This window comes from Vanessa tameamea, chromosome 16 (genome assembly GCF_037043105.1).
Source record: "Vanessa tameamea isolate UH-Manoa-2023 chromosome 16, ilVanTame1 primary haplotype, whole genome shotgun sequence".
Classification (NCBI taxonomy): domain Eukaryota; kingdom Metazoa; phylum Arthropoda; class Insecta; order Lepidoptera; family Nymphalidae; genus Vanessa; species Vanessa tameamea.
The window spans coordinates 12,280,499-12,352,587 of NC_087324.1; the positions used below are offsets into that span (position 1 = coordinate 12,280,499).

Below are 72,089 nucleotides of genomic sequence, written 5' to 3' on the forward strand. Positions count from 1 at the left end.
ATGTTTTATTAAAAAAAAAAAAATTTAAGTTAACTTGTATGTAACTAACAAAGTCAGTTTGTACACACACCTAGGAAATCGCTTTTCACCTCATTTAAATGTTCCATTAATTCGAAGGCAATCTGATGAAATAGTCAGGAAGTAAATCGTAGAACTCGTTAATGACTACTCGCGAGCCTCTCGAGTTTGGGCTAATTCAGTTTGCTTTCACAAGCCCCACACGGTGCACTAACAAAAGCGTGTTTTTTACTTTTAAAATATTGCCTTATTTATTCATTAAAGTCACGAATATAAATTCCATAAGTATACGTCACAATACATCAATTAAAATCAATATATATAGCCATATGTATGTATGTATATAGTTATATATAATTTGGCGTTTTGTTTGTTTTTAAATGTTTTTTTAAAAATGAAAGTTTTCTTGTCTCTAGCGTTGGCGTTACCTTTTTCAGGAGCTCCCATCCCAAAGGATAATGGATGGAGGCGCTTTATTCAATTTAATATGCAAGTACTTGTGATACATACACGTGTGGGGAGACCGCGAGTCGAGTTCAAAGGTTTAAATTAATTAAAGTTGATAATAGGATTACTCTGACTGCTCTTAAGCACGATGATATCAGAGGACAGCCTTTGGCTTACATTTACTGATTTAAGATTTAAATCTAATTTACAATAAAATGTTTTCATGGTAATTTTGTATGCGGTGTACTTTCTTATTTGACAATCTCGAGGTCTAGTGGTTGGAAGTCAAAGCTTAACCGAAGATAACGGGTTCAAACTCGGCCATTAAATTTTGATTTGCTTAATTTGTGTTTATAATTGATCGTGTGCTAACGTATGTGTCGAATGAAAATCTACTACATGAAGAGAAGATGAAGAAGGCGTTAGCCCAACAGTGGGACATTTGACATTAGTGGACAAGCAGCTTAAGGCTGCATCCTTGATACCAAATTAATCTATTCTCTAATCTCTCATTACAAAGACAAAACGTATATTTTTTGTGTAGTCTGTACTTATTGTATGCGCTTTTAGTGCACAAAGTTCTTTATTATTATTTTTATTATTTTATTTACAGGTTAATGCTGTATGTATTACTTAAAAATGTTCTGGTTTAAATTATCAAACCGCTTTGAGAGTACATTTACAACTATTTCGCTGCGAACAAGCCATTACGAGTTTGCTACGTAGAAATATTTACATTTAAATAGTAGAGATAGACTAATCGAGAGAGCGTGGAGTCGTTTTAGTTTCGGAAACTGCAGATCTCGAAGTGCTGCCTTTAAATCCTATATAAAAAAAAATGGTTTTTTGCCCAAAAATATCAGCAGATATCAGAGAGAGGGACGGGAGTGCATCTGTGTTCGCGTATGCACTTAGTGTAATATTTTGTGATGATTATGTTTTCAGGAATATATTTACGAGTAAAAGTTTCTGGGATCCCTTTTTAAATTAAACCAAAGTAACATAGTAATGTTCAAGTAGTTGAATGTTTATGATCCTTAAATCACTAAAAAGTTTTTTTTTATGATATAGGTAGGTGGACGGGCTAATGTTCCACCTGATGGTATGTGATCAGTACCGCCCATTGAAATTAGCGATGTAAGAAATATTAACTATTTCTTACATCGCAAAGGCGCCACCAAAGCTGAAAGCTAAGAGTTAAGACGTTATGTCTCTTGTGCCTGTTACACTGGCTCGGTTACCCTTCAAACCGGACCACAACAATACTGAGTATTTTTTCTTAACGGTAGAATATATGAGGAGTGGGAGGTACCTACCCAGATGGGCTTGCACAACCCAAGCATAAAAGTTTACTATTTCTAGCATTAACAATTCGATCTGTGATTACCAAAAAAGCCTTAAATCAGTGACACCTTAACGCAGTACAGAAGTAAGAATGAAAGATTTTGGTATGTAATACGGTATGTTTAGTTTTTGAAAAGCAGATTGTATTAATGGTGTACTTAAAGTTCAGCGAAAGAGAGTCCCTAGGTATTCCAGATACGATAATTTTCCTGACTGACGAAAACCACGCTCTGGTTATACTTTTTCCTTTCTGAAACAATTTGGTTCCTATTCACTCATATAGTAGCCGTTTATGTTTTGCAATTTCATACATCATTGAAATATTCAATCGAACTAATTTTGATATGGTCCTAATATTTTTAGAGCTCGAATAGAAATTTAAATATTGAGAATATTTTAGATTAAAAACAATGTGCAATTTAAAGATGTGGTGGACTTTATTCATTTGTGAGACACACATCCAGAACACTTTTAGGTATATCCTGTAGTTAGGCGGTAACTTCTAATAGTAACCGGCTACAGGCTTGATTCACACTAACAGCAAACCGGCTGTGACGCAGGTGCTCCCATAAGTTTCTATTCGGAACATTTGTTTTGCCGCACTGTAATATACGAACGCCGTTCGCGTTAAGGTTGTTTGTTTTAGTCTCATTGTCTTATAAAGTTTTTTAATGTTACTTAATTTGTTCCGAACATAACTTAACTAAAATATAAATTAATGGTAAAAAAGCATTAATAAAAACAGCAAAAAGTCATTCAAACCCATTATATTGTCACACAATATAAAAAGCTAGTCGCGAGAATATGCGTGCCTCATTGTTTGTCTGAAGCATATTGTTCTAAAAATAATGACTTCTATAGAAGTTATAATTGTGATTTTCATGAATAATAGTAAATAAACAATTTATTTATTGTTCAAACAAAAGAAGTACACGGTTACGAATATGTTCAATTAATTGTTAATGAAATAGTCATAGGCAGTAAGTTGTAGAAATTAATATGTTCGTGTAAGTTGACTCCAAAGTTCTCATTCGCTGTGGAAGCCGCGATCAACGAATTGTGTACTACTTATCTAACATCAACATCATTGACATTCGCTTGCTAATATATATTGTATGTAATTCGGTTCCCCAATGGGAACTTAATAGTTATAAGTTTCAGCGTTCAATCCATTGTCATCAACGCGAGCACTTACGTCGTATACACTCGTGAAGGTCGCTACGCGCCAATGTTACGAGTTCCTCGAGTTAACGCCGCTACTTGTTAGCGTTGGACTCGTTTCTGTTCACCCCCCCTCACCCCTGCCTACTATCCCCAACCCCCAGTATTCCACAACACACTCGCTGCCGCAAACTGTTGCCAAATCAAATTATAAAAAAGGAATTACTTTACAGAGATTTAGATGCTTGTTTTCATTATTTATGCCTTAATAATGGCTATATTTATGTTTTTCTGGAAACATAAGCAAAGCATATTATCAGCGCGGGTTTTGGCAATGGAGATGTATTTTTTAATAATTATGTTTCTCGTAAGTTTCTTTAGCGGATTTTCTAAGGTTTGAGGAGCTCTTATATGCTTTTTAAAATATATTTGCTTAAGGCTTTCATTTCGCTAGCATTACACATTTACCGAGACTTACCATTTCGATAGCAACCCGTGAGGACGCGTGCACATGAAAGTATGACAAGAAGTTCAAAAATTAGTTCATATATTTCGTTTTAATTTCCTTGGTTGGCTCGAAATCAGAACTTAGGGTTGGTTAAAAAATAGACCAATACGAATAGCGTAAATTATTAATAAGGTTATGTTAATAGCCGTTTTCATATTCCAGAATTTTAATGAGATCACTTGACACGAATCAGCATCACAACGCGTTTCGGCGCGACCGTTACTCGTGGTGACGCTAAATTAATCCGATTATGTTATTTGTGATCAGAATCCAACAACTGGCATCGTGTCATTGGAACAAACGATTTATTAATTTCCAAAAATTGCTCATAATCACGTCAAATACATAATATGTAATCACCAATTTTCGACGCAATAAATATCATTGCTAGGGTCAGAAGTACGTATCCATATTATTTTTTTTATGAAATACAAGAATACATGGATGTTAAAAAAACGTGCAATAAAGAACATACAGCCTCAGATATTAGTCAACTATGTGTCATTTTTCAGGTTCTTCTCGGTAAAATCTAAACTCTCGAAAATTTTGCATTATATTTTACATTTACATTATCTTATTCGTCATGTTTATTCTTACATGACGAACAAAAATACTTTTAAGAGTCTAATGTATTTTCTGGAATTATTATTAACTTAAGCAACTGAGAGTCAATTAACCGGAAAAGCCCAATATTTTCGTATTGCCCGACCAAAGGTACCAACCTCGGAATACTCAGGATTTGCAGGCAATCAAAACAAATCAACTAACACGTACCCAAATTAAATTAAAATGTCTATGAATGTTATGAAATGTTAATTTCGACTCTGGATTAATATGTGAATATTAATGAGTATTTTTAAGGCGCATACATTATTTTTTCGACCGAAAACGTCAAGTTAAAACGAAGTTAAATATCATCGTAGCGTAAAACGCCGTGATTGTCGCTCGCTGTCAGACGCAGACAGCCGCGAAGCGCGATCATTGATTCCGACACGAATTTATTTACATTCCACGGCTCTGAATATCGCCTGCAGGCAGATTGCCTGACGCCTACCTTTCGATATACAAATCAAATCAAATCAAATCAATTTTATTCAAGTAAACTTCACAACGAAGCGTTTTGGAATCGTAGATATTAAAAAACTACCACCGTTTCGGAAAGCAGCCCCCAGCGAGAAGAAACGGCAAGAAACTCGCATAGTTGCTCTTTTCAAATAAACAGATTTACAATGCTGTTTTAGTACCATAATTAGTGTCCTGTGATGGAACCTGTGCCTAAATCCAGGCGTTTTTTCCTAAAAAGTACTCTTTCAATGAATAATAAGACTTATTTATTAATTTAGTCTTAATAAACTTTTTAAATTTCGTAAATGGTAAATTGGTTACATGTCCCGGTATCTTATTATATATGCGTATACCATTGCCCAAAAACGTTCTCTGTACCGTATGCAAACGGAATAGTATGTATATCAGCTTTTATGGAATACTTTTGTATATGCTTCTGTATAAACATTATATTATCATAAATATGTTGTGAAGCAGCCGTTAATACACCTATTTCTTAAAATTTTTCGCGTAATGATGTCCTAGAGCTAATATTGTAAATAGTTCGGATAGCTCTTTTCTGCAGAATAAATACTATTTAAATATCTGCTGCATTACCCCATAACAACATTCCATATGACATAAGACTGTGAAAGTTACTAAAATAACCTAGTCTAGCAGTACTTATGTCCGTGAGTTTTTTTATTGTATTTAATGCATAAATGGCACTACTTAGTTTCCCTGCTAGGGCATACAAATGGGTGCCCCACTGAAGTTTGGATTCAAGGGTTATCCCTAGAAAGGCCGTCGACTCAACAGACTGAAGCCTTTAATTATTCAAAATGACGACAGAAAAATTTGATTTGACATTTGGCATAGAAAACAAAATACATTTAGTATTTTTGGCATTTAGTATCAAATTATTTATGTCAAACCAACCAAGAACCCGCGACAGAGCACTGCTTACAACGTCATAGTTGTTTATTTTTCTGTCGAGTTTAAAAATAAGGGATGTATCATCTGCAAACAGTACAATGTCGCAAGTCTTATTTAGAAAATAAGGTAAATCATTTATATATATTAAGAACAGGAGAGGTCCTAAAATTGAACCCCCGTTTGCGCCAGAGTGCCATTTGATTTTGCACCGTTAACAACAACCTTCAAACCTCTTTCATTAAGGTAGGAGGAAATTAATTTCAATGCAGGGCCCTTGATTCCATAATATTTAAGTTTTTCTAGAATAATATTATGCCTAACGCAATCGAAAGCTTTTGATAAGTCACAAAAAACTCCAATAGCATTTTGTGACTTCTCCCACGCATCATAAATGTGCTCAACAAATGCTATACCCGCATCAGTAGTCGAGCGACCTTTTGTAAAACCGAACTGTTGAGAATGCAATATCTTATTCGAGTTAAAGTATAACAACAATTGATTAAGCATGATTTTTTCAAAAATTTTACTTAATACTGGCAAAATAGAGATCGGTCTATAATTGTTCGGGTTATTTTTATCACCGGACTTAAATAATGGGATTACTTTACTTAATTTTAACAGATCTGGAAAAATACCAGATTGTATACATTTATTAAAAATGATAGTTAAACAAGGAGCCAAGTCGACAATTACGTTGTTAATAATTGTAACTGATAGATCCCAAAGATCGCTGGTTTTTTTTTAGATTTAATCTTTTAAAATTTTTTAATACATCGTGCGGAGCTATACTCCCAAAATAAAATTCTAACTCATTTTGGGGAACGTAACACTTAAGCAAGTCTACGGTGACGCATTAAGTCCTTTAGTAGTATTCAAAGGAATATTAGAGAAATATTCTTCGAATTGGTTGGCCACATCTAAATCTTCACATAAAATATTCCCTTTTATATTAAGGGTTAATTGCCCTGCTTCAAACTTCATTCTGCCTGTCTCCGAACTTATAATATCCCAAGTAGTTTTCATTTTATTTTTAGATTTTAAGATTCTACTTTTAATATATAATGAACAAGCTGTTACATATTCAATTATAGGGATATTTCGAAAGTCTAATTTATTAATTTTGCAATGTGCTGACAAATATGCTTTCGTAGGATATACAAGATCTGAAATGGCAACACGGAGGTATCCTTAATTTTAATTTTATGCTTCATCTTGTGTTCAGCGTTGAAGGAAAATATCGCTAGTAAGGCTGCTAGGTTTTGGAAGGAAATCTGCCTTATAATATCTGCCCAAACCACGTATTGGAGCAGCGTGACTTTTGTCCAACATATTTAAAAAACTGATGCCGTGAATTAACATTCATATATCTTGGTAAATAGCTCGATGGTTGTCAAAGGCGAGTGTGATATAAAAAATGACACTTTTAGAAGGTCGCGGGTTTTAAATTATAGATTTCGGCATAGTATCTAAATTTCCGTTTATAAATTAAACGCTTTGTTGGTATAATGTAGTAAAATAAAGCGGCACACATCAGCCATCGAAGATTTCTTAGAATTTCAAATTTATTTATGAAGTTAATAATTCCTAAAACAAATGCAGGTTGTCTTCGTGATTACCGTTGCTATTGATAATATTAAATAGTACAGGGACGTAGACAGTCAATCAAGTCGTACCGCCCTACCCGTCGGCCTAATATACTCGTCATTGTAATCTTGTGGACAGAATCAGGGTCACTTGGATCATTGCGTCAGAGCTCACCGAACCCCAACATATAGGTCAATTATAATTGGATGTTAATAACGAAATGGTATGTATAGCTTATTCAAATCGAATCGATTTGCTCAAAGGTCTGCTATATTACACACCAATACTTTTCGATTCATATTTATTTCTCTATAATACAACACTATTTTACTTAACACCTTATATCTGCATATATTTTACTTCCATAGTTCCGATAACAACTTCCGTTTCGGGATTCCATAGTGAATATCATAGATTATCCCAAATCACGATCAATTCAATACCAAAGCTGTTATTTGTCCTGCTGTGATGTTTATTTTGAATTATTTGTAACTTATTTTCGTGATCGTTTCGTTGAAATATTTTGAACGCAAGAGTTTTATTTTTATTTTCCTTTGGTTTTTGAACCTGTGGTCCAATGTCACAGAGAACATTTTATGACGTCAGTAGTGGTTGTAATCATCTTTTAATTTTTTTTTTAAATCGAGTGATTTTTTAAGGTTAATAGTCGAAGTGCAAGTAGTTTCTATACATTTTCTTATATTTTTTAAGTTTTCTGTTGCTATCGTTGGCTTTATCTGGTTATATCAGTGCATCGCATGCCTCAATAAAGGCTGTGCCATTTTTAAATAAATAATACTTTGTAAGTAATTGTCATCAAAGGCAATAAATTTGAGAATAATTCTCGGTCTGTCTGTTAATTTATTACGATTAAATAGCTGAAAATATTTAAATTTATTTTTTGTACATTTTTAGGGCTATACCTTTGAAGTCCGTACCTTTGAAGGAAAAAGGAACCCTTTTAAACAACATCACTTCGTTGTTCATATGACTGTCTATCTGTCTATAATATCTTGAAGCACAAGTATAGGACATGATCCGAATACTGAATAAATCTTTCAGCGGTGGTACAGAATCCTCAGTACGCGAGTCCGACTCACACTTGCCCGTTTTTTTTAATAAACGTTATTTTATTTAAAAAATGTAAGGAAAAATTCGAATTTAATCACTATTTCCAAAGTTCGTGAAAAAGAAATCGCAGGCCCAGCTCGTAAATATAATCTAAAGCATTCGAAGGCTTCATTACCACAAAAATTTGATTCGTTCATCGTTCTCGAGTTTCGAATTCCCCGCAGCAACGGAGTAATTGAATGAACAAATTTTGATAAACGAAGAATTGACGAAACCCGTATCCCGAATATGATTTCTGGAAATATTTTATCTTTTTCTTTTTTACAGAGATTTCATTTACATATTATTTTTCACGGATGAATGGAATATGAGAAGAATAACTCGTCTGTTAGTTTTTTATGGCCAGCAGTTAGAAGATCTGAATCTTAACCGATGATTCTGAGTTCTAATTCGGGCAAGCACCAATGAATTTGACCACCAAGAGAGATACGGATGAAAATCTATCACGAGTATCTATCAACCTCCATTGGAGCAGCTCGGTGGAGTAAGCTCCAACCATTTGCTTCAAAAAAGGAAAGGCACCTTTAGCCCAGTAATGGTACATTTATAGAGTGTAACTTGACTTACTGTTATAAATAAGACGAGTGTAAAGATTATATTCATATACTAGAAGCCCGTACTGGCTTCACATCCGTAGAACAAGAGTATTTAAGGGCAATCATGACAAGTTTTTTTTATGGGTCAGAACCGTTTCTGGCATACGCTGAATACCTCACCAAAATGCCATTACAATCGGATGAATTGTGTACGATAAACACTCAGCACTGATTATTTATTACCAGCTCCCCCCCACGCTTTTACTTGTCTCAGGTGTTACAGCTCCCACCCCATGGGTCGTAACATGCTATTATATATTCTATAACCTTTGTCAATAAACGGGCTATATCTCTAAAACTAGGGTAATTTATGACTCCTAATATTATTCTGTAAGCTATATTTATAAGAGCCTATTTATATACAGAATATTTAGATTTTCATTTCGTATTCTAGCCATTTCGACTTTCGAGTCGAAACATACGACGAATGAAATCGATGGTTCAAAAATAAAATACCGCACGTTCGTTTCTCCCAAATCTAAATGGTAATGGACCCGTCACGTGTATAAAAGGCGAGATAATATATTCTGTGGTCATTTTTCATGGCGAAACTGTTCAATGGAGCCGCTATCCGTAGCCGATCTTCTTGCCGGCTCCGTTTTTCATCAATTTCACTCGAGATCTATCAATGCTTAACCTGCAATCATATGGAAGTACTCTTTTGAGAACTGCATTAAGTTTTCGATTAGTACTATTTTCACCTACCGGGTGCAATATAACCCGTCCAGGGCTCAATAGGAAGAGTTCAGGTACATTACACGTTTACACGTATAAAAGTTATATGTAAATATATTAAAACTTGCAGCAAAAACTTTCTATCCCATTTTAGGAAAATTACTCAGACGGAGGTACAGAGAGGAGGACGGAGGACAGAGATATTTGTCTTAATTGGTTTATATGGAGTAAGAGGGCAGAAAGTAATATACATAAGAATGACACTAAAATATTTAAAAAAATGACATGCCATGTTCTTGACACACACACATATATATATATGTATGTATGTACATATTTATTAAGAAACATTACATATTACACAACAACTAAAGTGTATTTTGAGATTTATTTGGAATTTTTCCTTGTAATAATGACAAGTTGTCGTCCAACTTAGCCTCATTTTTCTATCTAATTATTTGAATCTATGTATCGTATGTTTTTGTTAACAATGAACGACGGTGTAATTCGAGTAATGATCGACCGCTAGTAGGTATATTACATACAATAGTATGTGCGTGCATAAACACTACACGCACGTACTTTGTCGTTTGAAGTGGAGTAACGTCAGAAAATAGTATTTTGACAAAAGATTTTTATTTTTAACTAAATTTTTATTTTTAAAATAAGAAAACAGTTTGCCGTCATTATTATTAGATGGTCGTGGGTACAACATATTTATATTAGTAAATATATAATACAGGTCAACAATGAAACAAATACAATAAAATATACGTAAATACAATCTAATAAATTATAAACATATCATAAAACATATGCCAAAAGGTTAAAATTATTAAGAATCGAAAAATAATTCAGTAATTAAATTATTTGGTTCAATTTTGACATTATTTAAATTAAATACAAAAATTATGATTCCGGCCAGGATCGAACTGGCGGCCTTCTGCGTGTAAAGCAGATGTGATAACCACTACACCACGGAACCAGTTGAACACACTTCCCAATAACAAGTACAACAATTAATGTGAAAGTATCGGAGTGCTCTCCATTGCAAAAAATACGAACGCGATTAAAATAAACATTCCTCTATAAAACCGGTCACGTGCCACTGCACGCACAATCATTCTTAATTATAACAAAAAGTTTAATGAAACACATGACGTCACTTTTTATTATTACGATTAACTAGTTTTAGCCCGCGGATTCGCCCGCGTGCCTTACAACGGGGGGCGGTCGAAGGTTTTAGATACAAAAAGTACCCTAAGGCACTCCACCAGGTTTAAGCTTGCTTTATAACAAATTTTATCAAATTCTGTTCAGTGGTTTAGTTAGTAAGATTTCTCCGTAGAGACATTGGATTAGTGATGTTTGCATTTTATGTAATAATATTTTATATTTAAATGTTTATTTTCATTTCCTCATAAGAAATATTTCCTCGTGGGAAGAAACAATGTCCGGTTTCTTAATTGATTGTTGAGTAATTTCCACCGGAACGAGCGCTGTTACTGTTGCGAATGTTTATAATATATTATTAGCAAATACAGGTACTTGCAAAACAAATATACATAAATATGAGATTAATTTGAAACAGAGATCTGGAAGTTGTCGGCGTGAACACACCGAGCCAAATTCATTTCATACGAACATAATCTATTTGGTGGAATGGCTTTGAGAATGACAATATTTTTTCCAGTGTCAATGTCTATTTTGATTTCTGTAAATACAGATATAACTACATAACAAATTAAATCCATTTCAAATAGGTCACTTTTTGGGTACAAACTTCATACATTTAATTATACTAGTGACCGGTGTCCTGGCTTCGCACGGTTGCAATACTGATACTAAATATAATATAGAATGTCTTTATAACGTTCACAGCTTTTTCAGTCAGTTCAAGCATAATGTATTCAAGGTACTTAATTGGATAAGCATTAATGCTATAATGCTTTAAATCGCTTCGTAAATAAGTTATTATTTCTCGTAAAAAGTAATGGATAAAAAATGGTTATTGTAAGTTATCCCTAGGAGATCGACATCAACTATCCGGGACTTTTTTGTAGACCTTTCTAAGGTTTACAATACTGTAGTACATTATTTTGATATATCTCGTAAGGGTCAGCCACATCAAAGTAGGAACCATTAAAATTATCAGTGTTTCTCTATATTATGTATGTACTATACATATAAACCTTCCTCCTGAATTGCTCTATCGATTAAAACCGCATCAAAATCAGTTGCTTTGTTTTATTCTTAGATAGTAGATGTTGAGTATTGTGATGTTGACGTAAATTCTACGATATTGTTGAGGTAGTAAATCACTTTAAAAAATCGACTTTAAAAAATATAAGCGTTTCTGAATATGATCAACAATCATTAATATAAATACTTTATATGATATTTACAACACACGGAGGAATTTAAAATTTCGTTATTATCTAGCAGGTACAGTTGAACTAAGAGTTGATTGCTAAGAGGTCAAGTGAAGATAGAGGTAAGAAAAAAATTTTTGGTTGGTTTTAAGTAAGTTATTGGTTTAATCAAATTAATACAATTAAATGTTAGTTATCTAATCGCTGTAAACCTAATTAATTTCACAATTACTTTATATGCGACTAGGTAAGTCAGTCTTAATAATTCGGCTGATTATATTTGGTATTGCACGAATCATGAAACGATTTTTTTGCAATATGTGCTTTAGGATTTAAAAAAAAGTCGCCTCATTTTTCTGTCTGTTTTTTATACTTAACATAGTTCACAGAATGAAGATACTTAGCAAACTTTTGTTGAGATCATTTAAAGGAAATAAAATTACGTATATGCTTTTCAAAAATTTATTCTGTGTTATATATGCGTACAACAACAACAAAATCCTCCAAAATCTGTACTCAAAAATCAGGTGCGAAATCTGCAAACATGGGAAAATATTCACTAATTGAGTCATAAATCCATTTCAGTAATTGTAGGCCTATTGCGAATGCTCTAATCTTACTCAATGTCTTAAACTATAATTAATAAAAAAACCATAAGGCTTGTATTGTATATCTTTATATTTCCAATTTTTGTTTTGAGAATCGCTTAGCATTATATATTTTTTCAATAAAATGTTGATGACGGGACGATTATATTGTTAGTCAATACGAGATCAAGTTTAGAAAAACTTGGAGTTAGTACTTGTTGATATTCATTTACCTATAGTATTTTATTGAGTAATTCCATTAGTATACAAGTCTAACTAACGAATTTCTGACCGATTGCTCTCAAACTAGCCTGCATTCCGAACCGGTATGTTTAATTTAATCCTGTATAGATGGAATTTAAGTAGATTCTGATTTAGATTTTGATTAACCTGTTAGCGTGTTCAGTGTTCACATTACGGAAACGTTTTCTAATAGTAGAGATTGAACTGTTATTATCGCTTGCTTTAGATGCAAATGCCTCGCTTTGGATCGAATATAATTAACTCTACAAACACGATCACCCTCCTCACCCCTCACCCCTAACTCCGCTCCGATCAATGTAATTTATAACATACGGCCCAACCTTAACATCTGGTGAAGGTAATAACATCATCTCTATTGTTTGACTCTTTGAATATTTGCTAAATAAAACTTTTGTATGTCAGTTTAGAGTTAAAACTTAATGCTTCGTTATTGTTATTAGTTAAAAAACTTGGTTGTGGATTGATTAAAACAATTTAATATTCCAGAGGTCATTAACCCCCTAACCATTCCTTTCCATTTAAGCAGTTATCAAATAGAGATCCTTGGTGAATTGTTAAAATTTTCTATGCACTGATGTTTATGGGCGGTGGTGACTTCTTGCCATAAAATGATCCATATATTATAAAAAAATATTAAAGAATATTTTTATTTAAATATTTTGACTGTGTCGAGCATAAAGTTTTCAAGCAAAAGTTGAAAATAAGACTCGAAAAGAAAATATATATGTATTATTATATATATAAAGCGACTGAATTTGATTCGCACCGACTTTTATTAACTTCTGATATACTCTTCTTAGTAATATACTTTATTCTATTAAAAGCGTCTACACAATGCTCTGCAGTCTTAATATTTATGTTACTCATAAAACACGTCGCGTCACGTTCTCGTAGCGTATATTTGAAGCGAGACCTGCTTACAGCTAGACAAAATGTATACGCTATTTACATTCTAAATACGATATGAATAAGGCATATTATATAATGAAGCTATTTACCGTACGTGCTGGTTGTGGAGCGAAATGCTAATGTTTAATGAGTTATTTTGTTGTGAGGTATGGGGGTGAGACTTAGCGCACATATTTATGAAGAAATGTTAAATATACATAGACTTGTAATATTTGTTAAATATTTTGAATAATTTGAAGTAAAACTTCTTAGGGCACAAGAGATAGGTCATATTTCAAGAACGAATGATGTTGTTGAATGAGTGCGACATTTCTGTGTTACGTTTCTTTACAATGTTGAAATTGAGTCATGTCTAGTTGTGGTTCGCGGCTTTGCTCGATTTTTAGGGTTTGGTCGTAAGGTCTTAGGATAAAAAGTACTTCGTTTAGGTTCAAGTTTGCTTCATTCCGATTTGCATCAAATTCAGTTCAGTGGATTGGGCGTGAATAGACAGACATACAAACATTCCGAGTTACTTTCAAATTCACTATATTAGCTTAGGCTGATAAAAAAAAACAATCCCTCAGAGTTTCAGACGCCGGTTCTTCTCATGTTTCTTTAAAAAATTGAGGTTTGTCCTTATAAACCGGTTATATAATTCAATCGATAAAAAAGTGTCCCAAATCTTGGCCCAATATTAGATTTTTTTTTGGATTAGGATTGTTTGTATTCAGTTATATCTTTTATCAAGTAATTATTAAACTCTAATGTAGTTAATTAACTAGAAGTTTATGATGGGAATTGGCTTAATTGTAAGTTAGTAACTTTTTAAAAATGTTATCAATTAACCAGACAACCAAAAATAAAGGTAATGTAAATCTTATTAGACAATCATAAATTGTTCTCTTGGATGCGGCACTTCGAACTTTATATTAAATACAAGGTAACCTATTTATATAATACAATATGCAATATAGTACCTAGTCTCATTTGAGTAACAATTATAATACACTCCGTCCAGCGCTGCAGCTGAAATTGTAGCGAGCGCCGACACTGTCTTTATTAAACCAAGCAAAGCGCTTAACTTGCGCTTAATTAGATCAGATCGGTTATCTCGATGAAATCTCTAAAAGCGACGTGAAATTCAGCCATTTCCCTGGCACTAAGCTAGCTTACATCTTATACAGTACCTTATAAGCATAATTGTGTAATATTTAAGCAAAGTCACAATGTATTGTGTTCATATTATTTCAGGTAAAGTAATAATTCAACACTGTAACACGACGATTCAAAAGTGCTTTTATGAGCCTACTTGAATAAAGAATATTTTGATCTTCAATTATATATTAATCGTATTAGAGTTACTTCTTTAGAAGAGGTGGCTCGTATGTTTTTGTATAATTTGATGATTTATAAATTGGTAAATTTAAAATTTTCTTATAGAATATAATTCCTTGACCCAGGAAGGATGTATTGACTTTGCGAAGTCGGCAACTTGTTGTTATGAGTTTGTCTATAGTTGTTGAGTTCATACTGATCGGTTCTGTTGTAGGTATATATGATACCGTTGGAAATATACTATAAGGCTTCCGTAAGTAATACTTTCGGAAGTAAAAAAGTAAGTTATACTTTGTTAAAACTATCCCTAAAGAACTCTAGCTCCAAGATTATATATCATGAGACACGTTACTATGAAAATAGTCTATATAACAGTTATAGCTTAGTCAAATGTTAGAAGACGGTTTTTATCTTTAGGTTATCAATTCGACTTAGTATTTAATGTTTCTCAATAGCTTCGCCGATTGTGGACTGACTGTGATGGCTATTGTTCACTTGTGACAGTGGTCACATATAAAAATACAGTTTCACCCTCATGAGTGGAATTAAGGTACCCGTCTTGTTGTTTGTCTATTAGTGGATATCTTTGGCGATATTAGGAACATGGAAAAAATACAAATTTAAATATAATTAAACATAATAATAACCAAAAGATTCGTATTCAAAGTTTAAAAGTAGGTATTATAGTTCCTCACATAATTGTGGTAGATTTCTTGCAGTGAGTCACAAGTCACCGCTGTCGCCTCGCGCTCATAGACCGAGTTAGTCTAACTTTAAATAGCGTATGAATATTTTAAAAGTTCAGCACACGCTCGGAACATATTTAAACATTTCTACAAACCGTTTAAATTGAATTTAACACTCAACGATAATAAAATTACAGTTTTCGAATTGTAATTCCGGCCAACAATTGTTCTCGCTGGCTTAATTTAACTTGGTGGTTGTTTGCGGTGAGGCGGGTGTGGTTATGAGGGGAGGGGCAGGCCACGCGGAGCGACTGAGACTTTGCCGAGGAATCAGGAGGAGGAGAGGAGTTATTAATATAAGTAAACCGACAGTGTTTACTTATATTAATAACTCGGGTTCGTCTCGGAATTTCAACGTAATATATTGTAAGAAAAATATTAAACTTCAAATGAAATATAAGTATTGTATCATTACAAAATATATAATAATAATTATCGCCACTTTAATCGGCTTTACCCGCGTATTTTGTTGTCGTAGGTTTAAGGTATAAAAAAGAGGCCTATGTCCTTCTTTGGGGCTCAAGTTTGCTTCTTACAAGTTCATCAAATTATATTCAGTAGTTCAACAGACGGAAAGTTACATTTGTATTTATAATATAATGGAAAGATGAGAGTTTCCCTACGAGACCGTATCAGAAATGACGAAATCCGCAGGTCGAACTAAAGTGGTAGTGGACGTGGCCTACAGCGCGTAGAACCGACGACCGTTGGGCAGAAAGTTCTCGAGTGGCGACCACTAAACGGAAAACGCAACGTGGGCAAGCACTCTACACTACAAGGTGGACTGACCTGGTCACCAAAACTTCGTTTAGTTTGTAAGGCAATTCCTATCAAGAAAAGCTCTTTGGTAGATAAAATTTACAAAATTCCATATGCCTATTTATATTTTAATAATAAAAGATCCCTTTTTAAATATCAGTCTTAACATCTGCACGATGATCTACTGAGTACCGCGAGTTATAATTAAATTCCATTCATTCACACACTTCAAAACTTTAAAACTTAAGCAATACAAAAATATCTTTAAGTACTCTAATTAATCAAAATATTGTGTGTGTGTGTCTCTGTAACTGTATATGCGACAGTATGGATATGAGTGTGCGTTTAAATATAACGTTTAATATAACAGTTAGGTTGGTATATTGATAGTTATTATAATGGCGACAGTTCATGGTGGAAGCCTTATAGAAAAACAAAGACGAGTAATTCGATCACGATTGAGTTGTCTACCGACTTTTAGTTATGTCAATAAAGAAAAATGTTCTGCAATTTTATGTTTAAAAGAAACAGGAAGGAGATTGATCTGTCGATCTAGATTTAGCTTTTATCTTGTTGAGAGCTTTAAAGCTGACGAGATGAGATCATCGACTGGTAAGTGGATCTTCATAGAAAGTGTGATTCTAAAACTGGCGACCTTAAATAATATTATTTACTTCTGTACAAATAAATAATATTATTTTAAACATTAAAATGTTAAATGTTTTTCTTTTTTTGTTATAATTTACAAACACAAATCCAGATATCCCAGAAATGATAATAACCAATTTTCGGAGCAATGTAATTCTGTAAAAAATCACCCCTCACCACACTCCCGCAATGTTGAAAACAGACTTACGGTGGTGCGCCTAGAGTTACCAAGGCTCAATAATTTCCTAACTCAAAAACAGTGATATGTCATTTTAATAAGTGTATCCTATAAATTTTATTAACTAACATTGCACGATCCTGATTTGTGCTTCGTTTCGAGTTTTTTCTTACAGAATACCTCTACTATTCCATAGTAATAATTATGGTAATGTAAAAAAATTAAGATATTATTAAATCAATGAACGCTTAACAACCCAACAGTCTTAACAATTTAGTTATAATATTTTTATATAAAGATATTTAGGTAAAAAATCTCAACAGCTAATCGGAGTTAGAAAGTCACACATTCGAGCCTCAAAGGGCACCTTTTCTTTTAATTAATTTTTTGGAACAGGTGGCAAAGGAGCTAAAGGCTTATCTGATACAAAGTTACTATCACCACTGATTAACATCTGTAACACCAGGGGGCTTTGCAGGTGCGTTACTGGCCGTTGAGGAATGAGTAGGCTGCCAGGCTTTTCTTGAAGATTCGCAAGTCGCATAGGTTTGGAAAAACTGCCGTCGTAAGCTGGTTCCTCAGAGTGGTTGTTTTTTTTATTTGATTCAATTCCGATTTAACTTCAACCGAACCACGTCTGTATCTTTGTGTTAGTAGAATAGACAAAAGGCTACACGGCAACGTATACGTTTCGATTGCGATAAATTCACAATTTAGAGAAATTGGTCTTCTGATCGCTCTCCGGACGAGTTTGATTGAGTCGTCCTATTGGACTATGAGAGCGTGGGAATCTCTTGTACTGAGAGTAAGTCCTTAAGGTTGATTATTATTTATATTGTTATTTCAAGTTGGAAATAATAATTCGCAAAAACTAGTTCTAGTACCGGCTTGCTTCCAGTATGCTAATGTAACAGAAAGCTGGAGTACTTTAACCGCCAGCCATTGTACATTTATATATGAAATGAGTTGAACGAGATATTTTTTGCACAAGTTTGTAGCGCTCGTGAACTGTTCGCTTTGAAGCGCACGGAGAGGCTAGGTTTTAATTTAGGTCTTTAGAGAATTACTGAATATTTGATAACTATCTAACGAGCTGGAATTCGGAGCATGTCTGACTCTGTGCATTTTACATATTTAATTTCTTAAATATACAAATCACAAAACTTTAGAGACACAATTATTTACAAGCTTTTATAACTTTCACCTGTTCTGGTGTGTAATCAACTCTTTTAAGTTAAATTTAACAATTATTTAACGAATCTGAAATTTTACAGTTAGAATAATAATGCATTTTAACCATACTCGTAATCATGACCTGATACTTCCTAGGACTGACGTCAGAGGAAATAACTCTTTAACTGTTAACAATATAGAGACATTTTTTTGTATAAATATTTTAGTATGATAGCCCGCTGTAAATTTCACTATGTTCCTATGTCACTCTGCACCAGAGTTGGCTCCCAATGAGCTAACTTCTTAATGTAAACCAGCACATACACGACTTTTTGTATACGCATTCAATCGTGAAAGCCCGTCATAATTGCTGCCAACAACACAAACACAGAATTTTGTTTACGCATTCAATAATTTTACCATTTCCAAAGACTGGCATGACTAAGATGGAGTTCAGATTATACGTACTGTTATAGAATTGTATAGAATGTTGCAAATCATATTATGCTGAGCTTGCACGGTACATGAAATGCTGAATAGAACTGTCGACATTGTTGTCTATTAAAGCTCAAAGCTCTTTGTTGCTTTAAGTAAGGTCAAGCCCTAGAAGTTCCTTTATATAAGAACTAAATTGTAGTACATTAACAGGCGAACGATCCTGCAGCGATTCATTCATTGAAATTAACAGGTCGTTTCAAATAATAAGTAAAAAAAAACTTTCGACACTTTTCAGGCCAAGTGTACTTCTTTCTAAATAACGTAGATTTTTGGAGGAAAGGTAGGCACGCAATCTGGTGATTATGACTGGTTGCTACCATCAATAGACGACGGTGCTGGAAGAAATATTAATCTTGGTAACTAAGATGATATATCCATTGTGCCTGTAGTTATACTGGCGCATTCATCCTTCAAACTGGAATACAAGAATACTGTTTACTATTGATTGGCGGTAGAATATCTGATGAGTGGGTGGTAACTACCCAGACAGGCTTACACAAAGCCTCCAAGATATCCTTATTAGATGTTATTATTATTAAGGTCAATGACGAATATATGTTATGTCAAACGAATACCTATCAGCATTCATTTTAAAGATTGAAGTAATATCATGTTTTTATGACGTAAGAATTTAAGGATTCAGCTTCAAGAATATTATATGAGAGTTTATAAATTTACGTTTAATATAAATTGTAGTTTTCCTAACTTCGTAAGGTTTAATAGCAACCCTTGCAAGTTAGGACGAGCTGATAATACGCAAAGAACACAACATGGGATCATTAGGAGGCAGTATAGCCGTTGAGTTATCGGTGAATAAAAAATAACCTGATTCTCGTTTCGAATTTTCCATCACGTCCTGCAAAACTCCGCGTCGTATGATGCGAGTCACAAAAATAAACGGGTCCCGGTTATCGATGTGGGAAAATTGCAAGACGATATCCTATTTCAGGATTGACTCTGCACGTGTCTCTCCAACGAATCGATCGATTTTATTCGTGTTCGATCATTTTAATTTCACAGATGAAATCTTACACTTAAGGTTTGAAAGTTTGATATATCAATGCATTACTAAAATTTCTAAAAAAGTCTTAAGTCAACCTTCAATAATGGTGACCTTCATGGAGGTTTTTCTTTACATTTTCTTCGTAGAATTGACAAGTCAAATAAAAAAACCGGCGGTAACCTTAAATTTAATAGAATATTGTAAAAGTATGATCCAAGAGTGGTTGTGCTTATAGGAGTCCACTTGATTGAAGAATATTTTAATTAATTTGATGAGTGGGTAGTACATACCCATGTGGCTGTACAAAGCTCTAAACTATCTAAAATCACTAATAAAACTTCTTAAATACACACGACGGAATTAAATAAGCTCTTACGTAAGGATTTAATATACCAGCGTAGGGCGGGCACACACTTGTATATATAATTCTCACACACACGCAAATAAATGGGAAGGGTGTGCTCATAATTTATTCATAACGTTCAAACACATTTGGCGTTAACTCAGCGATCTCAATGGACACATAACAATATCATGTTTTTTGCTATAAAATTTTGTACAAAATGTAAGCCCGCTACGTTCATTGTTCATTTAACGTTTCTTTTGATCATGCGCCGTGTTATTTTTGTCGATGTATTTAATGTTATTTGGTTTTTCCTTAAATACGTTTTGATTTGAATTATTTACTATGTGTTATAATTTATCGTTTTAAATATTCTAGTTTGTTTTCAATAATAAACATTTACTATTAGATAGATCAGATGTGGAGCCGAGAATATAAGTTCACAGGCTCTCAGTAGATAAAACTCTATAATAATTAGATCATAACAGAACATCAAGGTTCCAATCCAATGATATTTCGTAATTTTAATTTATGTTCTTCTTGTTAGAATCCTCATTTTAAATTGATGGTGACGTTGGCGACTAAAAAGTCTTTTGCTACGCCGTAGGCAGGAGGTATATAATATAAATGTCCTGTAATGATAATAATAGTCACAATCTTTATCTCTTTAAATTTTAATCTATTTATATTAATTATTGTTGGCAGGGCTTTGTGCAATCCCCGTCTCTCGTCATCCAAACAGTAATATTTGGAATGGTTGTGTTCCGGTTTAAAGAGCGAGCGGGAAAGTGTGACGTCATTACATCTTAGTTCCCAAGGTTGGGAGTGCATTGTCGATGTAATTGTTAATATACCTTATAGCGCCAATGTCTATGGACAGATGTGACCACTATCCGTCAGATGGTCCATTTGCCGCCCACCTGAAATAGGTCCCCATCATAAAAAGGAAAAATTACCAAAAGTTGTATTATGTAGATTGGAGATCTTGGAACACACATTATAAATAGAACTTTCTTGTCATTGGTGAGAGTGGTGAGGTTATTCTAAAAGTAACTAAGAAAGAAGTAAGTGAAAATGACTTTTAAAGTTAATTAGTAGTTGTAGTCGGTTCGAGTTATATTCCCGAGGGTTTTTTCCTCTCGCTTCATAGCTGGCGTTTAGTTAACATTCCCGATATAATTAAACTTAATTTGTTATGCGTGATGTAGCGTTAAATTAAATCATTTTTACATATATTTTATTCAGAATTTCATAATTAATTTTATCTTGGTTTTAAATTTAAGTATGTTTTGTTTTATATGTATCTTTTATTGTTTAGGATATTATTCAGTACAATAATAAAAATAAAATATTAAATTATTTATATATATAATTTAAGGGGGTCACACTAATCAAGAATAACAAACAATAAACTAATATTTTTTCTCCTTTTTTGCTTCAATTTTAAACCAGTTCCACAAGCCGCTACAGGCTTTCACACACATGGATATGATAACAAACAAAAGTCAAACAAATTTAACGTAATATATAAATATATATTTTAAATAAGGTCTTTTACTGTAATAGATTCTAATCGCTTAACTTAAAATAATGACCGTCTCTCAACACTTGTCATCCACACGATGTCTGATAATGGAATGAACTACAGGACATGCAATCTCCTTTTGAATCGACTTTCCGAACATCTGGCTAGACTGCCGGAGCGCACCGATTGTATCAGTTTCGTTTAATTGTCAACTTATTAACATGTCTTTGGGGACTTATGGACGATAAAGGATTATTTATATAAGTTTATGATCTTCGTTATATAGTTAGTATTTTTTATCTCATACTAGCTGTTTCGTACTATTTTACCAGCCTTAAAAGTTTCTACTCCACCCCCATGGCCTTTATTCTTGCTCAAGAATTGGACTTGTTGTTACCTTTTAATTTACTATGGAAAGTTTGGTACACGATTGGCAAGCTTGTTTTGACAAGTGACGATATCTGCAGCGAGCTTATTTCATATGACTGACTGATATTGAGTTCACTTCTCTGCGCCTTAGCCAGAGCAACATGGGAGGATAAGGTTTTAAGTAAGGAAAAGCTGGTCTTGGGTATACGTTAAAACTTTTTACAATTGTTAGTCCAATATTTTTTTTGGTTCTAGCTACAGATGCTTTATACGTTCAGACAAAAACAGGTGTTGGGTATCCAATTTTTTTTCTGTACCCCTGACAACGTATAAGCAAAATTTCATGATGAATGAGTGGATAGTTAAGGCGTGAAAACGTAACAAACAGACAAACTTATTTTTGCATTTATTATAATAATACCCCTAAACTACGACTATGCATAAAAAAAATCATGTTGATCTGTAAAAACAAACAATCTTATTCATGGGAACCGTTCACCTTTAGGGGTAAAAATCTTTGTGCTAGTCCAGGCTATAATCTCAGTGCCAAAATTCACTCAGGACCGTTCCAGTTTTACTGGCGTGCTTGAGTAACAATTATCCGCCTCTTGTGCATCTTTCTTAAATGTGATTCAACTTTATGTTTACTGGTGTACAATAAAGAGTATTTTGATTTCGATTTTTTGATTATCCATCCAAACTTACGCTCTTATAATATTAGTAAGATACTCGCCATTGCGTATGTACTTGGGTCACGCGAACAGCAATTCGCACTGAGATCGCGACGAAAACTAGGAGACGTCTTTATAACCCTTTGATACCGATGGCCATTCCATAACACAAGTTTCAAGTACCCTTTCGTCCTCGAAACGGTGGTAGAGTTATAATATTGAGGATTCAAACTCGCTTGATTGTATTTTATAGATAATACTTTATACGTATATCTGTCTGTATCTAATTAAAACAATTCGTACAAATAAATCCGGCGATTTTAATTAAAATTGTAAATTAAATCAGTACTGACGCGGCGAACAAGTAGCGAAATAGGGCCGGCGGTTACGTACCAATTATGTTTTTAATTGTTTCGTATTTTGTACAAAAGACGGTAAAATATTAAACGCTATCTGACATCTTTACCAAAATTTACATATGAACCAAAATTGCTTATATTTTTTAAGACCGGACTCGTCTGCCGTCGACTATACGCCATGACGCTCTCTTATGCCGTGGGGGCACCCCTTCCTTGCTATCTAATATTATAATTTATATATACATAGTTATACCTATACAAATTTTAAAATTAAAAAGTGTATGTTTTTATTTACTTTAGATATACTTATAAATTATTTCAATAATCGTCCATTAATAATGTTATTTTTTTACAAATTATAAGAAAATCTAGCGACCCGCCACGGCTTCGCACGGGTACAATGCTGCCTACTATACTAAATATACTACAGAATGTCTTACAACGTTTACAGTTTTACAGTCTTTAGACAATACAAACCGCTATGTCTCTGCGTTTTAAATCTGTAATATCTTCGAAAATATTCATTTAAATTAAATGCTGTAGAGGGCTGCTGTGCGGCTGCTGCGCACGTTGTATTAATCTATATTATACGCGCGATGTATTTAAGGTTAATTGGATAAGGATTAATGCTATATCGCCTAAATCGTTTCGAAAATAAGCCATTATTTCTCGTAAAAAGTAAAGAATAACAAAATGGTAGTTGTGGGCTATCCCTAAGAGATAGACATATGTATACCATCGCGGACCTTTATGATGACCTTTTTAAGGTGTAGAATACTGTAGTACATTATTTTGATCTATCTCGTAGGGTTTTTGCAATGTAAGCGCAAAAAATGTGATTAAATAAATCTCATCGTCGTAAATACGATATCACATTAGAAACCTCTAAAATTATCAGTGTTTCTCTACTATATTGTGCATATATTATACATATAACCTTCCTCTTGAATCAATCTTTTAAAAACTGCATCAAAATCCGTTGTGTAATTGTAAAGATCTAAGCATACATAGGGACAGACAGCGGTAAGCGACTTTGTTTGATACTATGTAATGATGATGATGTATGAGTACATTAAGATTATACGTATTATAATAACCAAATTGAACATTAAAAGAAATTCACAAAAACTAAACACGATATAAATGATACGTTTATCTTATTTAGTGATTGTATTGTTTGCGGATGAAATATTTTCACTTTTTTTTAAAGTTGTCAGATAAAATACTAATCATATTATCCGCAACAAAACCAATTATCTTGATAGAAACTGAAAAACATTATAAATCACGACTTTTAAAAGTAAACTTGAACACAAAAGTTTCCGACTTTGCAAACTGAATGCATTTTTCATGGAAAGTCTGTAGGAAAATATTTATTTAACAATAAATAAATTAAAATTCACTTTAAAATATCTATCAATGATATTATGTTTATTATTACGTTAACGATTATATACATAGATACGCTTTGAGTTAGCATAAGTTGTTCGTAGCGGATATATTAATTTAATTGTACGAGTATATGATTTTGATTACTATACATATACCTCCGTGGTCGAGTAGTGTGTACACCGGTTTTCATGGGTACACCACTCCGAGGTCCCGGGTTCGATTCCCGGCCGAGTCGATGTAGAAAAAGTTCATTAGTTTTCTATGTTGTCTTGGGTCTGGGTGTATGTGGTACCGTCGTTACTTCTGATTTTCCTTAACACAAGTGCTTTAGTTACTTACATTGGGATCAGAGTAATGTATGTGATGTTGTCCAGTATTTATTTATTATTTATATATGTATAAAATGGTTGATGAAGAAAAGTAATTACTGAGTTATTTGTCCACTCTCCTTACTCGTTTCGAACTAAATATTCGTATTTAATTTATCTTATAAACAGATGATTGAAAAGTTCTCGTAAAGCCTACTTGAATAAAGTATTTCTTGCTAAAAATACGTAAGCTCAAACAACTTTAAGCGGAGAGCAAAAGTAGTTACTCGGAAAATCTGTCGAGCTCTTAAGACGAGCTGCACACATGTAGTTACGTAGATACACCCACGCCACCGAAAACGGTGCCATGTTTTAAAATATACATAAATGAAATAAATTCTTATTTTAATTTTATCACGTTAAAAGCTTTTAAAATACTTTAAATCTTCAGATAAATCTGCATTTAACAGTGAAATTTCTGTAAAATACAACGCGATACTTCACTCGACGCGGAGAATTTAATAATTTTACTTTATATTAATCAATTTCAGAGCGTGGTGTTAATTATTATTTATTTTTGTTTTTACTTTATAGGTGACCAGTGAACCGAATGGTTTGTTAAAACAAATACTTTGTATTTAACAACCGGGAATATTAAAAACAAATGTGTAAATAAAACCTGTCTGTTTCTGTCTTTGATAAGATTTGTATTTTAATGTAATCCATTCTTTAGCGAGACTACTAGGCAGGACGTTTTATAGTGCTCAAGTGTGTGCGCACATAAGTGCACTTTCTACTCTCTATCCCCTAAGTCTTATAATCAACACACTTCTATCTCAAAGCCTTCTTCCCGAAAAACATTTTAAGGTCGTATCTTTTTTTACTTTTAAAGAAATATATATAAATATATATATTTAAAAAAAATCTATTCACGTATTTAAAAACTATTATTTGCTTATCTGAAATAAATGCAGCATGTATCGAATAACGAACCTGAATATTTCCTATTTAACAACACTTTGTAGAATATATGAAAGCTGTGCAGAGCGGCGAACTACAAAGTAAGAGCAGCTGTTCTTGGCATTTCACATAAAGGGCTCACCTGCTCCGGACGATCGCACCGAGCTCACTCTGTGAGAAAATATTTAGAAGATATATTTCGGAACGATATTGACTATTAATACAATACGACTTTAAGCTATGCTGGTTTCGGGCGCATAGTTTTCTTGACAATAGGTAGATCTTTTGATACAGTGTGCAGGCTGAGAGACTTGACGTAATAGGTAATTAAATAAAATAATTAATTCAACGAATTCATTGGTAAATTTACATTTATGGTTTATATACGGATACGCGGTTTTATAGAAGTACAAAATATATGAATGTGTAAACTCAATCCGCCCTCAATAAATGCTTTAGGGCGGATTACCCATCCGCGAGATACTTCTTTAAAAGGCTATAAATACTGTATTCCTTAACCTGCGATTGCGGAATATGTAAATGGATATACTCGTTCACACAATATTGTTTCTGTATATAAAAACAAAAATGTATATTGTTATATATATTCGGGATTAAAATGTATGAATAAATAATGAACTGATAGAATACATATATATATTTAAAGAAGGTTTTTATAGAATTAGTTTGTTGTAATATTTGAGTGGATGTGTAACTAAAATACCTTGCGATTAAACTACTTAAATACAAACATCAAAACAGTTTTGTCGATCTGAATCAAGAGTGAATAAGAGCGTTTTCACATTATCCGATACGATGTCGGCGTCGGACGACGATAGCTGACAGCTGATAGTCGACCGTGTGCTATTTACACATATTTCCGACAAAATCACTCCGATTCGGCCATTTGCTCTTCGTACGGGTATGTATCATGGCTGGCTATAATAAAAAACTTTATTTACTGTATCTATTATATTTGAGACGCAAAGAAAGTATTAGTATACATCCCATTGTGGACGCTAGATATTCTTTATATAGCTTTTTAGCAAACTACAAAAATAGCCGCCAAAGATAGGGCTCTGCGCACACAGAGACAATTTAAATGCACGTATAGCACACTTACAAACATTATCGTCCGACGGCTAACGGGCACCCGATGGCGCTTCCTACACATCGGTGTGGGCTCCGATATCGGATCGGATAATGTTTTTCACATTATCCTCGCTCCAACGTTTGCTATAATTTTTATCCGTCTAGTTCGTCGAGGACACATCCCACAGTAAACATCCTCATAACTCCTCACGTGTTTATCTCCGCTCTTGTTTTTGCTCATTATTCACTTTTATTACATTCGTTACAATCATTTCAAGTAAACAACATTCTTCGACAAATCCATGAGTTTTTACTAAATGTATTGTGTATTTATTTTTTGTACAATTTCTTGTTGTGTATATTTCTCCTATTCTTTTTGAGGTTGAAGCTTACTTCACCACGTTGCTCCAATATGGCTTCTTCTTCTTTCAAATTCTCTTCCGTTGAACACGAGGTTAATAGTCATAACCACAAATTCGGTGTGCCTGCTCGGGTTCGACCCTAGAATCATCGGTTAAAATTCACGTCTTCTAACCACTGGGCCATCACGGCTATTATATATAATCTCTATATTATTATATAATTCTGTCAACTGTCAAGTTAACAAGTTGATCACTATGACGGTTTTTTTGCGAGTAAAGTTTTACAAAATCGCAGGTTCAGGTTGAATGAAGTCATTGGAAAATAAAACTAACATCTTGATATTATAAAGTATTTATATTTATATACCTGTTACATATATAGTTCTAATTTTTAGTCTTAGCGGGCTTTTTGTTCAGCTCCACAATTTTATTGGCTTATATTTACATAAATAAAAATCTTCCGGAGGCTCGGTGTAATAGTCTTTATTTCCTAACTCCCGACTGGTAATGATAATTCATGGACAGAAATACTCATTACTTATTTTTCGGAAGTCTGGGTCTTGGAATTTACAGCTCATATGAGGCACTACACCAACGGCGCAATAAATATATAAATAACAGCTAATTTACACTCTAACCACAAACAGTTTAATTAGAATCATTTCTGTTTATAACACAGTCTGTAACAGTTTAATAAAAGTATCCGTACCAGTACACATTAAATAATTTTCAAGCGACGAAAAATTCTATCTCCTATATTAATAAAATTGTGGACATTGCTCGCTTAAAATAAGTACATCCTTATATTGTGACCACTCACGCGGTGGCGAAGAGCCGCGATTAAGACCGTGTGGCGCCTCTTAATCTACATTTTAATTTAGCTTAGTTTTTAATTTAAATTGAGACGTAATTTTTATTTAAATGTAAGAGTTATTTATTCTTGAGACAGTAATTATTACGTTGTATCTATTGCTTATATAAATTACGTGGAACCTGGAACACAGGTGAAGCTTAGATGATAATGGTCATCAGAAAAAAATCCAGAATATGTATTATAACTGACCAGCGTTGGTGTGTTTTCCTCAGCACATGGTGAAACAGGACCTTATCCCGACAGGATGTATTAAAAGTTTAGTTTCTCTTTCATATATTTCTTGTTAGCTGATAAATAATTTTATGTATTTTTCTATAAATCGTACTATACTACTACTGCGGGTTGTAATGTTGACTCAACCGAGAGGAAGCTACCAGAGACTGGGTTCTCTGCTAGCTTAGTTACTCTTGCTCATTAGTCATATACAATTAAATGAATTCATACGTAAATATATTTTTTAACTTGAGCTTTAAATTTATTTATTGATAAATGTAATTGTGTATTTTAATATTCCTAGCGGTCCATAAAATCATTTGGAACCAACTGTATGAAGATACGCCCGTAACGAGGCCCGCAGGCGGCATCAACGTCAGTTACGAAGTTCATAGCGTAGTACGGCTGAAAGTTCTGCATGTTCTTAAGAAACATGTTTCGTACAAACATCAAAGGAACGCGTAACTCCTATTCCGAGTTTGATCGTTCCAGTTCTTATTTCGTAGTCTGTAGCGATAAAAAAATCACATATTCGTGATGAAAATTTGTCTTTTCTTTGCGTTCGAATTTAAAAAATGTATATACGTGGCATAATTTTTCACGTTTTTTTGTTGCAAAGTTTCACCTGAAACTTCCTTTATTCAAGTAGGTTCCTAAAGATAATTTAAAGTAATTATTACAAATAAAAAAACGATAGTTATCCCCAGTTTAGAATGGATATTCTACTGATAATAGCCAAAAACTCACTTGTCACCTTTTTGTTCAAATGTTATTAAATTCTATATACAATTCAATTTACATTGTATCCTGTATGGGAATCCAGTAAACATACAGCTCGCTTTTTTATCCTAGTTGCCAGCATTTGTTATAACTACTACAATGTTGCTGCCGACGAAAGTACTCAGCCGGTAGCTCTCAGATGGTATTAAATATATTTTTCCATATACTATGTTATTACATTGCTGTGTGTATCCGTAAAATATAATAAACTTGACAACTCTGACGAGTGATTCGTCTAACATTCGCGCGTCTCATCGCAGACTCATCGATCACCGCCGTCCCCGAGACGTGTGGTCTCCCGGAGTAACCATATACTTATCCACGATGACGTATATCATTTATATAACGATAAGTAATTTAGATGTATTACGCCTTTTAAGAATCGCTCATTATTTTATTTAAGCCGCTGAAGATTAAGATAAGAAAATATATTATGACGTCCTACTATATCACAACGCTTAGATTTGGCTTAGGTGTTTGTTCAATAAAAATTATTTGTGTACACGAATAACAAAAATGTATTTCACGTAATCGTGGTGATCCGTTTTGACGGGTAAGTGAACCAGTGTAAAATCAGACGTATAGAAAATTACCTAAGTATTATTAAAGACTACCATTTTATTTTTGACGTCTTACCCAATTTAAGTGCTCTAAAAATTCAAGCAGCATAAAAGCATTAAGACCTCAACTAGAAGTAATTTGATATGCAATTAATATTCTTCCTAAGTCATTATTCTTGATGTGGACAATGTTTAGGTTAGTTACACAGAATTTTCCCTTGAACTCGAAAGGAAAACAACGACCGTCAGTAAGTTCGTTTACTTGTACACTACAAATTTACAAGTTACATAATTATTAATTAGTTTTGGACGTGCCTTACTCGATGTGCGATTAAATATTACTGAAGTGCTATTGAGGTTTCATTATAAGTCTAAATATTTTAATATACTCGTACCTAATTTGCTTCTGCTATCGCTGTTTAACAGAAAAGAAGTGAAGCAAAAATGTTGAAAAATATAAATAGGCAGAGACGAATTAGTTCTGTACCTTTTTCTCTTCTGTTTGTCAAACGTTTTTGCACGACTCATGGTGCGGAGCATCACAGTGCTTTGCGATTGTTTTTTTTTGTTACCTCTTTTCAGCTATGATTTTTTTTCTATTATACTATTGTTAGTTCACGATTAAGATAGTATTACTGTTGTAAAGATAATTTAAAAGTGATCAAATCTGTACTTTTCGAAAATTGATTTAACATGATAAAAACGTAATTAAAAACATCAAAATAGTCCATAACTAGTATGAAATCTGAAAACACTATCACAGAAAAAAAGTTTTTCTTTTTAAATAAATTTATTTCAGTGGTTAAAATTCTCCTATTGCGAGTGGAACAAATCCAAAATATTTAAATAAGGTCTATTAAGTAAGGATCATAATATAACTTTACAAAAATAATAGCATAGATACCGTATACTCGTAGATGCACATTATAAATGCTGAAAAAATAAAAAATATTATTTATTTTAAGCTCAGCTCTGGAGCGATGAAAACCTATTTGGACATCGAGTTACTCGGAACAAGATTTTAATACCAACATGCCGATGTTTGTCTGTAACGCGTCAACATTGACTTTGCACTCGCAACTGTACGTTGGATAAAACCGAAGCAATAATAACAGACTTTTGTTTGTAAAATAAATAATATTGGAAAAGATTCATTGTTTATATTACAAATAAATATGATGTTATGAGGAAGGTAGAAGGTGGCTGATATTTGACCACCATGTCCATCAATATGAATAGATAATGTTTTGCTTATTTTGGGGCTAATCCCAAAGACTTTTTTATTAAGAAATGGACGAGTCGGGTTTTGTGGGATTCTCACAGTCCCTCTTTATACTACCTACGGACCAGCGTCTCAGAAGAAACAATGGGCCTGTAATCCAATTCCCTGCGGAGCATCGCTAACACGTTTGCTCGCACTGAGAGATCTCGTCCACTTTTAGAAATGTTTATAACTATTTATTTAAATATCAATACGATTGTTTCAGTGAAATAATTTTGAGGACGATTAGTGTAAAATTTAATGATCGAAGTGCAACATTTCCGAATGTAATGTTTGTTCTAAAACATTCTCTACCCCTAAAAGCTTTATGAAACTGCAAATTCCAATTTTGTTACGTTTTCTAAATTGCGTGCATTTTTGTATTTTTAAAGCAATATTTTTCAAAGCAATATGATAAGTAATGTCATACGTATGTATGTATTCCGAAGAGTACGAGAAAATAGAAAACAATCGGTAATTTCTTCTATTCGATTACACAAGACTTGAGTCAGCCGAGCCGGGATGAGATCGCGTCGTAAATGTTGATCGAATAGTATGATACTGCACATTCGAGACCAAGGAAGAGAGTTTATGTCAGATATGACGTGTGTGACGATTCTAAAGTCCTCGTAAAATCTAAATTAAACGAGACTTTTAACTCTGTGTTTTTTTTGTCATTAAAATTTTATCTAAATTTAAAACGATTTTGCATAAGTACTATCCGACTCAGAACTCAAAACAAAGACACATTTGTAAACTTATTGATTACTGATGATGACTGATGAAATAACAATAAGATTAAAATTTTAAAATTACTGACTGTTATAAAAATTCAAATCCTAAAATGATGTGGGGGTATTCAAATTTGTATGGGAAATATCAACACTTTTGATCAGTTAAAACTTTTGGAGACCGATTCCGATAAAATATCCCATCGAGTACACGGCCAGTATCAAAATATTACAGTATTAATCAGTTACTTTAATGGTAAACTAAACTAACGTTGTTTTTGGTACGATTTTTAGTTTGCTACAATAAAAATTCCACTCGGAGCTGTCTGTGTATACATAATCCAACATACCATTTCTATCAGTTTTAAAATGATATATTCGTTTAGGTTTCAGATATGTATGAGTCGAATCACGTCCTGATCGTTCTAGTTACATTATTACACTGATATTGATGAGATAGTAAACTGATTTTTTATTCGTTAGTGGAAAGCATGCAAGGGTCACAGGATGTTGATGTAAATGCATCGTTTCACATTGGTACTATAAAAAATATTGACCATTCGTTACAAACGTTAGGGATGTTATGTGGCCCCGTAACCGTAACCGAAACTGTCGGATATCTGAAATAAAATTATAGCCGTAACCGTATAAAAAAACCGATAAAAAACGTTTACTATAATTTTATTTTCGCATAGTGTTATACTTAAAGAGAGTAGCTAATTGTATTTGAAAGCTATTCGTTTATTTCTGTAATTATATCTAAAACTAAAAAAAAATGGCCTACATACAAATAAAGTCAAATTCATATATCGAATCTTTTAGATTTTCTAAACAATCCCACAACCATAACTGAAACTATCTGAAACAATCGGACAACACGAAATAAATTCGTATCCTTACTCGTATCTGAAACCGAACCGGTACAATTATATTCGCGTATACGTGCCCATATCCAGATCCAAAATTACAAATCCATAACATCACTGAAACATGAAATTAACATTATGTTTTTGTTTACTTATAGCGTTTCTGTTAACAGAACATTGGGTTGTAATTTTCACCGGTGGCTTTCTATGAACTCCATACCCTTGTCTTAATTGATGCGAATCTGACCTGAACGTCGAGCGGCCTCAGAGTTAGATAATTCAATTGCAACGCGATTATTGCACGGGACGCGCTCCTTGTTCTAATTCACTCAGTCTGCCGTCCGCTTTTTATTTTTAAATTCAATAAAAGGGCACCATTTTATGAATTGCACTCTGTAGCTTAAGGCTATATTTAAATGATAATAATTGATTTTAATAATTTCAAGCAATCGAACGTGGATCGAATCTAATTATGTTTTTAATTTTCCATTAGGGAATGAGCTAATTATCCTTGACACAGGTTATATAATTAACCCATAAAGGTAAAATATCTTAAATTTATCGTAAGTTTAACTCTTTGTAACGTGTGAAGTACTTGTAAATAGAGTATTTTTTTTAAATTATATTCTTCGAATTAATTCCGAACACGATGAACAGAATGAACATCATATATGAACAGTAAATATTTTTTCTGGACGGATACATTATGTCATACATAAATAAAAAAACAAGAGTTTTCATAGTGACTTATATGAAAGCAACAATGGACTTAAGATAATATTAAATTCAAATCCAAATTGGAATATGAAGGTTTAAGCCAAAAGGATTGAGATTATGAACGAGGACGAGGGAAAAGGACCATATTACTTAATCCCGAAGAAAAACCCCTTTCACCCGTCGCGTCGTCTCCTAATTTATAGAGCCAGGTAAGATTCAAGTCGATGTTATTAGGTAGGAAAAAAATGTCAACATAGGTTACCTTGATTACGTTCTTTGTATGTAAAATAATTTTCTTTGTCATTGTCTGCTTATGTTTACATAGTTCTAGAAAGTATTTATATAGTTTTGGTATATTTTTCTCTGATTAAAAATGTTTCAAAATTAAAGACAAAATTATTGTGGCCTAAAATCTATCATCAGGTTCAACCCATCAGTTGAATGTGTAAAGATTTTGCCTTGAAAGGAGCAGGAGAGGTTGTAATGTTTGAGGACGTTGGGGCAATTAATCAGTTGATCAGACCACATCTGATTGAAGCCTGTCACATCACTACGGCCCAATCAACGGCTGTATTAACTAATGGATTACCATTAGAAGCTTTGACCAAAGGACCAGAGCTTCAATTTGAAGATTGCTTTTAATCACACTACATTACTTCGTTTTGAATTAATTTAGTAAATGTTGACCTTTAAGTTGGACAGAATGTAAGTAGTGTTTATTTTGGTAATAATTATTTGTTTATCTCCTTTGATCTTGACTTTTAGCATGCTTGGTGGTGTCTGACGGATCTGTCTATGACATGTATGTAATTAGGTAGTAAATATTCTTATAAATTTTATATTTTTCGTTTCCAAGTGTGAAGATATAAATTAGATAACTTTGATATCTATCCCTTAATACTTAGCACACTCCCGCTGAATAAAAACAAACATAAAGTTAGAAGCAAGCTGACAGAACCAACAGATTTGTTTTGTTCATACAAAAGCTACTATGAGTCTACGTGTCCCATATCCTAGTCGCGAGCACCGGTTAGATGATTATCAGCTCGATTACGAGCGAACACCATACAGTTTTCATTTATTTAATATTTACTATTAATTTGTCGCGCTTGATAGACCCTGAATCGGATTAAATTTTGCTGGCAATCTTAAAATTTAACCTTCTGCATCAGGAGAGTAGACTTTTGTTCTTTGAATGAAATGAAAATTCATCTTTGAGTACAAGCAAAATAAATCGCAGATCAGTTTGAATATCGATAATGATTATTGAGCATTATAGAAAAAAGACAGATGGAGCCAGCGGTACGTTTATTATGCGGTATGTTTAGTAGAGTGACAAAAGTGAATGCAAATCAAAAGCGAATACAAATTCCCGGTAGTGCGTTCTCGTAACGGGTAAAATGAATGGGTATGACCGTTGAAACACGAATAAAATTTATAATATCAGTCCCCACTGACGGCATCATCGGCGTATTTGTCGGTTTAGTATGTTCTTTTCCCTAACAACGCGTGTCGGAAATAACATAATGAGTAAATAAGTCATTTTCGTAGTTATAATATTAGTTAAGATAAGAACCTTTTAAAAAATAAATGATTATTTAATATTTTAGTATTACATCAATAGCGAAAAAAGACCTGAATCGTTCGAGTCGAAATTGTTGTAAAAATTATTGCAAAATATTAATTTATATACATTTAATATGAGATGAAGTTAAAAAAGTTGAACGGGAAACTTGTTAAATGTACAATATTGACGTTATAATAATATATTTTCGTAATATTTGTCGTCGAGCACGTATCACTAGCTGTACTAACTACGAAACTTTGTAAATCAACTCGTACCGCAGCGGGCGACTGGGAGAGGTTATGTGATGTCGGCGCGTAGTTTCCAAGCTATCAGCTCTAAATACCGGCTCAATATATCTGGGCATAATTATCACAATGTATCGCATCGATGTGGAATTTCGGTCTCGCGTTCTGTTCGAGATCATAATACGGCGGTCGATATGGAAACAATTTCATTTATTTTGGGATTATCAGCAAAATTTGGCTGCCATCAATTTATTCATTCGGATATAACCACAGTAGTTCATTCCATATAATTGAAACTGATTACTTTATTTGATGATTTAATGTAATTCGTTAAAACCGAGTGTTCATATACTTGGTGGTAGGGCTTTGTGCATGTCCTTTTGGGTACGTACCACTCATCAGTTATTGTTACGCCAAGCAGCAATACTACGTATTTTTGTGTTTCGATTTAAAAGGTGAGTGAGCTAGTGTAATTACAGGTAAGAGGGACGTAGCATATCAGTTACCAAGGTTGATGGCGCATTAGCAATTTAAGGATTGGTTAATATTCCTTACAGTGCCAATGTCTATGGGCAATGGTGACCACTTACCATTGGACCATTTGACAATGAAAATAATCATCATTCAGCAATGGTAATGTCGAGCTTGAAACAAAGCTTCTTTCAAAAATTGCGTGGTCTCTTCAAAAAAACCGTTCCTTTTACTTAATAAGTGACTCTCACCCAGACGGGCCTGCCCGGGGCCGTGTCACCAGGTTCAGAATTAGATATGACGTGTCGGATAAAGATTCGATTGCTTTTACAAAGGCGAGGAGCTTTGTTGAGATATAAAATATTACCACATCCTTAGTATCCTGCCCATATTCTGAACTGGATTCGCCATCTGTGTGCTTTATAAGGGTACACCTTGTAATTTAATGTTTTCAGAGTTCTTAACTTGTTATACAAAGTATTATTTATTTAACAAGAATTTGTTTAATCGATCATTTCATTATTTGTTGAGGAGTCGTCTCATGTTTTACTCGTATAATATTATTACGTTGAAGAACGCAAAATTAGAAATCTTATCATCTGGTTCCGTGGTGTAGTGGTTATCACATCTGCTTTACACGCAGAAGGCCGCCAGTTCGATCCTGGCCGGAATCATAGCTTTTTATAAATTAAACATTGCTATTATTTTGCGTATGTGTGAAACTGCGAAGTGCAGGCACTTATGTGATAATAATATACATATACGAAACATGCTGTCTCTTTGGTATACGTTTTATCACTACTGTTTGTTGGTTTGTTTTTCATTGAGGCATTAGAAAATAATTGTACTCAAATATTAGTACAGATAAAGTATATTAAAATGTTATATATTTAACTAGATATTTCCCGCTTGCTAGGCATTAAATAACGAAAGGGGGAAGGATCAATTGAACTAATAAAAATAATAGGATATAAGTATATTCGTGATTGGCATACAAAGGCCAATATAATTATGTGATATACAAATGGAAGATATATGATATAAATTTTAAAAATCGAATTCAAAACTTACGTTTGGGGTAAGATATGAAAGTAGCGTTAAAAAGAGATTTAAGATTTGAATCTTCGTTGTAAGTTCGGTCGAGTTACGGACAGCGGCAGCTGCTGCTCGCCTACCTACTCGTAACTAAGTGACATTAGCCATTATAACTATCAAACATCGACGAGATAACGAAACATAATCGGATTGAGAGTTGTTTTTATTGCTCGTTAAATGACTATCGCTGATAAATGTGCCATAAAAAACTCGATTGTAGTGAATTTTTGTCGATCAATTATTACAATTTAAATAATTTTTGTATATGCCGCGGTGATATTGTAAATACCGTTAGATTATAATCTATCTCGCGAGTTTGTTAACTATCGAAATATTGTAAACTCTACCACACTACTTACAATTTAGCGGATTATTTTTCGAAGTAAATTTCAGTTAAATTATATAAACTCTAGTCTAACCTAACCGAAATATTATGAACTATCGAAATTGTGTTTTATGGTAAGATGAATACCCGTTCACAATCTTTCTACGGTTTACAATTGCGCGAGATAGATTATAATCTAAAGGTATTTAGAATTTTATGGTGATATATATAAAATAGGACGAGCATGCAGCAGGAGCAATGGATCACCTGATGGTTGTCAACACCGCCCATAGACATCGACGCTGTAAGAAATAATAATTCCATTCCATACAAAGGCAACGCAGCGACAATCTTGGGAACGAAGATGTTATGGCCTGTAGTTACACTGGCTCATTCACCCTTCCAACCAGAACACAACAATTCTAAGTATTGCCGTTTGCCGTAAGATTATGTGATGCGGGTGGTACCTACCCAGACGGGCTTGCAGAAAGCCTTACAACCAAGTATATTTTATGTCATCAAGTTCACTCAAGGTTTTTTGCGCGTTGGCCAGTTTGTTCGCAGTAGAATCTATATTTCGAACCAGCGGTACCTTTAATTTTATTGATTATCTCATGTAATGTCGAATCAAAAGTGGCTTTATGAAACCTACTTGCATAAAAAACTACTTGGTTGGTTTAGCGTAACCCGATTCAGAATCTGCCAAAGGTGTCCCGTATTAACTTAAGTTAGTCGATCTTAAGCGTCTAATTATGTACATACAAACGATTAAGTCAAGTTAAGCAAAGTGGTTCGTGAAGTGATCGCGCGGTTGATTGATCCTGCTTCCATTACGCGAACTTTCGGGACGACGTTCGCCAGCTCTCCGCGGACGTCTCGCAGGATCGATTAATTGCGAACTTTACACATTTAACATCAACTCGTTAAATGAGTGGCACTGTTCTGCCTCGTCGGTGATTCATTACTGAGGGTACAGTTTTATCACTTCGTTTAACTTTTTCAAATCGCCTTCTGAACTGTTCGTTTGTTTATTTTACTTCAGTTTTTTGTTAATAATATAATTAATTTGTAATTTATATTTTTTGCTTTTTCTTCGTAGAAACCAGTGATTACTTTAAATTTAATTTGATTTTGTGAAATGACGATTTAAGTGTGCTCGTTAAACTGTGAATAAAGCATTTTATTTTGATTGAAAACATGAGTGTTCTAGCATGAGAGACTAACTGTCTCATTGGTGTTTCAAGACTGCAGGTTCGAATGCCTATAAAATGCTTATTACTAGCAGCTCGCAGTAAAGTGTCAATTTGTCAAGTTGCCTCAACTTGATGGAAAGTGACTACTACCGCACGGGGATATGTACAACAATGGGGGGATATTTTAAAATGTTTTATTCCGTTTCATAAATTCAAAACATTTGTAAAAATACATTCGTAAAGAAGGCATATTATTCGATACAAGATTATATAGATGATAAAAAAGCGTGGAATTAAAGCTTGTAGACTTCCAGGCAGGATATATAACACATGACTGTATTTTTAGATATTGAAAATGATTAACTACCGAGTTTCTTGCCGGTTCTTCTCAGTAGAATCTACATTCCGAAACGGTGTTAGCTTTAATTAATATAGTTTCTAAAATGACGATTCAAAATTGCTTGTAAAAGCCTACTTGAATAAAGTATATTTTGATTTTTATTACTAATATTCACCGAAATGTTAAGTAAGGCACGTGATAATGACATAACATATCATAACGTGGGAATACATGTTCAACATTTATTTTCAGTATTTTAGAATTTTCCTCATGACCACACGAACATGTTAAAAATAATTTAGTAAAAGTGCCCCATACAAATTATGCAAGGTAAATTATTGAACTAAGTTTCTAAGTAGCGAAACCTTTTAAGAACTCCCGCGAGAATAAGGGATAGGGGTGACATATGACGGCGCTTTAGTAGAGGTCACCAGCACTTACCGTCCACATTGGTTAGTCCAGCTCAATGGAGAGCGTACTTTGTGCCTGTGACCTGAATTGAAGATTTTGTTAAATTAGTACCTGGTCATTGTTTCGCCCACATTAGAAGCGGAAAGGGGGAGGTGGTCTCGTAGGTATTAAGGATTAAATAGGATACTAGGATTTAATTTTTTTTATTCAATAAAAAATCTAGTTCAAATTGCATTAATTTTAATTAAATATTTATCTAATTAAAACGTTTAAAATGAATATATGTTTTAGAGTGATAACGTTATGCACCAGCCGGTAGGCACAACTAATTGGATATTTTGTCGCCAAACTGCAATAATTATTATTCGTTGCTCATGTCAGTGTCAGTAGCCCAAGTCATTACAGGCACAGGGGACATAACATCTTAGCTCCCCAGGTTGCTGGCGCATTGGCAAAGCTAAAAATTGTTAATATTTTTTACAGCGCCAATATGTACGGCGGACATGAATCACCATCAGTTGTTCCATTAGTCCTATAGCCTACCAATATCACAATGTGTATAGTGAAAACTACCACAGGCTTAGCGAATAAAATACCCTAACTAGAGAAGAGCCGGTGAAAGTAACATGTTGTTTGTCTTATTTTATAGTTTTAAACGCAATGATGACGTGTGACAGCCTAAACTAACCTCTTTATAATATAATTAGTTTGATTAATTTATAATACGTAGAGCTTAAGCTATTGCGTATTACTTAATTTATATTCAACGGCCTCTTCAAACTTTGTCAAGGAATAAACGACACAATCAGACTCCGAGAAATACACCGCATGGCCTAAACAAATATTTGTTTCAACCGGACAAGTCAAATCAGCGATCTGAAACGAGGAAATTTCTGTTGTAAAATTAGGCGAACCAGAATATGCTCTGACGATACGCAAATTCAGACATTACGTGCCGCAGGTGGCATTGATTCATGCGTTCGTGTTTATGAATTTCTGTTGGCGGATTGTCAATTTTTTTAATAACAAAAATTAAAAAAAATGTCCTTTAAAGAAAATGAAACTTTGAACATCATCAAAGTTAGAAGATGGTATAAAATCAAAACATTTTGGTTTGAGATTGTTTGTGATTTTTTGAATCATCATGTACGATTACGAGTACGAACTTGATATAACGATTCGGAATGTATGTAAATGCCGAGAAAAACGGGCAAGAAACAAAGTTTTTTTCATTTAACCAAAAAATGCCAAAAGGTAAGTTAATGAAATTCAATTTCAATATTATTTTCATTGAATTGATTTTTGTTTTGAGCATGGTTCAAATCTACATTTTTTGTAATTGCTAATAAAAAAAAATAATAACTACATTAGAACAGTTCGTATTCATTGATTGGTGAAGAGAGCAAATCCTTTTTTCATCAATACCAAATTCAAAACCATTTGCTCAATATAGAAGTCTTACAAATTACTCTTACTTATCGAATGTCTAAGTAAAAACTATTATATACGCAATACATACTAACTATATACGCAAAAAACGAACACTGATAACTGGGTATACTTATATGGTTATATAAGAGTCACTTGCACGTTTTGTACAAGCTCTATTAGCTCTTAAACGAATGTGTCATCATGGGCTGAGTTAAAGCGAATTTTGCAGCGGTCGGTCATGCTCAACATTAGGAATGTAACACTTCACACCGCCAGGCGTTTCATGTACAGAAACTGAATCACCGTGATTCGTAATACGAATGTTCCCGCACGAACGATTGCCTGCCTCGTTGGTCTTCGTCGGCAAACTCATGTGTGTCAGCACTCTAGCTGGTCCTGCCGTCTCGGATCCATAAATGCTAGTTTTTTTTTATCTTTGTATTGTACATTTGTGTTGTACTTTATAGTTTGTTTATGTTGTACTTGGTGGACAGGCTTTGGGGTACATGTCAGTCACCTCCTCGTGGTGTACCCTGGGCAACGGGGCCGGCTTGAGCTTGCTCGTCGGCCGCGGCTAAGACTGGCGGAAGGGATGCCGCGGGGCCGCTCCTGGTACGTCCCTGATCGGCGTCAGGGCGGACCATGTGAGTGGCCTCGTTGGCTAGGAGGGAGTGGGAGGGCTCGCTACTCGAGCCTCCCAGGTGTTTTACACCGGCGGTCAGCGGCGGAGCCTACCATCTTGTCCGCCGCAGGGCGTCAGCTTCGTTGACGCCCAGCCTCCAGTGGCGGACTCGGGGGAGTTCGCCACATTCCCACGTGGAGGATGAGGGGGAAGGCGCGCACTAGGCGCGCTTTCCATGAATATTCAGCCGCCTTACGGCGGCTGCCGCTGGTGGGGTCGCGGTTGCATGCCCTTGGCGATCCCGTTGCCTCACCACTCGGCGGCATGGTGGAAACCCGAGGATGGTTTTAGTGGGTAGGACAGGGCATTAGCATCAGCGTGCCCTGGCACGGGGCATTAGGCCCCGGTTGAGTCCCACATACCCGTCCCGGTCCCCCGACCGGGCGGCATGCGTAAATGCATTTCCTCCTCGTTAAACAAAAAAAAAATAATTGGTGGACAGGCTTTGTACAAGCCCGTCTAGGTTCTTACCCACTCCTCTGATATTCAGCTGCCTAATAGCAATATTTAGTATTGTTATGATCTGCCTAGAGCCGAGAGGGCCGAGATGGCCCAGTGGTTAGGTTAATGCGCGTGCATCTTAACCGATGATTGCGGGTTCAAACCCAGGCCAGCATCACTGAATTTTATGTGCTAAATTTTTGTACATAATTCATCTTGTTTTCCGTGGGGAAAAGAAAAACATTGTGATGAAACCTGCATGTGTCTAATTGCAACGAAATATTGTCGGTGGAAAATGCTCCAAACATTCTTCTCAAAGGGAGAGGGGGCCTTAGCCTAGCATTGGGAATTTTACAGGTTGTTAATGAGCCAGTGTAACTATTATGAAATTAAATTTCAAGGTTGTTGGCGCATTAGCGATATAAGAAATTGTTAATATTTTTTACATTGCCAATACTATGATCTGTTATGTGTTGCGATCACCCACTAACCGGTGACTATGAAAATGTGTTCGACCACCGTTTTTTTAAAATAAACGTGTGTCTGAGTATGTGAATTCACAACAATTCATAACAGTTTATAATGCGTACACAGATAATACGGCACGGAGAAATACGAATCCCATGTAATAAGTCATTGTTCGACACGAGGCGCACTAAGCCTGGTGATTGAGGGTAATGTCGACATTGTTCTCAGAACACATTATACGTAGCTCTGTTCACTCAACCGAAGGTGTTTGTTGCATTATTCTGCAAACAATACAGCTCGGATTGTATCTGATTATTCGCTTATATAGCTTCAGTGAAGGGTTAAGGGTTAAGAACACGTGATCGTGGTAAGGCTTCATAAGCGACGGGAATCTATAGACTAAAAGCGAAAACAAATAAGAAGAAAAAACAAATAAGAAGTTACAATATATGTATAAATAAAAATGTTGCCACAAGTAGGTCAGATGATTTTCTAAATTTGGAATAATAATTCCCATCATGAAATTTAGTTGTGACTGTATGTTGAGATGTATATTCTCTTTAGAGAGGTGGATCGTTCTGCCTTGCTCTTTATTTGCTTTTTTTTTTAACTGTACAAGTACGTTAAACCTGTAATTCAGACGAGAATACAGTTACTTGTTGCCAGATCAAAGAGCCAACTGATGCGTAGTGGAAATCGACAACAAATTCTCGTAAAACTCAAATGTTTATGCTCGTATATTTGTTTTCAAAATTTCGTGTTTTTAAAATTTATTAAACTTCATTTTATTAAGCTTAAACTGCGGCTTTATCCGCTCAAAATTTATAAAGCTTTACAAATAACACAAACCGCCGACCACCATTAGCATTAGCAAAAAAGTAGCCTATCTCCATTCGAAATTTCATCTAAGTCGGTGCAGCGGTTTAAGTGTAAAGAGGTTACAGACAGACAAATAGTAATGTCGAACATTAACTATAAACATTGCAGTGGGAAAAAATATATGTACAAAATAACCTTTTCAGTTGGTTTCCATAAATAATCCCCTGCTTTGATTCGGCTCTGATATACACAGGTACTGACAGAGATTAATTTCACGGTGCATGCGGCTGGCGGCGTGGTGGTTGATGCCAAACGAGTAGTTTGGCAGTCGTCAAAATGTACTCGTAACTCGCTGAGAGCTAGATGTTGTTATGTACGGATTCAAACCAATTTCACGAACGATACTAGCTCCTCTCGAAAAAAACATCGAGTAAGCCAGTGGAAGTCTAGCGTCAGTATAAATATACGATGTTTCGTCGATATCCAATATACTGAAGAGTATGGAAAAGTATTTACAAAACTAGTGCGGCTACGGAATACGTTACATTTGCTCAAGTAGACGTACAAATGTTACATTAGAACATACGTTTGGCTAAGCAACAATTATATTTGGACAAGTTACAGTCAAAATACTCTTTATTCAAGTAGGATATTACAAGCAGTTTTGGATCGTCTTTTAAACACGCTTTTATTAGCTTCACTTGTAACTTCCTATGTATGTAAGAAAATCTTGGAATCTTAATTTGACCCACTTCCCGGTCTTCGATTAGGATGAAACTTTGCACACGCTCAGAGTTCTAATGACAATACATGACTAGCTATACATGACTTAAATCCAATATGGCGGACATCCAAGATGGCGGATTGGCTATTTGAAATGCACCCCCATGATATGGGTATAAAATGAAAATGGTTTGCTTTTGTAATTTTTAGTGCGTGCTAAAAGCGTGTTTTTTTGTTTTTTAAACTATTATTTTTATTATAAGAACAATTTTAACCTTAAATTAGTATTACAGTAGTCCATGGACGTTAGAAGTAACTTTGCATTAGTTTAGCAACCGAAACATTTGGCAAATATTCAAGCAGCAATAGCAGCTCCAAAGGTTTGTTAATTTTCATGTGACTTTCAGATATTTCTTTCCACAAACTAAATATTGTTACTTAACGATATCGAGGAAGGTACCAAGACAACCAGAAATTTGGACAAATAGTTAATAAGTTGTGTTTCAGTTGATGTGTTCTATTTGAAATTAATTTTAAGGAGATGTGCAACCGGCCCGTACAAGCTCGGCTTGGATTGGACTTACAAAACAACTTGTACATTATGAAGGCATTGTTATTTCAACCTGTATATTTTTTTCAAGATCAAGATCCAGAGTTTTGATCATTTATTTGTCTAAATATAGTATCAAATTGAGAATCCGTCGAAAAAAATAGTCATCACTAAGTACACGAATGCTAGTGAAACTGTATGACATTTGGTGAGTGTCAAGTGTAGCTGTTACGCACACCAAGATCATAAAATTGGCTCATTTGTTTTAGTTCTATTGTAGTGCGACACTCTATCTTGAAGTAAAAATAATCCAAGATTCAGAGAAATATAACACTGAAATTATTAGACAACTGAATTACTAAGCAAATAACAGATACCAGGAAACGTAAACCATGTAAAAAAACCACGAGAAAATATTCGCAATCGAGTCGCAATATCACACAAGTCAACAAGAAGTTTATCACGTGACAGATCAAAGGATCTGCCATTTGTTCGATGAAACAATTACCCGTTCCATTGATTTATACAACTTAATATCTATATCAGTCAGCGATTATAATTACCTACTTATAGGTATGTTTATTATTATATGCCTATAACAGTTGATTAAATATTTTATATTCTAAATATATCCCGGTAAAATTACCAGAAATGCCAAAAATCGAGCATCGCATTGTATCAAACTGAAAACACATAATTTTTTATAAAATTTTGTTTTTTTAAGCCGTAATATACACTTGTACTTTACAGTAGACATCAATATTTGGAAGTTTATACACATTTTCCTCAGTCGCTCGTCAGCGAGGGGCGCGCAATACAACATATTTCGGGAGTGAGGCTGAGTTCGCAATAAAGAAGATTTATCTCGGTGTTTGCGTCCGAGAAGCCGTAACGAGCGGAAACATCGTGTGACGCGGCGGTCGCTCCATTGTGGGCTGCTCCATGGCGCTGTTCCGAGCGGCGAGCGAGCTCAGGCGCGGGTCGAGGCTAAAAATCATGTTTCTGTCTCACCAAAATAAATTTCTCACTGCACTTAACTTCACCTCTATCTGGTAGTTGATATTGGTGAAGGCTTGATACGTTTACCTTTCGCAACTTAGTATCAGTACCGAGACTCCTACGCCAACGGGAAGAACCTGCCAAAGATGATGCATAAACATGCGCTAATGCTTTCATTGCGAGAGACGGAATCAATACCGCGCTGGTCCCGTTCTCTCGGTCGCGTGTTACAGCACAAACGTATCCGAAGCGAGAGTTACTATCGGCTCGTCGCGGGATCGTGTTTAGTGCCGCGTTATGGATCTTTATGGATCTGTGATCCGTGGTACCTCATTGCGTTCGAGATTTAATTTGGTCAGGTTTTAGGTTTTACGAGAATTTTGCTTGGTTGTCGTTGTAGGCCTCTGTGCAAAATTAGTTTTATTTTTTTTATTTTCTTTTTATTTTTACTTTACTTTTATTTTCTCGTCAAATAGCAATAATCTTCTTTGCCGGATTCCATTTGAGGGTTGCGTATGTCAACGGCACAAGGGGTATAATATATTACTTCCTATCATTTGCGACGCACTGACGTTGCAAGAAATAGTAAATATTTTGTAGTACAATTTTTTTTTAAAAGTATTACAAAAATGCTTAAATTTTTTTTTGTTATATTTAATTGTACAAATTAATTTTAGTTAAATTACTTAGACTTAATCAGGAGGATTAAGCAATTATATATGGATACCATTAAGTGCTCCAAAGATATTAATCATTTGCACCGTATAGAAGGCACAGATTGCAGTATCAAGGTTATCGTGTCACGGGGCGCGCGGTCGCCGCCTCAGCGTCGGCACGGTATCTTTTGCACCTCCGCCCTGCGCTGCATCGACTACTCATTAAACTTGACCTTGAATGTTTTCATTTACATAATACTCTTCTTCTTTCTTCTTATTTCAGTATTTTTATGTTTTCATACATTAATTCAAACAAAGAATATATGTTTAATGAACTTATGAGGGATTCTGTAGCATCGATCTATTCAATAGTTCATGCTGAATTTCTCTTAAACTATTAGACGAATTATAGGGTTGGAGTTTGGATCTTATTTTCCTAATTATGGTGCCTAATTACGGAATTATGTGGCAAATAAGCGAATTTTTGAGGAGCCAATTAAAAAATACTTACCTTCAACGTGGCTTACCAAATGAAAGCTTTTGGTTATGAGAATTTTCATTATATTTTCTTAAATATTAAGTTGTGCCCTTTAAGATATATCAATGCGAATGTACAAAACCGAGCGCGGCAGCAACGTTAAGCCGATTGTAATTTTATGCCAAACATTTTATAAATACCTAACAATTATGTATCAGTCGTTGTTTCAAGCTTAAAACGTAGAACGAAATGGCATTTCTTGGTATGGTCACTGGTGTATGTACTAAAAATGTACTGCGTATTAATACTCACGCAAAAAACCCATATCGTGAACAGAAGTAATCGGAACGATTCTATCCATATGAATGTACAAATAAACGTATACAGAGAACTCTTAACCATTTGGTTTTATAATGAAAGAAACCCTATTTTCAGCGCCATAAAATTTAGAGCAGGTAATTTAAAGTTGGAGCGGTCGTGATGTGTTTCGGTGACGTGCACAATCGGCGGCTAGTCAGCTGTAGCGGCGGGCCCGCGCCGGCGGACACAATGCCGCAGCGCGCTCCGGGCAGCCACTCGCGGACTATCAGACTTACATGATATAAATTAAGGCATAACAGGTAGCATATAATAACTGATTATGCTATTATAAGAAATGTTATACTTATTCTTGAATTTATATCGACTGAGGTCTTATTTGGGTATATTGATTACTTACATCGAATTTATTACACATTTCAAATTAGTTGTAAAAATGGAAAGTTGAAAAATATACTGTTGAATAAATGAGCGACTATATTAACAAAGTAATAAATAAAAATAATGCATCGTTTATATCAATTTTTCCGTTATTTTATTAGCAATAAACAAAATCTCACAAACACATTTTATATAATGAGTATTAAAATTTTAGAAATACAAAATATAGAAAATGACCTAAAAAGGATCCCTCTGGAATGCAAAAATAAATCGGTAGCCATAACAAAATAGTTTGATATTCGCGCTGGAGCAGCGTAGAGGAGTAAGCTTCATTATATTTTCTTCAGAGGAGAAGAGATCTTGCACCCGTTTGTCATTTATTTGCATTCCACTGATTACAGGAGAGTTCATGTTTTGTCCAGAGGATCGGAATTGCGAGTCAATTTACCATTATACGTGATCATGATTTGTATTTTTTAATATGATTAAGGCCTTAATGTAGATAATTCTTATGTGAATATTTTTTAAAATAATACTCATAATAATAATTAATAATTTCTAAAATAATAAGCTACTTCATAAAATTATAAAATAAAAATTCAATTTTTTTAACGTATTCTTAATTTACTTATGTTGTTGTATAATTATCGAGAAATACTCGAAAAATAATCATTATATTTCAGTTTGTAATGTGTTAAAACTACTTCTTATGGAATGTCTATTGAATATCTTCGTTGTTTTAGTAAAATGATCGTCGTTGTAGAGCAAGCCTCGGTCGTGTTCGACATTCGGCTTCGTTTGTATTAAGTATTGAATTGCTGTACTCTGCTCTTCATTTGGTGAGGCACAATAGAAATATTGTATGGATTCCTTTATTTCCTCTATCAATACCGTCGGTTTGTATTGTACTTAAAATTTCAAATACATTTGACTCCGTTACCGATCCGAGCTGGACATATTTATCGACAAAGTTATAACCGGCTAAATGAAATAATACATCTTTATTTTATACTAAGATACAGCAATTATTCATAAATGTTTAATGTAATGTTCACGCCCGTGCACACTTTCGTATCACAGTTGTATGTAGTACTCGGTTGATTATTTTCGAAATAAATACTAATCTCGTTCTGATTCTATTCAATGTTTAGTGTGTAATATTACATACATATACTCAGTGGTAATTTACTTTCTGAAATGTGAAAATATTCAATATTTTAATAATGCACATGTAAACACACATCAATATTATTTATTCAACCAAATGATGAAATGAGACGACCACTGTGTAGGTGTTGCCTGTGTTATTATCAGAGTTTGTCTTTGGTCTCGTATCCTATGTCTCTTAATATTCTATATTTTAAAGCTATCCAGCACAAACTCTACACTTACCTACATACATAGACAGCCTTCTGGCGAACCTACTGTAAAATCACTAATCCATGGTCTTATAAAAAGGTTTGCACCAGCTAAACATATTCTTAACAGCACCGTTTGCATATGTTTTCTAAGACAGATCTATACAATTAAAAAAGGATGTTAACCTGTTTACTAAAAACATTTATTCATAAATTGACTTGGATTTTTATGGTTTAAAATAATACAAGGCTTTGTCTTCTACTTTCAAATCTCAGATTACAGTTGACAGAAAGAGATAGATAGATGGGTGTACTCACCCGCTTTATAATATGTTTTAGCAAGTACATGTAATATGTACATGTTGACACTGACATTTTGATGTAATATCAAGAATGATGAATAAGAAGAATTAGACTTTCAAAGTACTTAAATCAAACTGAGTGAATATTTTATAAAGTTACTTTGACGAAACTAAAAAAAAAGTCGATTAAAAAATACTCGAATAAAGTGTATCATTTTATAATGATATTAACACGTACTCGCGTATAAAATCTAAATATTGCATTACCTTCAACGTATATTGCAGTCGCTGAGTGACAGTTGGGGTGAGTGGACGCAGTGAGGCGTTCACAGGTGACACGCAGACAGTCAACGCTGTTCTAATGTAAGCCTTATGTTAGGTATCTTACAGATCAATGAGTCGCAGGTCAATGGTCGGTATATAGCTGTAGCTCGCACGTATCGATGTAGTGTAAGACGATTACCGTCAACCGAGTTAGTAATCTTGTTTAGAGACCGCCTCACGAATGACTGCGCAGCACGGTGACCCTCATCAATGTAACAGGATTGGATTAATTTCTTGTTTATTTATGTTACGAGTTCACGACGAGGATGAGCATATAAGCTATTAAAGTAACTTTTCATCTTCCCCCATTAACACTCCCACCGAAATAAATATCACAGTAATTTAGAAAATACGTCGAAAATATTGCCGTTTGACGTCATGGTAACCAATTATTGCACCTTTTTTTGGTCTCACTGAAAAACGAAAACAATACTTTCCTCCGTGAAGCGAGAGTATTTGGAACTCACTGGTGTCGGATGCACTGGAATACTTACTAGCAATTAACGAGCGCTCTCCTCTCCGTCTCTTTGTTTAGCGTGAAGGAATAAGTTCCAAATCCTGCAAAGTTCTCACTAAGTTCAGAAGTAACATATTTACAGACCGTTGAAGTTCCTTACATAATTATATATTCATAGTCTACAGCGTAAACAAATATATATTTGTATTAAGAGTTAACTTTACAAGAGCGCACCAGACTGTGTAAACGTAAAGAAGGCGAATGCCCGTCAGGTGAATAAACTTTGCCGTATATAAATATCACATCATGTTGATCACGAGGGTTCTGACAAAAGCAATACGATAAGATTTAAAAATGTTCGCGTCCATGAAACAATAAAAAACCAACAAACCGCAATATTAGTGACAACGGGGCCGGCCAATGAGCAAGTTTTAATTAACTGCCGACGCAGCCGTGAGTCGCAGGCAAGTTGTTTGCATTGGAAAAGGAATGATTGTTTATTGCGACAGTCCTGCGTGCGAGGTTGGCTCTTATGGCGTAATTGTTTTTATACTCGCAGACCGCATCGCTCTTTAACATCATTATTTCATTTAAAATAAAATACAAACATTCAAATTTGATAATCTGTTAAACTTTGAGAGTAAGATTGCTATGCACTTCTCTGTGAATCTAAAATAGTATGCAGGCGAACAAGCATTATTTTACGAAATACACATTTTATAATGTTTTCACATAAGTTAAGTTACATTTTCAAATAGTTCTATTTGTCACAACAGCAACCGCATGGTTTTTATTAAAAAAATAACAAGAAAAATCGTAATTGCAGAATTATTATTTTCATATTAATGTCATTACGAAGGCGGTCGTGACGTCTGCAGCGAGTTATTAAGTTTCAGCGAGTGCTTGATTACGAGCTCATTAGCTGGCTGCTCACTCGCGACTACAATGCCGCGCCCGCGTTAACTGCATTCCTTACTGAGGAATGGAATATGCTCTAAGCTTAATCGGCACAGCGAAGTCGTCGTTCCTCTAAAGCTTGTATTTATACTGTAGCGATGATTCATCGTAGTGGCAGAAGTAAGTTCATAAAATGATCCCTTGTCATAAATATGAGTGATTGTTCGAGAAAGTTCGAATGATATTATTCTATAGTTATGCTAATCATTACATAGTATAAAACAAAGTCGCTTACCGCTGTCTGTCCCTGTGTATGCTTAGATCTTTAAAATTACACAACGGATTTTGATGCGGTTTTTTATAATAGATAGATTGATTCAAGAGGAAGGTTTATATGTATAATACATGCACAATATAGTAGTAAAATGATGTCATAAATAAACACATTTTTTGCGTTTACATTGCAAACGTTGGCTGAACCCTACGAGATAGAATAAAATAATATACTACAGTATTGTACAGCATATTCTTCAAAAAATTTCGCGATGGTATTTGTCTATCAGTGTAGTCCTTTACAGCATGTAATTTTAATAAATATTTTCGAAGATATAACAGATTTAAAATGCAGAGAGATAGCGGTTTGTATTGTTTAATGGCTGAAAAACTGTGAACGTTGTAAGACATTCTGAAGTATATTTAGTATCAGCATTGCATCCGTGCGAAGCCGAAGCCGAGGCGAGTCGTTATATAATAAAATGGCTCAGTAAAACATTATATTATCAAACGTTTGATTAAATGAAGGGCATTTATAATATTATGATGTATTATTAAGCCACCGTAAAATGTTTGCCACGAAAATACTCTACGAATTCTGTACAATATTTTGTGATTTACATGTACCTATTATTGTTTGATAAGCTGTGTGTGGTTTTATATGGAAAAGTTGTAGATATGTTTACATGACTTTATAAAAAAACATTTTCGGTGTTTTGGGTAATATAATTATGGAAGACGATTGTTTTACATACAAATACACAAAGAGCCGACCTTATCTCATGATTCAGGGGTTTCAGAGACATACATCAGTAGTCGTCGCCCTGTCTGTTGTTCGCTTTGAACTGATTTATGGCTCGTGCTCAGCTTGAGGAGAATTGTATACGATTCTTATCAATATACTTATTTATGAGTTTATTTCCTTTGTTTAGTAAAATGCTTTGTAGGAGTTGTCGCATATGTGAGTGAGTTTATTGGTGGGTAAAGTCTTAAAACCGACTTATAGGTCATAAGCTAACATTTGACTAAAAAGAGGAACTTTTAAGACCAACATTATTTTTCACGGATAACCAGGATTTTTTGATCCCATACCAGAAAATTAAAAGTTCATGTGTATTCAAAATTTTATTTTGAAACTCATTAGCCATTAATTTTGTCAGAAACATTTGAAACGATGAAAGTAGTTGTGTTCAAGTATGAAGCACGCTTGAATCGCAAAGAAGAACGACTAACCTCTAAAATGCGAGTGAAGCCGCAGTTGACGTAGCATGTTCAATTATATTTCAGAGAGTATTTTTCGTATACTCTCATAAAGGTTTTAGGTTGGTTCATTTTATGGATCCGATGTATGTCATGTATATTTCCCAACTCTGTTTACGCATATTTAAATGTATTTACGTACACAGAGACCGGGCGCAGGCTCGTGAAATTGACAGCTGAACCGCGCTCGCCGTGTCTGTGGTTACACATGTTTAACGGTACGAGTATAACTGTTTCATTTACAACAAATAGTGGAAATGTTATTGGTCTATTTCAAAGTAGTTATTGCTACATAATAAAATTAATAGTTTATGGATTTGCTTGAATTGACGCTAGAGAAAAAGAATACGTGTATTTTAAAGTTTAACTCTTAATTTAGCAAAAAAATCCACTAAGTTTCTTTGGCCGGTTTTTCTCAGTTAAGGGTATCTTCTTCTCCGAACCTATTACGGTTTTATTTTATGATCATTAAGTAATTGTAATGCATTTATGCCGAATAAAGTAATTAGATTAGATTTGAATCAAATAACAATTTTCTAAACTAGAAATAACTTTACTTGGTGGTAGGGCTTTGTGCAAGCCTGTCTGGGTAGGTACCACCCACTCATCAGATATTCAGTATTGTTGTGTTCCAGTTTGAAGGGTGAGTGAGCCAGTGTAACTACAGGCACAAGGGACGTAACATCTTGGGTCCCAAGGTTGGTGGCGCATTGGTGATGTAAGGAATGATTAATATTTCTTACAACGCTATTGTTTATGGGTGGTGGTGTCCACTTACCATAAGGTGGCCCATTTGCTCGTCCACCTACCGATATCATTAAAAAAAAGAACTAGCTGTTTTTATTCATCCAACTTTGCATGAGCTACACTTATTGGCTTTGCGTCATTGTTTTTTAAATTTTTTGACTAAAAATATATTACAGATTACCCATTTAACATTATCGGTCTTTTTATTCCAAGTCAAAGTCAAAAATCATCAAAGTCAAAAACTACCGATTTGGAAACTAAACACCTCGGACCTGAGAAGAACCGGTGAACGAAACTCAGCTGGATTTTTTTCAATGTCATATTTTGCAATTATTTTTTTTATACAATAACAAGAAATATATTTACGTTATTTCAAAAATTCTAGGCGATCATCTCATTCCCAATGTGTACAATCAACTAAGAAGTCAATAGTTTTATAATATTCTCTAACACAAAAACGCTCTGACGATTCTCTTAAATTTTACAATTGAATACTTTTGAACGTTTTCTGGGATCCTGTTGTAAAAACGTATACATTGCTCCACAAAAGAGTTACTAACTCTGTGTAATCGGGTACTTGGAGTAACAAGTTTATGTTTGTTCCTAGTATTAATAGTATGTAGTACGTTACAATTTCTGGAAAAAAACATCCAGAAATGATGTACATACATAACACTATCAAAAACAAATGGAGAAACGACTGTCATAAAGTATAATCTATTAATACACATTTCAGATATTATAGGACGAGAACAAATACAGCTATAGAAATATTTTCTTCTCTTATTTAGATTATCAATAATATATCAGTTTTTTTATTATTATGGCGTAGATGCAGTTGTTGAAAGCATCAGGTTCGCGCGTGTTCGCGCGTGTTCGCTCGTGTCTTTCGTGCACTTTCAGACGAAATTTTTCTTAACCGAATTTCCGGAATACATGATGTTATAATTTCATTGAAATAAAAGATGTAAAATACATTGTAAGATTAATCCATTTTATATGTAATCTATAATTCTATATACGTTTACGATATTACGAAACACTATTAAATATAAACAATTCATGATGTCAGTTGCAAGATATAAATAATATGTTAAATAATAGTATCGAAAGAGCTACGAAGGTCCAGCGGCTCCGACATGTGATTCTTAACCGAGGACTGCGAGTTCAATTGAGACCGCTGAGCAAAAAATATGTTTACTGCTCAATTTATGTTAAGAATTTTCTCGTCGGTGAAGGAAAATATTGAAAATCCCGCATTGGAGCAGTGACGTAGATAAGCTCTAAATCTTCTCCTAAAGGCGAGAGAAAGCATTTGCCCAGCAGTGGACATTCAATTCAAAAACTTAAGTAGTGGGTATTCTGATTATTTTATATAGTATTTATTATGTACTGAAATAATTGATGTAACTTATTAAATCGTCCGATCTTTGATCATCTATCAAAGAGCGGTAAACGTATCTTGTGTTATTCCTAAAATAGACATATTTTACGTCCCGGACAGGCAGCTACAAATAATGCTCATCACTAATTCACTTCACATACAGAAAAATAAGCAAAACACGAGATAAATAAACCACGATAATATATTACAGCCCTTATAACTACAGGCCTACGGATGAGAATTCTGCATCACCGACACGAGCGTGTCGCATTCGTTTATGTATTTTATTCCTATGTGTCTAACGAAGCACATAAACGTCAAGACGAGAAGGAATAGAGAGTTATTTTGCTTTTGGACAATTTCTCAATCTCGAATCGGGATTCGTCGAAAACAATTATATTATTTGGAGAAGGTTTTGTTTGAGCAAATTTCGTTGTAAAGACTTTAAATATCTAGAGCAGTTTTTTTGCTAACAAGGATATTTTTAAATAAAGATAAACTTGTTTTACTGGTTGATAGCGCTTTGTTCGAGCCCGTCTCGGTATGTACCACCCCCTCATCACATTCTAACGGCAAACAGCAGTACTTAGTATTGCTATACACAAGGCATAACATCTATGTTGGCAAGGTTGGTGGGGCATTAGCGATATGGGTAATGGTTAAAATTTCTTATGGCTCGAATGTCTGGGTTTTGGTGACCACATACCATCAGATGGCACACCCACCCGCCTCCCTATTATATAAAAACAATAATCATAATAAAACCAACCTTGTCTTTCGCCACAGTTAATAAATCTTTACTGGAAAAAGGTTTTCGTCTCTGTAAAAAATTCCGTAGTTTTTTTTTCTGCCAATTAATAAATTGAAAGGCAATGCTGAACAAAACTTAAGGAATAAGGTATAACATTACTCAATACAAGATCATTAAAAAAGCGCGGAGTAAAATTAGTTGTTGATTTCGTGCAGGATACACAAATTTAATAGTATGTTATTCACGCATTCAAGTAATTTTATTTGTGGAAAATGTTCTCGGGAGAATCAACATTCCGGTGGTAGCTTTACATTTATTATAATCTTGTAAAACGACGACTCAAAAGTGCTCGAATAAAATATGTTATGACTTTTCATATGAGAATAAAGTATATTGTAATTGTTTATCATATTTGATTTCACATGCTTTCGAAACATGTCTGCGCTCATTACAGATATCGGTGCGAGCGACAGTCGCCAACCGAGTGATGCTCGCCAGGGAGATGAATTATGAATTAGCAAGAGCAGGCGTCGCCGGGGATGGGATAACAGTGGGAGGAAGGGCGGAGGGCAGGCAGGAGGTCATGTTTGCCGAGCTAATTGTCTGGTGCGCGTCGAGCGGTGACGGAGTGCTTTCGACTGGAAGGTCCACAGTCGATAATAATAATAACGGTCGAAATCATTGTATCTCCCAAACATTTTAATTGAAAGTACATCCTGAAATTTATGGGTTTTTACTTATAAATATTATAAATAAAAGAGCCCGTGTTACTCGTGGACGGTTCACGTAAGGTCACCAATATTAACATGTTTTTCATTCTACAAAAACAGACTTCTTCTCTTATAAAAATAAAAAGTAATTAATTAATAAATAATAGTGGACAAAGGCGGCATTAATAATGTATTGGAATTGCAGTATTAATAATGTTGGAGACTACCTTCGGGGTGTTTAAACAAAGTAGTTATATGAGTATATTACTTCTCTTTTTGTTTGTTTTTGATTTAGGTAGGAGGATGAGCAAATGGGCCATATGTAACCGAGACATTAGCGCTGTAAGAAATATTAACCATTCTTCACATCGCCGATGCGCCACCAACCTTGGGAACTAAGATGTTATGACCCATGTGTATGAAGTTACATTGACTTTATTTGTATATATCATTTTGTGAAAATTAGCCAAACGTTTCGTCGAAATGATCAAAACAAATCACGCGGAATGATATCTTTCATGACGTGTGTAATGTGCAGCTATAGAGATAAATAAACTCAATGTATGGCGTATAGCTTATCTTAAACAATTATATACTGCCGACTCAATGGTGAGTATCCATTTAGTGGTACACGAAGCCGGTTGGGTCGCTAGTGTACGAACAGTTATCTAGTTCATACATAAAGTAACTTCCATTAATTTCCGAGATAAAATCTCCACTTACGTCAACGACTTGCAAACGAGTACACCGTCAGACAAATTATAGAAGCGAGTGAATTTTCTTTTCTGCTTCAAACTTTCGGTCAAATAAATGCAAATGAATTCTAAATTATGATGATTCGAAAGTACTCGCAAAGCCGACTTGAATAAAGTATGAAATTTTCAAATTAAATTTGAATATCAGGCTTGTTACATTACGAAATTATTCAGTTAAATGTTTCGTTTCTAGGAATTAGTTAAGAGTCTGTTTATTGTAAGTGTTGTATATTCTCTAATTTGTTTAATTAATTTAGTGACTGAATTATATTATGGTTGCTCGTCTGAAGGTTCTGAGTACTAAACTAACAGATTTTTCGGTAAGTTGTAATTGATCGCCGTCTCAACACTCGGACATCTCGGACTGGAATACAACAAAACCTATTGTTGCTGTTTGGCGATAAATACGTGATGTATAATCTGCAAAAAACTTTTAATTTTAAGACTACTGTAAAATTATAATTTTAATTACTGTATAGTGTATCCATTAACTATCCGCTGACTGCCTCGTTGGTCAAGTGGCTAGATGTAAGGCTGCAGATCCCGAAGCCTAACAACAGTTGGGCTGATAAAAAATTATTGGGCTTTTCTGTCGAAAAATTATCAGTAGTAGCCCGGAGTCTAGAAGATAGAATTGTGTTTACTTCCCTTGCCTTGCCTTGCCTTGGAAAGCACGTGAAGCCGTTGGTCTTCCCCCTGAATTTCCGTTCGTGTCGGGTTCGCCGTCCCATCATGTTATGACAGTGATGCACTAGACAGAGTACGTATGTCATCATCCACCAACCGCATTGGAGCGACGAGGTGGAGCTTTCGACATTTACTTTACTTTTAAATGTTTTAATTTAGAACTTTCGTCGGTAACAATATTACGTACCTCCTACTTACTACCTACCTACTTTAGTGTACCTTTAACTTTCATTTCGTCATTCTGGCCGCGTCTTTTATACAAGTTGAATTCGTACAGAAATGACAATATGAAAACGCCACGCATTCCGCTGATGGGAAAACTAAGTAAACAACAAAATAGTATTCGAGTTCTCGTCTCGAATGTTATTTGCTAAAGTATATATTATGCATCATTTCTGACGTCTTCAATGTTATTATCATATGGAAGACATGTTTTATAGTATTTTAGTCGAGAATAAGTTCGCTAACTGCCGCGGATAGATTCTATGAACGTTGCTTTCTATCGTTATTATTATTGGGCGCGCGACACGCTGTCGCCGATTTAGAACCAATTTTGCTGATTATTTTTTAAGCTATTTATTTCAAGCTTGTACTTTAACAATAATTCCACTTAAGCTGTAAAAAAATGACACGAGTAGTCACTTTATTGAATATACAAGCAACACTTCTTTCATATAAATAAAGATTTTAACCATTCTGATATCTTATCGTTATATATATATCTATATAACGATAAGCAACCATATTTATTTACATACACTTCTGTCAATATACGACAAAACGTCGTTCGTAGTTGCTCGTAGCGCTAGTGTGAGCCTTAACCACCTTTAAATAAACTTGTAAATAGCAACACTAGTAACTTATTAATAACAGACGTTGCTCATCTTTAAGAAACTTTAATTTTTGCAAATTGTCGGTAGGGCTTCGTGCTTCCCCACCGGGTAGGTACCATCCACGCATCAGATATTCTACAGCCAAAAAACACAATGAAAGCACTTCTTATCAAAGTTAAAGAGATTTTCTTTATTCATATAAGCTTGTAGTGTGTCACACACACATGGAAAGGCTGATATAATATTTGAGAAGATATGGTATCACTTCCTGCGCGAGACAATGCAGGACAAGTCTCAATCACGCGCCTCGTCGCATCCACTTAACCTGCGGAGCCCTCTCCGCAAACAATGCTTTTACACTAAGGCTATGTCGCCCTAAAGGGAAAGTTACCAACTTGTGTGTTGTCAACACGAGTTAGTAAACAAGTTTCTGGAATTATCTTACGTTTTAAGAAGTGATAAAATGTTTTCCAATAATTGGTTACTTTGTAAAGAATCGAAAACAAAAAGTTTGTAACAAACATACTATCGCTATGAATATGCTTTAACATTGAGTGAAAAACTTGTGATTAGCGGAGCGGTCGGTGCGGACTAACGGCTAAGGACTACGGGTTCCGGCTTGGTCTTTGAGACAAACATTTCTGTATTTTTATAATTGTGTTGTAGAATCTAGATATTAGGTATCTGCTGCAACCCGGACATACGATACTAGAAATCTTTTTTTTTAAACGAAGTAAAAAGTACATCTGTGATGGGCACACGTTTGTGCATTGTAATATTTCGCGAAACTATCGCTTCAGATTTAGCGAAAAAAATTGTTACTAATAACAATAATTGAAAACAACATAAACATCACTAGCGTAGTAGAAAGCCTGATGAACACTTCGTTACACTTAGATGTTATAAATATATATTACAAAGATAGCTTCGACTCAATAAAAGACGATCGTAAAACTTCAACTACGAAGCTAAAGTAATAAAAAACACCATCAGTCTCCAAGAACATTGTTGTGCTAACAATTTCGTCGACCTATCTAATTTTGTAATTAAAAATAATCTTCCCTTTATTTACAAGATTAAAAAAAAACTTTGTGTAATTAATCAAGGATCCCGTGGAAAGGCGCCGCTTGTTTGCCAAGTCTATTCTCAACATGAAAAGTTTGCAATGAATTAGTCCTTCGAGAGTCCGGCGATGGAGGGGAGACGTTTACAGTAGTACGGGGCAGGATATGATCAATAAATCTACGTTTGCACTTTACTTACTACATCGGATTACAGTTACGTCGATGTAAACGGCGTTTTCACGGGTCACATCCCAGTTTTTGGAATTGTTTATATTACATTAAATAATTGATTCAAAATAAACTGTATGCGTGTATGTAACAATTGTGTAGTATGGCTATAAAGGCATAATATACATATACATTATATAAAGAAAAATATAAAAAATATTAGGTTTATATTGATTGAAACAGGAAACTTCGCTGACGCAAAACAACTCTCCAAAGTTTCAAGACAAACATACAGAGAAACATTCATTTTCATTTCTTAGTATTGGCGGAAATTTGCGTCTGTTTATTTTGTATATTTGTAGTTAAACGTAATATTTTAAATCAATGATGTTAAACGTGGCTTAAATCACAAATGATCAAGATCTCCTGTGCTGTCAATACAGCAATATCAATATCAATGATATAGCCGGAGGCTAAGTAAGTCTAACGTGATAACTACCTATGATAATGCCATTCGCGTGCTGTAATTAACCGTATTATAGTATCACTAGTGCTCTAATTGCAGTTCCGCTCTATAGCCACTGTGAGAGACGAGGAGGCTCATTGGTTAGAACACGTGGATCTTAACCGAAGTTCGGGATTAAGCTCGGGCAAACGCCACTAAATTTTCGATTATTTTTCATCTCACGCATCTCATAGCATCCTGAATATACCTCCATGTGTTGGATGAAAAACTGCCACGTGTGTCACCCATCTGTTTTGGAAATTCCTGCATTTACCAGTTGGGTATTCAATCGGCCATTCGGTTGAGTCACTGCATCTCCAGGTCATCGGCGCTCTTGGATGGAACTTGCTTGGCTCTTTGCTGCCTCAACGGTCATCGGTTTTGCGACATACAAGATCATTGATCAGTCCATAGGAAAATGTTTGTCGAAGATTAACATGTAATGAAAATTAACAAAAACCTAATCACTAAAAAAGTAAACAATGACTTGTTAATATAAAACTCTACGTCGTCGTGTGTGTCATGTTAATGTTTCAAGGAGATCAATATTGAGTTCAATAGACAACGATACTACACTACAGATTATAATATATACATATGTTTTAGAATATCAGACGACTCGAGCAGGTTTCGTAGGGGTGACACAAGCTTAAAAAATAAAAAAATCAACGTCGCTCATTTTTAAACATCATACGTCAACGTAATAATAATAGATTGTATGGACGGATGAGAAAATAATGAATATTATAAATGGTTTTACCGATTTATTACTTCTAACTACTAACTCTTAACTATTTTACTAACTCTAACTAACTCAACTATTTTAACGAAATTATATGTTCTTAGTAATTGAAATATCTGTAGATTGAGAATTGAGTTGAATCTGACATTATAAAAAATCCTTAATAATTTGAGGACGGAACTCCAGCAGATTGACCAAATAATGGTGATTCTCACGTGTACTTTTAATGGTATTAGTTTGTGAATTGGCAAGTGGGCCATCTAATGGTATGTGTTCAAGACCACACCCATAGACATTGACGCTGTAAGAAATGTTCACCATTCCTTACATCGCCAATGTGACACCAACCGCAGGAACTAAGATGTTAAATCAGAAAGATGTTAAGGCATACTTGTACGTATACTTTTTTAAATTGATGCATTGTTGTTAAAGAATCAATTTAATCGTATTATTTCCATATAAAGCGCTCGAGTAAAATGTTTCTTATGCAAATAATAGTTCCTAAAGATTATTTTTTCAAAATACATTTTAAAACTTCGAATATTAGAAATGAACACGTGTATTCAGGAACTCATGTCACGTTTGAGTTCCGAATAAGTTTTAATGGCATTAGTTTTGTAGTTCCACGGCTGACGCTCCCGAGCTGTCGGTGTTTGAGTTGAAACTTACCTATGATTATACAACGTATGTATTTCTGTTTTATAAATATTATGTTTATATGTAGATATATTATGTTCACGAGTTCATTCACCCGGACTTCGAACACCGAGATTATCATGTACCTGACAAAGTGTACCTACTGGTTGGACTTTCAAATAAATTGGACCAAAACGTTTTAGTATAATTATTTAACATCGTAACGAATTTCGTGCGAGCCCTCTGCGCAAGAGGTCTACATGTGCTTTGTGAGAGACAGGTGTACTCCTTACTCCCTCACTCAAGTTATCAGATGTGAGAGTAATCACTGTCAACTCTGTCACTACACAGAACACGCGACAGAACGCCATTACATACCCCGACTGGTCCGAGAAGCCATTGAAATTACTAAATATAGTAATTTCAATAGGGAAGATGGGTTTCAACTGCCGAAAGTATGGAATCCAGTGATAAAGTTATGCAAACCCTTGAATAATAATATAAAAAAATCGCGACTCAATACGGTGAGTTTCGTTTGTAAAAAACGGGATCGAGTTTCGAGTGTAAATAAAACAAATAGTAGGGGTGAAAGTGACAGTGGTAGTGGTAACCAGTGTTTACGCAGCAAACGTACGAGAAAGGAGGTAGTCCGATATGGACACTTCTAATGCCGTCAACATCTACCCGCAAACGTCAGTCTCGTGAACAAGACATTCGTAGATAATGTCGAAATATCGAGCTCCACCGAATAAAAATAAAAAACACGGTAAATATCCCGTTTTAAATACTGTTAGTAATAAAAATAACCATGTTAATTTAAAATCTTATATAGTAAAACTTAGTCGAATAAAATGCATTAGCAGCCTGTAAATATCCCACTGCTGGGCTAAAGGCTCCCTTTGAGGAGAAGGTTTGGAGCATATTCCACCACGCTGCTCCAGTGCGGATTGGCGGAATACAAATGTGGCAGAATTTCGTTGAAATTAGACACATGCAGGTTTCCTCACGATGTTTTCCTTCACCGCCGAGCACGAGATGAATTATAAACACAAATTAAGCACATGAAAATTCAGTGGTGCCTGCCTGGGTTTGAACCCGAAATCATCGGTTAAGATGCACGCGTTCTAACCACTGGGCCATCTCGGCTCGAATAAAATAAAAAGTCTAATAATAATAATTGCTATACATATTATATTATATACAAAATGAATAAATTATGTACCTTCATTTATCACCATTTACGCTACCGTATTATTTAAATTAAGATTAAAATAAAAATTATGATTCCGGCCAGGATCGAACTGGCGGCCTTCTGCGTGTAAAGCAGATGTGATAACCACTACACCACGGAACCAGATATATAGATGCATAAATTATTAGTATCACTTCGGCATCATGTAAGTATTAGTGAAAGTAGTTTTGGTCATTTGTAGTTCGTTTACGTGTCGGGTCAGATAAGATAATTACATTATAAATATTTTATATAAGATATCATAATTGCTTTGTGGCCTTATGTAATTTGCTCTTATAGGAGACGAGGGAACGCATCCGTTTCTCACGATACAAATCTTCATAATTCTCACGTACAAGTGACATGAATCAACTGATTCATTAATTATTTTAATCAAATCTAAATATTATTTATTCAAGACGGCTAATAGAATAGACGTGTATTGAGTTTAATGTTCGGCACCGCGTTCTATCGAGAAGAACCGACAAGAAACTCAGTTACATTTTCCCACCAATATACAGAAGTAAATTCAAAACAATTTAATTATATTACTGTTAATTCTGAATTATAATAATTAAAAAATTATAAAATATTCGAAACATTAAGTTATTAGTTATTTTGAGTTCTCAACTTACAAAGTTAAGTACAATTTCATGGTGGTGTTCACAAAGAAAACGAACATAAAACTTGAATTGTACAACATATTACATATTATAATATATGTATATACCTAACACGTAAGCAAATGTAACCTATATATCACGGGCACGGGGAGGCTCCGTGACAAGGATATTTTGATGTAGATTGCGCACCAAAATGTCACCTCCCCCGCTGGCTGATCTCCTGGTACAAATTTATGGTCAGAGCTCTACCTCCTAAGTTTGTTTGTCTCTTTTGCAACTTCGAGTATGTGATTAAATCGTGCTTAGACGGTTCCTGGTCGCTTTACATATTGGGGGACAAAGATCTTGTAAATTTGAATGATTTGATGTTAATATTTTACAATGGTAATTCATTTATGTTAATGTGTGACTATGTTAATCATACAATCTTTGAATTAAATTATTAGGGGTTGGAAAAATGTATCATGATAATTTGAATTTCTTATTTCGGATTCCAAATTGTTGATCTAATTTTGTACGTAATCTTAGCTTGAAATAGTTGATTTCATTAATGGTTTATCTTTGTTTTTCTCAGTTAAAACTAAATTACAACAATTCATGGCGTTTATCTTTTAAAACTTTTCTTAAAGTATTTCGTTCTTGTTTTCGAATTGAAAGGCAATCGTGATACAAATACAAATTTCAAAAGATAACCGATTATTTGACTGCCACGTGTGCTTTGAGTGATGAATGAGCCACAAATCTCCTCAAACGGAAAATGAGGCCCTAGTCAGGAATTGGTCTGGTCTGTTAAATTTTATGATAATAATGAATTATCATTTAGATTATTTGATTTACGGAATATTCAGAAATTTAATAAGATTTAAAGCAATGGGTAATAGATGAATTGGGGTTGGTCAAAGTTATGGCGGGAACGTTGGCAAGCGGTGACGCCTACGTTGATTAAGACTTATATGAATAGAGTAATCAGCGCCTTGTGACTTTCATCAGAGGACGATTAATTGCTCTTAAATGGCACTTGAACGCTTACAACATTTCCTGCGTCATAGTTACCTAACTAAGTTTTAATAACCATTCATCATTTTCTAATCATTCATTTATTTCATCTGATCTGGTGCTGATTATTTAAAAGATAAAGAAACATATACAGAGACTGACTTAGAATCTTAACAGAGGAGGAAAACTATGCTTTTTCAACCGAGTCAAAACATTCTTCCTGTGGCAGTGTACTCGTATCTAAGCTATTGTATAGAGTTGAAAAGTTCAAGTTTGTTCTTAACGCGCTAATCTCGGGATCTTCTATCCCTATTCGTAATTTTTTTTTGTATTAAACGTTTCATGCAGGAGCGGATCTGTAGCTCAGATGACACCGCACAGAAGTCTATAAAAAAGGTCGATATTTTTGATTAAAATCAACCCCAATATTTTTTCAAGTAAACTCTACAATAAGACATTTTATAATCGTCAATATTTCAACTCTACCACCGTTTCGGAGAGCAACCTTCAGCGAGAAGAAATGGGAAGAAAGTCACTTAGTTGCTCTTTTAAAATAAACCAGATTTACAATGAGGTTAGTATCAACAACCCGAGCTTAAATCCAAGCGCTTTTTATCCAAAAACAACAATTTCTAATTAATTGTGTCTTAGTAAATATAATATAATAAATTAATCATTTTAAATTGAACCTTAATTCATTTATATTCTAAGTTTATATCATACATATATTGAAAAGCGTGGAGTTACATGTAATTTGATTTCGACGCAGACATAAATATAATTGATATTAATATCATTCCATTTAGGAAAAAGAGTAACTACTTTGTTATCTTATCGGTTTGGTTTCGTTTCACTCATTTCTTACGATCGAATTTACATTTCAAAACGTAGTTTATTTACATACACTTGAATAAAGTTCATAAGGATTTCTGTTTTCTTTTTTATTGAGGTCGGTTTTATTATACTCTACTATCGTCGTGACATTGCACGGGTCGAGTCTAGATAAAACGTTTGAATTGTAGTGAGCAAAGCTCGCTGCTGACGTGATGTTTTATGACATCTTAAACAATCATAGTTCGGCAGCAATTTTAAACTTAATTAATTATTCACCTTTACCTTTCTCATGAGAAGAAAATATCATGAAGTCGCTTGGACCTTTTAGTCTCTGTTTAGTGACAGACTTAAGGACTTGCAGACGCGACGGAGGAGGACTATGTTTTAAAATATGTAGTGATAGTGACTAATATGTAAACAACTTTGAATAAATCTATCTTAGCTAAGATAAGTTCAGTGGACTCCTCAGGTATGGAGGAATTTATTAATATTCCAAATAATTTAATTAGCCTAATTATTGCAAGCAGCATTGCTCTAAATTTGCCTGATTGATCAACCGTCACTTTAACCGAGTTCTCCTTACTTTTTCAAGTGACGTAATAACGTATCATAATAACAGCTAGAGGTGTCCTTGATACTCCGTAAATTGTGAGACAGCGGATTTGAGAAAGGGTTCCTCTGGGGATTAAGAAATACATGCTTCCTCGTAAACAGACTCAATCCCTGGCTTAAGCTGCCTGCTGAACATTTACGTTTTTCTTACATTTTATTTTAAATATTTATATTATAGATGTATAGATAGACACCACCACAATACTAAAAACATTTCCATAAATATGATGTAGTTAAAGCAGTCGAAACAAACATAAACTAAAAATCCATTAAATTTGGTGTCTTTTAATATCATTAAAAGGAAGTTTCGTTATAATATAATTGGAGGGCATCAACGTGCAATCGCCAGTAAACGTGAATTTCCTCCACAAATGTGTGTTGTGTGCACTCCTCATACTTTATTATTACATTTATTAAGAAATAAATTTAATTGTTGTAAATTAGTTCCTTATTTTGCTTTTCTACACCATTGACTTGATGGTTGTTAAAATCAAATAGTTAAGTTTGAAAATAAGGTAACTAGTTAAGTAACGGAGATTAATTAATTTCAAATACATGCCGTATTGATTAGTGCGGCGACAAAGTAATCTCATTTAGGGATATAAAAACATTGAAACGCCAAAAATAACGAGTTGGCAGGAATTAACAAGTATCGGAATAAGTGAAAAGTAGCTCCCAATGAACCGGTTAGGGGCTTAGTTGTCATTTATATTGGCTCGTAAGTCCAGTTTTTGGTTTCGTAACGAAATTTCTATTCAAGCGGAAAATTTAAGCCGTAAGTAGACATTCAAAAAATATATAATTGAGGTTCTGCGATGGCCGTCTTCGGTACGGATCGGAGAGGCTGCGGGATCATGTTGATATATCGCATCCGCGGCCTCTCTCATGCAGCGCTTCGACCGTGGCTCGGTGAAGCTCTCCTCAGGAGGCGAAGGTGATCTCGTCTCCAGTACTTCTTGAGAGTGCGTACGGCAGCACGAGGACACCCCAGCTGTCGTCCTCCTCGAGGCTGTCCGAAATATAAATTACATCGCACCTTGTTCTATTGCCTCTACAAGTGACAGAAAACTGATTCATTTTTAGCTATTCAAAGAGGAAGTTCTGCCTTCTTCCCTCAATTCCACGTGATCATGATTTGTGCAATTGTAATTTTTAATATATAATACTTTAAGCACTCAATGTAAATATTACAGTATTATTTATTATAATTTAATTAATATCTTGCAATAAAATACACGTCACAATAGAAAATAAAAGGTTAACGCTGATTGAATCGTGTTTTATATTATCTAACAATAATAGAGCAATGCGACCAGTACTGCGGCGCTTCGCGTTCGAGACGAGCAAAAACATAAATCAAAATGCATAATAGCAAACAAATAAATCTACATTTGGTAACAGCGGTTACTGAAAAATATTCAAGAAATCATTTGTAATAATACTTATATCTTCATGATTATAGTTTAAGCATATAATTAGTAGGTATTACGAAAAGAACAAGAATGTGCTAAATGTCTAGAAAGATCGTAAGTAGGTGTTTAGCTTGTTAGTACCTTATTAATAGCTAACTAAATAAAAAACTTTAAATACGTTTCTTCGAGTAGTAATTTTTGACAGGGATTTATAATGTGGCTCCGCCTCTCGGGTAAGATTGATGGCGGGGTTGGAGGACGGGAGGTAGCGAGTGAGGGCTCTATCGGACACCATCGCCTTGAAAAATGACTCGTGAATGTATTATCTTTCATGCATATAAAAGCGTTCCGGCGGTTGAGTCGAAGGGAAATGTGAGGATTGATAGACGTTAGGAATGTTAGTATCTCGAGGAGCGCTACCATCAATTATGCTTTACGAAGAGCTTTCATTTTACGAGTATATCTACTGTTTTGCGTTATAATTACTCTACAATGTATATTTGATATTATATACAATATATATATATATATATATATATATATATATATATATATATATATATATATATAAGAACTAAGGTCACCGACATAGCCCGAAGAATTGCCATACTTAAGTGGCAGTGGGCGGGGCACATTGCTCGAAGAACCGACGGTCGATGGGGCCGACGAGTTCTCGAGTGGCGACCATGGATCGGAAGACGCAGCGTGGGTAGGCACCCCACAAGGTGGCCCGACGACCTGGTTAAGGTCGCGGGAAGCCGCTGGTTGCGGGCTGCACAAGACCGGTCGTTGTGGCGATCTTTGGGGAACGCCTATCCCAACAGTGGCCGTCCTTCGGCTGAGAGAGAGAGATATGTATATATATATATTGAATGTATATAGAATTATATATCAGTGGATTGACTAGCTGTGCTTAGATTAACTAGATACTTCTTTTGAGGATCAAAAGAGGCCGGTGGTAACTTTCACTTTAATATAACTTGAAAATAATGCATGTAAGATCGAACTTGAAGAAAATAAATTCAACACTCAATATCGAATATCTTTATTCTACATAGAAGTTTCTTATTGATTGTCAAAATTCTATCACCGATTCAAATTGAAACGTCTCAGACTCGAGAACAACCGTCGAAAGAAACTCAGCGGGATAATATTTTATTTTTTGGCTGATATTCATGATTGCAATGATTTATTTTTGAAACGGTCCGGAGGCGATCGTTTCATTCCCGAGGCGTGATATCATCTATGAAATCGTTTATGTTATAATGACCTTTAGCTCACAAACGTTCTTTAACGGTTTTTTTAACCTTACAATAGAAAACATTTTAACGTTTAATGGGATCCTGTTGTATAAGCGTATACATTACCCCACAAAATAATTACTAACCGTTGTCGAATTTTCGAGTAGTGGGTACACCGGTTTTCACGGGTACGACACTCCGAGGTCCCGGGTTCGATTCCCGGCCGAGTCGATGTTTATTTCGAATGTTTAGATGTTTAGATCGAAAAAGTTTATTAGTTTTCTGTGTTGTCTTGGGTCTGGGTATTTGTGGTACCGTCGTTACTTCTGATTTTCCATAACACAAGTGCTTTAGCTATCTACATTGGGATCAGAGTAATGTATGTGATGTTGTCCAATATTAACCCTGTATAGTCGGGTAACAGGAGTAACAAATTTAGGTTTTTTTCCTTGTATTAAATGCGTGCACATCTTTCTTTCTAGAAAGTCATAGTCAAGTAATCATCAAGTCATATAATATGTCTTGAGAAGTGATAGTCAATAGAAGAAGAAAAGCTTTAGAGTCCAGATTACAAAGTTATATTATATTTATATTGGCTGCATTACCCCAAAGTATCACTCACCCCGTGAGAGGTTATACGGTAGACAGCAACTATAGTACCAATCGCGCCATAAACATATTGTTAGATGATGATTGCGTGGTAATTTAATATAATCATACTGATAATATCGTAATATTTTGTGATAACCTACCCCGTAACTCTATTTAAATTATTAGTAACCGTAGTATTAATCACGAGGAATCTATTAAAGCGCTTCCACGCACTTCACAATGATATTTAATATTATACAAAGACCTTCTAAAGGAAAAAGTTTTTCGTGTATCAGCAATTTCACCAACATAGACATTTCATCCCCTTAGAAGCCGTGTCCAAGTTTTTGTCGTACGTCACATTATACTGCCTCTCCCTCGGCCCTCGCTCGACCTCGTTTGCATGTTTCTCCCGGGAGTCGGGAATCAGACCATATCCCATATTTACACAGTTCGCAGCGGCGCGTCGCGTCACAAATTATCCCTCGGAGGATTGAATGCGGCTTGGGTTTCATCATTTTCGGTTTGAGATATTATTGCTCATATGTATTGCGCTCTGTATAGATCTGCCATTTAACATTAAGTATATTTTAAATAGTTAAGAATGATAAATCATTGTCTAGCACATAAATCAGGTATGATAGTAGAAACATATCAATCTGTTTACCGTAACGGACTCAACCAGTTACAAGTTACACCATCAAACACAGCGTATTATGTTAATATAATGCTACTTAAGGGAAGATTGTGACATTTTAAAGTTTCTTTTTTATAACGCTCACATTTGCTTGCCCGACTAAACGTCTGTTTTCAATAAAATTAACCCCTGTGTACTAAAGGGCCTTCAAACATTAAAAACACCTATATACTTTTATTTATTCTTATAACACCAAATTAAATGAATACGAATTACAAACAGTTTAATAATCTCACTATTTGTATGACATTTTACAACCTGTAACACATAGATTGTAGTACATTGTCTCCAGGCTTCGCAAACTAGTTAACGTCGAGTAAAACTTGTGTTTTTTTTAATAAGTGTTTGTGTATTTATATTATGTATTGAAATTAAGATGAAATTGTGTTCAGAAACCAGCAATATCGTTGTTACATCGCTTGAATGGTTAAGTTAGCCAAAAACCTATGAGCGGTAGGTAGACTATCTTCCAGGTGGACATTTGCTTATCTTACTTTCCTTATTTTCCTTAAACTAAATAAAATATTAACAAAATGTACAATTGTAATGAAAGTACGCGCTCACAAATCCACAAATATTAATGAGGCTAATAAGTGCAAATCCTTGATGATGCCGGTTCCGGCTGCCGGCGCACATTCGCTAATCTCCGGGAAGAAATCCTTAAAAGTGACATTTATCTCCACGGCAGAGGTTCCCGGAGCAGATTTTACTAATAGGACTTAATGGTAGGAGCTATACGTTTCCGCTATTTTGATTTCGTTGTGTAACTATATAAATACATCCCGATATATAAATATAAACTATATTAATATAACGTGTTATATGTTGTAATTATAACTATAAAACAATTTTTGGGGGTGACGCCGACTCGCATGCCGTGACGGCAAACGGCTTGCTCTCTCATGCTGTCATGCCCCCTCTCTGTCGCCGCTCTGTGTAATGTGTGTGCCGTCTATATATTTACATATAGCCGCCATGCATATTATATCTCTCTGTATGGTGAACATACTCTAATGGAACGCACGAGATACTATTTTAGGATAATGATGGCTAATTTACTTAATCGAACACATTCACTTAATCTATTAAAGTCATATAAGTTAACTAAAGCCGAGGGTTGCGTTGCTTAATTTAATCTTACTCCGCTGCAAACTCGACGGCGTGCGATCCACGGCTGTCATTTGTTTGGTGTATATTAGACAATAATATAAGTATGTATATGGCACAACACATGTTTGTGATGTCTATTCGTTCGCCTACCAATACGATATAAGAAAACGTATACTAAACTTGTAAGTATATAAAAGCAATACATATAATATAAGCGCAAGGCTTCAGCTTAAATATATAGAGATTTTGAGAAGATACCATTGCTTTGAAAATAAATAAGAAATAAACAGTTACTCTTATTTACTTTAAACAGACATGATATATCCACCTATGTAACTTCGTCGTTGTGTTATGTTGTAATATATTATTTAAAATTGTATCGTATTTAAATCAAATGATTGCTTCAAATCAAGTTAAATTCTAATATACATTTAAATATAGATTATTTGGTGAGTGAGGTTGGAGGGTGGTAGCACATTAGAGATATAAGGAATGATTTTTTTTTTTACATCTCCAATGTATATAGGCAGTGTTGACCACTAACTATCAGTGTCATCAAGCCTGTCCGCCTAAATAAATCATGATAAAATAAAAAACTAAGGTTCAAATACAATATTTAAAAGTCTGTTTCTTTGATTATAATATTGTGATTTCTGATAAAAGCCTGTTGCGTTAGTTGCTCTATAAAGCTGTGTAGTAAACTTATAAATTAAGATACTTGAACTAAACATATACGTGTGTATCGGGTTTTAATTTACCGAGTGCAATCGGAAGCAATAAAGATTTTCATTTCTTTTAGTGCTGCAATACAAGAACATCTTAATTTCTTCGTGCCAGCCTCGCTCGGTGCCAAAGCGCTGTCGTTTGGCAAGCGACGCGACCGGACCCGCTGAAAACAACCTATCTGTGTAATAAAAATATTACGAGTCCTTGTCTATTCATGGGCTTTTTTTTGATATTGTAAGTTGTCACTGATGTTGTTGAATAAAATAAAATAATGTCATTTAAACATATAGTCTGTATTCTGATTAAAATAAATAATTTATGAGCGAGTAAAGATTTTAACTCTAACTTTCAAGTATCTAACTTAATGAGAGGATTAAAACGAAACATAGATAATAAAATGCGGTAAGCAGTTGACAGATTGTCTGCCTGAAAACCTCAAATATGCGCAATATTAGTGAGCATGACTTGTATCGGTGGAGTGTGTGTGATTCGGAAAGCACGTTCAGTCGTTGGTCCTGCACTATTAAATAATATTCTCATAGCAATAGCACCCAAACAAAGTCGCCGACGTCAGTGTACGTGGATTCGTATGCCTTACACAACGAGCAGTCTTAACTCCGAGCAATCGATTCATTACAGTTTCGTTTGCTATCGTAGAAGAATATTTACGACATTTTCATGGCACTCTTTTTATACTTTGAGACATTCATTTGAATTTCATCCATATTCATCGCAACGTTACTTCGAAAACTGGAATATTTTATGCTTCTTCCCACTATTTCATAAAAGGAGGGATGGTATTTCAAAGAAATTCAATAGTTGATATTTTCAGAACAACGTAAGAATTGTAAAAAATATTCACTTTTATTCGAATTACGAGGCATTGAAGATATTAGATTTTATTAGACTTGCAGTCCGTCTCAGTACTTCGGCGCGCACTTTGTGTAAAACGATAGAATAATATAATACTTAATATATTCGTATGTCGTACCTTATGGTGTCAATTTACCATTCGCATTGTGACTAACAACTCACGATTCAGTGCAACGGCACTAACAGGATTAATTTTTGCACAAGAATACTTTATGAAACTTAGGTCTAATAGAGCACTGAGAGAGGATTTCTTAAAATTTGTCTCTTAATTTAGTAGAGTATAAAGTTTGTATATATAATATATAATGCTAGAAATAGGTACTTAATTTTATTGATTTAAAGACAGATTTTAACGATTTTTTTTTTAATTAACACAATGGGAATGTTTTGTGGTACAATTGATGTTTGTATGAATC

General features: G+C 34.5%; 3 non-coding genes across 3 annotated transcripts; 1 reads left to right on the forward strand and 2 right to left on the reverse strand.

Annotated features, from left to right (window-relative positions):
- Positions 1-10,356: 10,356 nt before the first annotated feature.
- Positions 10,357-10,429, reverse strand: Trnav-uac (transfer RNA valine (anticodon UAC)). Its single transcript has one exon. It is a non-coding gene; the product is annotated as a tRNA-Val (tRNA).
- Positions 10,430-36,165: 25,736 nt separating this feature from the next.
- Positions 36,166-36,238, forward strand: Trnav-uac (transfer RNA valine (anticodon UAC)). Its single transcript has one exon. It is a non-coding gene; the product is annotated as a tRNA-Val (tRNA).
- Positions 36,239-62,008: 25,770 nt separating this feature from the next.
- Positions 62,009-62,081, reverse strand: Trnav-uac (transfer RNA valine (anticodon UAC)). Its single transcript has one exon. It is a non-coding gene; the product is annotated as a tRNA-Val (tRNA).
- Positions 62,082-72,089: the final 10,008 nt, after the last annotated feature.